The sequence below is a fragment of the Sparus aurata genome, chromosome 15, assembly GCF_900880675.1.
Source record: "Sparus aurata chromosome 15, fSpaAur1.1, whole genome shotgun sequence".
Lineage (NCBI taxonomy): Eukaryota > Metazoa > Chordata > Actinopteri > Spariformes > Sparidae > Sparus > Sparus aurata.
The window spans coordinates 29,508,984-29,561,949 of record NC_044201.1 but is presented as its reverse complement, the minus strand read 5'-3'; the positions used below and the strand labels follow the sequence as shown (position 1 = coordinate 29,561,949).

At 40.5% G+C, this 52,966-nt stretch overlaps 4 protein-coding genes, 1 long non-coding RNA gene and 1 pseudogene across 6 annotated transcripts; all 6 read right to left on the bottom strand.

Annotated features, from left to right (window-relative positions):
* Nucleotides 1-2,165: 2,165 nt before the first annotated feature.
* Nucleotides 2,166-15,624, bottom strand: LOC115596614 (high-affinity choline transporter 1-like). The gene is made up of 8 exons (XM_030441843.1): nt 15,249-15,624; nt 14,264-14,377; nt 10,981-11,136; nt 9,251-9,399; nt 6,636-6,779; nt 5,494-5,647; nt 4,694-4,911; nt 2,166-4,544 (listed from the first exon to the last, which is right to left on the bottom strand). Exons 1-8 carry the CDS (start codon nt 15,430-15,432, stop codon nt 3,975-3,977), a joined length of 1,689 nt encoding a protein of 562 aa, XP_030297703.1. The 5' UTR covers nt 15,433-15,624; the 3' UTR covers nt 2,166-3,974.
* A 7,423-nt stretch (nt 15,625-23,047) lies between these two features.
* LOC115596239 (uncharacterized) lies at nt 23,048-24,142 on the bottom strand. Its single transcript, XR_003986867.1, has 2 exons — nt 23,981-24,142; nt 23,048-23,722 (listed from the first exon to the last, which is right to left on the bottom strand). It is a non-coding gene; the product is annotated as an uncharacterized LOC115596239 (long non-coding RNA).
* A 7,096-nt stretch (nt 24,143-31,238) lies between these two features.
* On the bottom strand, nt 31,239-39,191 carry LOC115596243 (solute carrier family 22 member 7-like). 2 transcript variants are annotated; one of them, XM_030441127.1, is made up of 12 exons: nt 39,070-39,191; nt 36,933-37,058; nt 36,448-36,848; nt 36,178-36,281; nt 35,758-35,912; nt 35,140-35,308; nt 34,614-34,737; nt 34,176-34,285; nt 33,825-34,039; nt 33,066-33,174; nt 32,736-32,942; nt 31,239-31,717 (listed from the first exon to the last, which is right to left on the bottom strand). In XM_030441127.1, the coding sequence occupies exons 3-12, from the start codon at nt 36,826-36,828 to the stop codon at nt 31,648-31,650; spliced, it is 1,644 nt and encodes a 547-aa protein (XP_030296987.1). In that variant the 5' UTR covers nt 36,829-36,848; nt 36,933-37,058; nt 39,070-39,191; the 3' UTR covers nt 31,239-31,647. The 2 variants fall into 2 exon arrangements, with proteins under 2 accessions (XP_030296987.1, XP_030296988.1); XM_030441128.1 differs by lacking the exon at nt 36,933-37,058 and having other exon boundaries at nt 39,070-39,187.
* A 1,807-nt stretch (nt 39,192-40,998) lies between these two features.
* Nucleotides 40,999-43,400, bottom strand: LOC115596822 (proteinase-activated receptor 1-like). Its single transcript, XM_030442234.1, has 3 exons — nt 43,275-43,400; nt 41,835-42,022; nt 40,999-41,725 (listed from the first exon to the last, which is right to left on the bottom strand). The coding sequence occupies exons 1-3, from the start codon at nt 43,398-43,400 to the stop codon at nt 41,218-41,220; spliced, it is 822 nt and encodes a 273-aa protein (XP_030298094.1). The 3' UTR covers nt 40,999-41,217.
* A 2,118-nt stretch (nt 43,401-45,518) lies between these two features.
* Nucleotides 45,519-48,667, bottom strand: LOC115596821 (mas-related G-protein coupled receptor member A4-like). The gene is made up of 3 exons (XM_030442233.1): nt 48,590-48,667; nt 46,151-46,338; nt 45,519-46,047 (listed from the first exon to the last, which is right to left on the bottom strand). The coding sequence occupies exons 1-3, from the start codon at nt 48,665-48,667 to the stop codon at nt 45,519-45,521; spliced, it is 795 nt and encodes a 264-aa protein (XP_030298093.1).
* A 2,479-nt stretch (nt 48,668-51,146) lies between these two features.
* Nucleotides 51,147-52,416, bottom strand: LOC115596818 (G-protein coupled receptor 4-like; annotated as a pseudogene).
* Nucleotides 52,417-52,966: the final 550 nt, after the last annotated feature.

The window sequence follows — 52,966 nt, the reverse complement described above, 5'->3', positions numbered from 1 at the left end:
CCTATGTGAGAGGATGGATCAGAGCTCCAGGGCTGCAGGACAGCTGAATCATAGTTAGACTTCAAGTCCAGACAAGCTCCATGTAGGAGATCATGGCAGCTCACGTCAAGCTTTTCAGAATGATTCTTTGTCTCCTTATTTCTTTACAACATGGCTGCACTACTGAATTTTCAGTGTTTTGTAGAAGGATGAAAATGATTCATGTTCACTGTGTGGTCTGCTTTCTGCTGCGTTGGCTGGACATTTGTGGATTTAGCTCTCTGACCTCTGTGTAATGAGTTTGTTGTTATGATAAATATGCAGAAGTATAAACTGACAATATTGCAAGTCATCCGGATAAATGTGCCGGCTAAATGTCTGTGATGACGGCCTGGCTTGGTGCCCTGCTGTTTGACCAGATGGCCAGCAGGTGTCACTACATCCATCCTCTGAATTTTCCATTGCGTCATGTCCTAAACTGTCTGTACCAATGAGTTAAACGTGTTGCAGGAATTCTGAGGCAGTGAAATGTGGCAAATCACATGAAGCAAATGACATTAGAATATAAGTTCAGTTCTGGTCTTGAACCGTAACCACACGTCAAACGTGCCTTCCTAGATGTCCCTGTGGTAGATCACACATGACGATGGTGGTGTAGCTAATCCAGAACCAGCAACAGCCAGACTTAAAGGAACAATTCACCCGAAAATGAAAAGTCATTCAGTCATGCTGGTGGAAAGTCAGGTGATGTTTGGTAGTCAAAAAAACATTTCAGGAGGAACTAAACATCAGTTTGGCATCTTGAGGCGTCCAAAAACGTGGCTCGCACCGGATGTATGTGTGAAGCCATTTTCCATTTCCAATGACCTTCCATTTTTGGGAGTAGATAATAACAGAATTTAAATGTTTGGGTGAACTGTTACTCTCAGAGATTTTGTTTATCGTAGCCCCAGTGACACTTTTTACGCTGATTTAAAATGTTGACATTTTAATAGACCCCAGAACGCTTGTGAAGGACCAAACGATTTAGTAGCAGAGTCACGTAGGGGCGACACAGGGCCTGGACCAGGAAGATATAAATCAAAAGAACACAAGTTAATTCAACACAAACATTTTATTTCAAGGTTAAGCAGTGCCGTCATTCTAAACCTCAACACCACCTCAACCATCAACCATGAAAACAAAGGACACAGGAAGCAGCCTGAGCAGCGACTACTCAAACGTCAACACTTGCTTGTGCAGTCTTAATATAGAAGACCTTTATCTCAGTCTGTTGCTGTGTCCTGTGGGACGATTGTTCCACTGGAGCTGTTGGCACACGGACAAGTCAGGAGCGAGATGTCACCTTATATAATACCACACTGATATATTGTCACTTGACTTAGATTGACGCGGACATCAGAGGACGGTCCGGACATCTGTCACAGCGTCGGCATGCCACACGGTCCCACGTTGAATTATCAAGCGGAGGCTGGTTATTTTTGTGTGTCACCGTAAGCTCGCGGGACACATGTGAGTCCAGTTTAGTCATGTGGACTTAGACAAGTAAAGGGGTTCATTCCAGTACTTTTTTTGGGATACGTGTCCATTCAGAATAAAACCTAAATGTGTCCATCATCACATAATTAAATGTTTTAATTACTCAGAGAGAAGAGAGGGTCTCTTTAAAGGGAGATCCTGGTATTTGTTATCGTAAGACTTATCTTTATATTTTTATTCATGATCAATATTTTACTCATCCTCCTCCATCTCTATTGTAGGGATTTGGGAGAGGCCGACCTCCGAGGACGGCATTGATCAGAGTCGGAACATGAGCCCTTACAGGAGAGAAGTGGGAGGCTCTGGCTTCCTCCCCCGACTGGTGTAGGAAGATGTTTCTTGACATTTATCCTCATGTTATTCTTGGACCTTGGAATAGTATCGAAGGTAGATAAAAACCAGGACTTCCCTTTTCATATTGAAGTCATTTGGGTTGATGGTGCTTTGCATTCATACAGAGTGTTAAATCAAGAAGGCACTTTAGAGTCTTCTCTCAGCCATTTAGTTTAAAGTGTTTGAAACAATAAAACAGATGTATCTCATTATATGTGTGTGTGTTGTATTTCAAGTGGATAACACTGACCACATCCTGAAATAACACGTTATGGCAATCAACCAATAGTATGCATGTGTAAAGAAAAGAATAGTCATGGCAAATACAGGAGTTTTATTTCAAATTAACTGATTATATTAAAAAGTTCAGCCCCGGTCGTTCCTTCTAATCGGCTTTGCATACATCATCATATCAATCAGTTGGCCTCATTGGTTTTTCTCTGTTATCATTCAGTTTTGGTGCTGTATGTCAGCAGTGCTCGTGCCTTGGTTTCAAGATTTACATTACTTTAATGTTAACAGACATTGTTTTGGATTGCTGGAAGTAGGCAACAAAATAAGGACAAAAAAAAGAAAAAGAAAGAGATGTCAGGGTTCGAGTTATGTGGGAGCCAGTGGGAGACGAGCGGCTGTCAGCAGGAGACTGAGCTCCGATGAAAGCAGTTAAATCATGCAATCATTCTTTTACTCACAAATAATGCACTTTTCAGTATAATGACTATTATTTATGATACAAATAGGCTAAAAGAAACAGGTTTTTACAAAAGAACGGCAGTTTGCTACCCCAGTTTGGGACCATCATGCTCCTTCAGAAGAGGAGCAGGATGTGGCAGAGGCTGCTACATCGTGAAGTCTCTCTCTCTCTAACATCGAGTGCAAACGTTATGACCAACGCTGTTATTTATTTTTTCATCTCCGCTCCAAATGTTAGATAAAGACCCCCACAAAGCTCAGATTATAACTCGAACCCTGGTGATGTGGGATCAAATGAATAAAATTACCTTTAAAGCATTCTCTAATGAGCCTCAAAGGCACATTGCCAAGGAGCCCGATGGGTCAGTGGAGCCCCTCCGACTGAGACAGTATTCAGTGACTTTTGTTAATATTTGTCTTTGGAAATGTTCCGAATTGAATTTCCTCCGTAGGGTGGCTTGACTCCGAGAGGGTGAGGATCTCGGACATCCAGAGGGAGCTTGGATTAGAGACGCTGCTCCCCGGCGTCAGTTGAGGTGGTTCGGTCATGTGATGTGGATGCCTCCTGGGCGCCTTCCTTTCGGGCAGACCCTGAACATGCTGGAGAGAACGCATATCTCATATGGCTTGAAAACGCCAGGGAGAGCTGGGAAACACTCCTGGAGAGAGGGACCTTGCTGAGCCTGCAGCCACTGCGATCCAGATGGCAGAAAGTGCTTTTTGTTGCTCCTAATCACAGTCCAAGTCTTTTTTATCTGAGTTCTTGCAAACACCAAGTCTGATCTGATGTGTCATTGTACATTTGACTATTTTTTTTTTTCCTCCCAACACAATAAAACTGCACCGCGCATGCCAAGGGTGCAGTACAACCACATCAAATTTTCAAATGTTTGACAGCTGCATAGCTAAGACATTCACCACAGGTTTCCTTTAATGGTTTCCTATAAAATGTTGTACAACTGTAGCATCGTGTTTAACACGTGAGACTATGAGATGGGCTTCGTCAGCCCTCCTGCATCTCCATGACAAGAAACTAAAGTTAAATCAACAGCAGCACTTTAGAGTTACAGTTAACCTGCAAGATTCTTCTCAAAAACATGTAAAACAAAGTGTGAGCATTGCATTCCTGTTCACGGTGAGTGGGTGGGGTTACATATTTGTGCCCAGGTATCTATTGTCTATAATCTGTAAATACTTGAAGGTATCACTGCTGCAAAAAATTGCAGAAAAAAATGCCGAGCTCTTATAATAACAAAGAGCATAGGTGTGATGCTTTTTTTTTCCATTTATGCTGTATATAAAAGTATACAAAAATTGAAAATATACTGTACTATTAAAAGTATGTCATTACACGTTACATACATTTGTCCTTAAACCAGTCCGCACTGATGAAAAATGTATAAAAATGAAATTAAAATCATATTGCTTACTTAACATGTTGATTCTAACATTGGTTCACGCACATCATTGTTCTCGTTTTGTTCTTTTAAGGTCTCATCCTTCTCATCCTTCTCATCCTTGGTGTCGGCCTCGGCGCCACCTTGTGTTTGTATCGAGTATTGAGATTTCACATTAAAAACATCCCATTTCGCAGGAATCAGGCCTCTGTTGAAGAGTAGAGACGCCAGGTGGGAGAACAACAAGATGGACCCGAAGGCAGACAGCATGCAGATGGTCCTGATTGGGGAGCGCTGGACGTAAACGCCATCCACCAGAGTGCATCCTGGGAATTTGATTATAGGTGGTATCCCAAGCAGTGGCTCCCCGCACAACAATCGCAACAGCATGCCAGTCACGCAGCCCAGAACAGCCCCATAACCGTTGGAGATCTTAAAGAAGAGGACGCAGACGAGCTGTGGCAGCATGAGGGTGTAGGTGAGGTCGGATCGAAGCATCCACATCATCAGGACGCTGTTGTCCAGGAAGGTGAGAGACGTGCCGGCCAGGCCCACCACAACCACCGAGACCCGGATCACCCACTGGATCTCCTGCTCTGATGCCTGGAGGCAAGAAAACAAACCAATTGAATGAAAGCAATAAAGTCAACACTGTTGTTTCTTCACTGTTAATAATGTTTGAGGGTTTCAAACTAAAATTCTGGCCACATCTTACATGCTGCCCTTAAATGTCAGAGTCTCTGTCTCCTCACCTGTGGCCTCATGATGTTCCTGTAGATGTTGGTGGTGAAGATGGACGCCGCAGAGAGTAAAGCAGAGTCAGTGGATGACATCACGGCGGCGGCCACCGCCCCAATACCGATGATGGAGATGTAGGTTGGAGTGAGGTGCTGCAGGACGATGGGCAGGACGAGTCCCGTCTCCCCACGTTCCAGCGGAGAAGGAGAACCATAAGAAGTCATATTCCAGTCTGAGGACAGAAAAGTGGAGAGAGACAAATGGACAAAGACACTTTTTAAGTGGTTTTTCATTACATCTTTTAACCCCTGAAAGCTTTTTCTTTAAACTTCCTGAATATAATCCTGATGACAGAATTGAGATCAGACTCAGTCAGCAAAGAGTCATTCTAAAATCTCAGGTCCTGCACTGCACAAGGTTCAATGAGATTTAATATAGATAAGTTATTTTTTATATTATTTTTATTATTATATATATATTTTTCGCTGTCAAGAGCCACTCGTTCACGAGTCGATGCAGGATATTTGAGAGAAAGCAGTCAGTATCTTTCAAACTGTGTAACTCAAACCAACACAATCTAGATGGATGGATACTGTGGCACTACAGCTAAGAGGAGAAATATGTATGTTTTTATTTTGGGATACACTTTCCTTTTGAATCTGTAAAAAGAAACTAAAGTGGCAGTAAAAGGAGTTTAATCTCAAAACCATCTTTTATCTAATCTAAACCATAGAGTAAAAAATGTCAGCCAGTGTGAAAAGTAAAAAAGTGGAAAGATGAGGTTATGATTTTATTCTCTGTTCCTGAACCATACTTGTTGATGCAGCCACTGCCCCGAGCAGTATGGGAGGGATACCCAGAGTGGGAACGATGAACGCAGCGGCGAAGCAGGTGATCTTGGCTGTCGCAGAGGAGGCGGCTGACAGCGTCCTCTGGTGGAAGTTCTGAAGACCTAAGTTACCCAAACCCTTGGAGACACGAAGGAAAGACAGAAGCGGGTAGAGAGAGTCAAGACAAAGACACAGATCAGAATATGTTGTATCATAACAGCAGAAGAAGACATTTTTTTTGTAAATGTATCCCCAGTCTTGACGGTTTTCTCTTCAGGTGTCATTTATATTTACATTATCTAGGATTTGTTTGTGTAGAATCATTTGTTCATGTTTCACGACTAAAAAATGGTAAAAAAGTATTTTTCTCTGTGCAACAGATTGAATATCTTTTGGAACCAGATGAACAAAAGTCTATTTGAGGATTCTGGAAATACTCTCAAAACAGAAAAGGAAGACCTCCACCTCAAGTCCTTCAGTCTCCTCCAGCTAGGCTTTTCAACAGATTTAGCCAGTCCTCTTTACAGTATTGTGATTAAAAGGTATAAGACGTATGAAATGGCCAGAACTTGAAATAAGCTCCAGAACTACAGGGGGCAGCACAGCCCCGTCCTGCTGCTCTCTACAGTCTTAGGCTATCTTTGGCTGGAGCAATTAGCTGAGGTTAGCAAGTATCTCTGTTGACTGAAACTATTTGGGCCTCTAAGCTGACTCCGGGGTCAGTGGGGCTCGACCATCAACAGCTATGAGATAGTGTAGTTACGGAAAACATTAGCCAGCGCTAAACATTCCACTCAGCAAGTTCCTCAAGTGGAGGGATTCATATTGCAGCTGCTGTGCAAACATGAGACCTGAGGATAAATGTTTGTGGAACACATGCAGTGCAGTCCACTTCTTTGCACAAGAGAAATCGAGGTCCATTAATCAGATCAAATCTACAAAAAAAGAACTTAGAACCTCGTGTTGGATCCCCTCCGGTCCAAACCCGAATCTCGATATGCTGCCCATGATTTAATAAAACAGTGATGCAGAGGACATCCTCGTCGGCATCCTAGAACAAACTTGACCTCAAACAAGTTTCACCTGAAACGTGCATTGATTTTCACGAGAAGCCTTCCAGTCTTACCAGAAGTAGAAAGTTATCGATCCACCTCCAGGCTCTGTCCGCCTCCAGAGTGCCGACCCACGGGCTCTGTAAGGTGTTGTTGTAGGCCGTCTCAGTGATGTCCGTCACAGCGGGGTTTATCAGGGAGAAGGGGACGCACAGCCACTGAGGAAAAGCAGTGACAGTCAGTACGCTGCAGTCTGCCAACAACCAGCCTTTACAACTGACAGCAAAAGGAGCATGTGAGCTGGCAGGTACTTCATATAAGCCCAGCGGTAACAAGTGGTGCCCATTAAAGTTCATCTTAACACAACAGATTCATTCTATTTTTCTCTAAATTCATCCAAATAGTTGATTTCAATAATTATTTAGTGTGATTACTTTCAGTGACACAGGGATTGGAATCTATCCAAGCTTGCAGCATGCAAGAGGCGGGGTACCTGAACAGGTTGCCAGTCTTTTTTTCAGCGTTAACACAGAGAGACAGACGAACACACTCACATTCACACCTCAGTTTCCAGTTCACCTGACTGGCATGTGTTTGGACTGGACAGTGCTAACCACTGAGCCACCGTCGCACCCATCTAAGACTTTTTCCTGGACACGTAAAGATGACATCATCAGGGCACACAATGGCTGGACAAGACAGAGTCGTGCTCCAAAATAAGATCGGGTAAAATGAACAAAGCTAGTTTACAGCACAGAATGTAAACCTTTACATGAAATGTAATGAAGGCTGCTTATTTTAATCTTTAAGAGAATAGTAGAACATTTTAGGAAATGCGCTGTTTTTTTAAATGTCTTTACCACAATACTACTCACACATCTGTGCTTTAAAGTTAGACCATCGCTTAATCAGTTCCCAAAGTTCAGCCCAAGCGATGCTGTAGCAGCAGAACTTCTGAGCGTACTGGGTGTGTTTCATTGTGTACGACTTCAACTTTGCATTCGTGCTCAACAGAGAGGTTCTAGAAGTGAAATCTGATACGTTTTCTAAATCGAGGGTGTTGATTATTAAGCATAAATATCCAAGATAGACTGAGCACGAGCTGAAATTATGAAACGATGGTATATGCTCCTGTAGATGTACACTTTCATTTCCTCCTTCCATTGTTTTTCGGTCTAAATATATAATATAAGTCACAGTTCTATTTATAGGTTTCTTTTTCTAAATATTTGGTCGAACACCTGCGGCGCCGATCTATTCACTTATTTGTCGCCACGTAACTTTATCTCAATATCTAACTTTATCTCCACCAAGGCCTCACAGTCCACTTTAAATCACATTTCAAATAAAACACAATTTAACCTGCTAGAATTTTCACAAACTCACTCATAGATACCAGCTGCTGTCATACACAAAATCCTGAGAAATTAACCAAAATATGCCAACGTTAAAGAAAGTGAGAGAGAGATTCCCGGTTTCTTTCATCTGGATCCACACCAGAAGTTAACAGGGTCTATTCTGCGTAGAGACTCATCCTCCGTCCACATTCTGTGGAAATCCTGCTGACAAACCAACCGACCAACAAACGGACATGGGCGAAGACACAACCTCCTTGGTGGAGCTAATTAGCTTCCTTTCCTTGTTAGCTGTGGCATTTTTCCGTCTGTAAACAAATGCCTTTCTTCCGTGTGGAAACGAGGTTTTACTGCACGAGCGGCAATGATTTCCCTGTTTTTCTTTTCTTTTCCTAGAGATGGGAGAAACTTTCCACAGGGGTTAAACTTCTAAAAGTCAGGCCATGTCCTAGTGTTTGTGAGTTGAAAGTCACTGGAAAGGAATTTATGGGATGAGTAGTCATTCAAAGCTATAAACAATTATGTACACCCTTTTTCTGTTTTTCCCAAATTGTTTTTTAATCCGGATCAAATGTTTTATGGTCACGATTCATCTCATAATTGATTGGCTTGGGTCCAGGCCTACAGCTCTTTAAATAAGGATTTCATGAAACATCAGCTGATTGAATGAAGGGCAGAATTCACTTCTGGAACCAGAGCCGTTCAAAAATGTAGGCGAGTACTGTGGAGCCTTTAAAGATAGAGCCGAGCAGTAAAGAATGACAGCAGATGGAAACAGCGATTCAAAAATACAACCAGCACTTCAAAAGCTCACAAATTAACACTTCTTCTGGACACAAATAGAAACGTGACAACCTGCAGTTTGACGGGAGGTCGTGTGCTGTGACTATTTTTTGGCGAACAGCTGACTGCAGTGAATTTGTCACCATGAGGCACAGATGTACCGACCAGGTGGATAAACTGTTGTTCCCCATGAAATAGTTCCAGCCTCTGTGACCTCAAATTGTTTTAGCTCTTCTGTTTAAACACACACAACACAACATGCTAATTAGTCAGTTTCAGAGGTGTTGGAAGGCCGGTTTTTGACCTTTGGACGGAGCCAGGGTAGCTGTTTCCCTGCTCCCAGTCATGCTAAGCTTGTCTGAACACCTCCAGACTCGAGCTCTGTGTTTAACACACAGACATGAGAGCAGCAGCAGTATTTTCACCCAATTCTCAGAAAAGAGGCAAATGAGCGTATGTCCTAAAATGTCGAACTATTTCTGTAATGTTTCTTTTTATCTTTTTTTAATCATGCCCTCTAGGACAGCCGGGGGAAAAAAGCAGTGACTCACCAGGCTGATGAAAATGAGGATGAGCTGTATGATGTCCGTGTAAGCCACAGAGTAGAGACCTCCCAGCAGGGTGTAGGTGATGGCCACGGCAGCAGAGATCCAGATGCTGACGGTGTAGGACAGATCCAGGATCACACTCATAGTGACACCTAAATAAATGCATACACACGAGCGATTTACACTTGTGATGATGTGAAACCACCAACACCATGTGTTCACCATCACAGCCATGTCGTTACAACCAGAATACCAACGCTACATTTTTACAGCCATCTAAACTTATGTTTTAACTTCTATATATGAGGGGTGATTAATAAGTTTGCGGCCACCATTTCGACATTGATAATGATGTTTTTACTTTTGTGTGAATGTCGGAGGGCTGAGTTGAAGAATAAATGTGCCTGAAACTGACTGCTTCTACGTTAGGCCGTAACTACGATGAGCTAGTATCAGCCTGGTTTATTGGAAGCGGCACAAGCGGAACTTACAAGGATAAGTTCACCAAAAAATGAAAATGCAGTCACTGTCTAAACACCCTCATGCTGATGAAGAGTCGGGATGTTTCTTAATCCACAAAATATTTTTGGATGCGTTGCAGCGTTCTTCTAAAGCCTTATAACAACTTTTAATGTTAAAAGCTGAGAATCAAAGCAAGTTGTAATTTAGATTTTGGGAATAAAATCTGTCTATGAACTAATAGATGAGATATCTTTGGGATTTTTGAGTCTAATTATTAAAAATGCTGAAGTGAAAGAGAAAAAAAAGAAGAAAGAATGAAGGCATCTTTCAAGGTCAGGGAAGTAGATCAACAGTGTAACCTTATCGTGACAGGAGACTATATATGGTCGAGGGTTTTATCGCTATATGTCATGAGCAGACTTGCCAACCTTGAGACCTCAACAATAGGGAGGATGCAGGATGCAAATATTATCTTAAGGCCTTATCACCCCGCTCTGAAACTTTCCAGTTTTTAAACAACCTTTCTGGCCATTAAGTGTAAATTTCTGAGTTCACGAGTTTATGATCAAGTTCCTGTTTCGGTGCCGTGTGTGAACTCTGACACAGACACTCAGCCTGTGAGTGGCACCATGATGCGACAGAGGCTCAGCAAAGTTTTCAACCACATGACTGTTTTGACACGAACCATCAGTGAAGCAGAAAGTCGTCAGAGACTTCTGCACCGAAAGGTGTTAATTTTGGAGCCTGGCTTGCATGCACAAGAAACGGTGGAGAAAAGATCGACAGTGGGACTTTCTGAACTGATATCAGATCATTCAAATGATCAATTTGAATCTAATAGTTGATCAGTTAGCCAGCCTGAGGATGAAGCAGCTTTCACAAAGATGCTCAAATATTCAAAGAAGGAAGGTTGTTCAGTTTATCAGTTATGGACAGTGACTGGTCGAGGATACAGGAAGACCAACAATGATTGTATCTTATTTAATAATAAGTGAACTATTTTCACATCACTTCACTGATCAGTCAGTAATAAGGCAGTCTGTTAATCTACCGCCACATTACTGTCTCACGGCCATCACTCCTGTGGTTACCGGTGTGATTTAAGGTCTTGTTTCCTTGATGGAGTTATTTCAGAACCGGCCGTACAATTAGACAAAGGCTTGTGTTTCACTCAACACCTCGGCAAAGAGCTGCGATCAACAGCTGCTCCGCTGCCAGGGTCAACACACAAGTATCGAATGCATCACGCCCACATACAGAAACATTCTTACCTAATCCTATGAGTGTTCCTGTCACCCACATAATCTCTGATACGAGCGAAGCCAGCGAAAGAGCGGCCGTCGCTGCTTTTCCATACTTGTGCTGGAAAGGATCCATCATGGTCACGTATTTATTGTTTCGCATCGGCTCGGCGAAGAAGAGGCCACCTCAAAGAAAGAACATGGAGAGAGAAAGATTTAGATTCATTGGCTCAGACAGTTCAATGTAGAAACATGTGTTATGGTCAGTGTTTTTATATCAGAATTTGGTATTCATGTGTTTTGCAAACTAGATTTCTAACTTTCAGTCAACCGTTGAATTGAACTTTTTGTTTAAAAACCCCTACTGTTCTGCTTTAATTCCTTTTTTTGTGGCTTCAGAGGCAGACAAACATTTTGGAATTTCCACTGGAAACCATTAAACAGAAGTGGTAAACCACTCATCTGCTGATGCATCTCGTCTCGTGCTCCACATCGAGGGAACGCAGCCTAAACCATAAACACACTCAGTAATTACATGTGATCTGCTTTGTGAAACAGTGCTTCTACTTTTATCCCTTAATGTGAATGTTTTGTTTCATAAACCACCAAAAGACAACTCCCCCATGAAGCACTTTCTCTATAAAACCCCGGCGACTGATTATGCAATCACAGAGAGGGAGAGGAAAAAAAAAAAAACGTCACGGTGTAATGTCAGTCTACATTCATCTGGGTTTAAGAGGATAAGTCTTTTCTCACGTGATGTTCATGCGGAAGAGGAATGTTGTTTTTCTCTGCTAATCTCCAGACATAGGGGGAGTTGAGGTTCCACAATTTGAGTTTCCATTCATCAAAAGACATCAGAAAAAAATGATCGTTTTCAAATTCAAGGTAAAAAAAAAAAAAATCCATCCTGAAGTGCTTGTTAACATTCTCTCTCAGGAACACTTCAACTGTCTGTGATGCATCTCAGGAGTTAAATGATGATGAAATGCTGTAATTTCAGTTCTGGGAAAAACACTTTAGCGAGCAATTTCCTACGTTTCCCAGGAGGCCTTTCAACAGTTTCCAGACGGAGGGATTCCACTTCCACAGACTCAGTGAGGAGCCGCGCCGCATACATTAAGACATGACGGTGTGGTTCAGACTTACAGTTAAATACAGAGATAACAATGTTTAGTAATCAATTAATGAACACAAATCAAGCCCGAAGAGCGTATTTATAGATTAAAGACCAAAGAAGTGTCGGACTCGTGCTTTCTTTTACGTCTAAGATCAATCCAGCCACTCTGACAGTGCAGAACTGAGCCTGACAAGCTGAGTCTGAGGTGTCCTAAATCTGTCACAGCACGGCTGATAAAAAACCACAGCTGCCAGAATCAGTTTATTAATCTATTACTGGATCCAGAGAAAACTAATCACCAGATATTTTGATATCTGATTAAAATTTAAGATTACATTTTCTGCTTTTCTTTGTCATTTATGAGAGTGAATTAAGAATTTGGGGGGTTCTGGACTGTTGGTTGGACAAAAGAAGCTATTTAAAGACTCGATTATAATCTTTCTTTAATAAACTGAATGATGAAGCAATTACTTGTGGAGAAAATCGGTAGATTAATTGATATTGAAAATATTTTTCACTCGCAGCCATAACAAACCCTTTTAGATTTAGGTAGCAAAATGGTTGTCAGTTCCTACTGAATGACCTGATTTGAGCATTAAAATGACTCATATGAGTGTTTTTTGTAAGGAACTAAAAACAATAACACGTTCTGACTCCAAACTTGTCAAATACGGCAGTTTGGTCAGCTTGTTTCGTCGTCTGGAGGCGTGAAACCAATGGAAAATGTTCTGGAGACCTGCTCTCCTAAAAGCGGATGTTTTTAATGAGACATGGGAACGTCTCCAGATGTGTTTGTGGCTGGAGATGTGACCCAGTTGTCAGAATAAAGACTACGTACGTTCCTGCAGAGCTGCTAATAACCTGAAGCTGAACGTTTCTTTATGTTGCAACTTTACAGCGTGTTTGTTCAGGTTGAATTCTAGATTTATTTCTTGTCGTAACACTGAGTTTATGCTCTTCTAAGGTTTCGACATAACACTTGGTTAGGGTTAGTTAAAAAGTCCTGATTTAGCTGAAAACACCTCTCAGCGGGCAGGGATGGAGGAGATGTTCTGACTTCCTGTGAAAAAAATGTTGCCGCAAAAATGGCGGGAAATATGACCAGCTGTGTCTGCCTTGTTGACAGCGTCCACTTCCTTATTTGAGAAGGTGTCTATCAGCATTTAACGTGATTATAGCGATTATGACGTGTTTGTAGAAACATTAACTGCCGACATGTGTCGTTGCGACCGGTTGTGTGGCGACAGAAGCAAAACAAGATCTGTTTCTCACCCCAACCAGACCGAAAACACATAAAACAAAAAGATTTGAGCTCAGGAAACGTTCCGTTGCAACATAAAGACATGAACAACGTGTATTCTGGTGATGGAGATATTTTTCTCTGTAATCACAGACTTGTCATTCTCGCTGAGGGGTGCAGGCTGCTCGCAGTGAGTTCCCCATGGAGACGCAAAATACTTTGAAAATTAACACGTTCATGTAACGCGTTTGTTTGTTATTGTGTCTTTGCCGTGTAACGAGCAAGCACGCTCATTTAGACGTATGAAGTTTAATGCACGAAAATGTGAAATAATGCTTGGATCTTTCTCAGAGTGACGGTCGTTATTTCTGGCGAGTGATCTAACATTTAAACAAAAGTGTTCTGCTCCTCTCACACTGCAGTGTTCTCTATCCAAAGGACTCTTACAGAGAACAGCAGCGAGACAACAGTGTGAGGAATATTCAGCGGGTGCTGGCGTCTTTTTTTGGCCTCGAGATGAAAACTGCGAGGATTTGGATCGTCTCTGACTCGAGTTAAGCGGTCTTGACTTGAGCTGTGCCTCTGCCTTTGCTTCTGAGAGAGGACGTTGTCCACAGAAGCGCAGGGAAAACATAAAAATAGGTCGTTTTAATTACTTGAACCAATGGGAGATGCTGCCTAATAAGGACAGTCTACCCTCAGCTCGGACTTTTGCCCCGCTAGAGATCAGGATCTAAGAATAACAAAGATTTCTGTCCATTGTTTGTACAGCCAGTGTGCTGCGTAATGAGCATTGCAGCCTCAAGGGGCCACTGCTGTCGTCACTGCACACTTTCTCTTTCACGCATGTGATCCTGGCAGGTCGATGATGATGATGTGAGCCCCGTGAAAGTGAAACCTGTGACCCTGAAGCGCCGCGGCTCTACCGGCTTCACTGTGACAGGAAGTCTTACCGATGATGAAGCACATGGTTGCTGCGATGGGCATCACGGCCCAGATCAGTCCCATCGACGGGTTGTACACCGCCTCTGCCGTGCCCACGATGAATCCACCTCCAACCCATGTGGCTGTATCACACACACACAAATGCACAGATTGACACACACACACACACACACACAGAGAGAGGACAGTAGCAGCAAGGTTAGCGGCGGCTCGTGCCAAACTTGCACATGCGTGTAACCCGAGGACGCGGGCAGCCTTATTAAAAATTTAATTGAGGAGTTTACTGTAAATTTAATGAGTCATTACTTTAAAAAACATCCCCCTCCTGAGTGTCTCACCATGTGACCAGTGACAAGTGATCCGGGTGCAGAGCCATTAGTATGAAATATGAAATAAGTGGACATAAGGTGGAGATGAAAATATCCTCTCACTGACCCATTTCCTGCCATATTTTATATTGACTCAGCTTAATTTTCAACCACAATAATAGCTTCCTCTTTTGTCCTGGTTCCTCTTCCAAACCGCCGTTTTTTGTCCCCATTTGTAAAATAATTTCATGTCCTGCCTCTTGTTTCATAATCAGATATTATTAGGCAATTATAAATAGAAATGTCCGCCTGCTGTCTTCTAGCAGCCTGAAAATTGTAATTACGCACGTCGGGATTCATTCTACTCGTGCGTCGCGGTTTTAAAATGGTGAAACTGCGACGGAGGCAGGTGCACCGTTTCATTAATCATGTCAGACTTTTTTTTTTTTTATTATTATTATTTTTTCTTCCCCCAACAAATAGACGACATGACTGTCTGGCTCGAGAGGACAAATCGATCTTTTCAACGTTACATAATTAAATTCCTGGTACGGACGCACGACCCGCTGAAAACGGAGCAGATCTTGCGGCGGAGAGGTCTCACACGCAGAGGATCCATCCAGAAAACAATTAGAGAGAAAGATGACTCCATGTTGTCGCCGGTTCCTTTACCGCATTTACTCGCCTGTCATGGTGAAGATGCCGACAACCAGGTTGATGCCCCGGTTGCCCAGCAGCGCCATCTCCGTTTTATCCCCCTGGCCCTTCTTGGCTTCCTTCTTGGACTTGATGGAAGCCCAGATGCCGATCCCGAGGACCAGCAGGTAGAAGAGCATCATAACGGACACGCCGGGGATGTTGAGCGCCATGATGGAGCTGCACGATTCCGAGTGAAGGACAGAGCGTGTGCCGGCCGCCTGGATGATACAGCATATCCCTCCCTGCTGCTGCTGCTGCAGAAAGAGTCATGCAGGAAATGCTCCGAAGCGCAGTGGAGGCGCCTGGAACTGCACATAACCCGCAGCAGTCATCCGTCAAGGTGAAACACATGCATATGCCGTGAGTATTATCCAGGGCCTATTTATAAAAACGTGAGCCTGCGGGCTGTGTGTGTGTAGCTGGACAAGAATACATGAGAAATGGAAATGTGCATTTTGAAGCTTCTAATGTCTGTTTTATTTTTTATTTTTTTATTATTATTATTTTATTTTTTTTACACTCTGTTGGTATTTTTCCAGCCAAAGCCATGTGATGTGTTCACATTTCTGTCAGGGCCACAGTCAGGATATTAAAAAGACTGAGGTTAATGCATTTCCATTTCAGTGATGCCATGAATAGAAATAGAGCAGCAATACAGAACTATATATGCAAGCTTTATTAAATAATAAAAACAAAGATGAGAAGTAGAATCTCTTGATAATGAATAAAACATAAAGCGGCAGCCTAGATTTAACATCAGGATCAGTATGTGAACACAAACGGGGAATTTGACTCTCAATGTTCAGGGAATAGTTTTAAAAATCAAATAATAATACAAAATTAAGACTAATATGTACACAGAGCTTTATTTCCATTAAACAAACAGTGAGGTCCATTTCTGTCATCCTCGGCCACAGACAGTGATCATTCCTCGGGCTCGAGCATTAAACACAATGATATTATCTCAGGAACAAGATTTATTTCCATGTAAAATGTCAAAGCTGCAGGGAGCCGATGCAGAGGGGCAATAAATGCTTTGTACAGTACAGTTCTCATTTCTGGTGGCAGGGTCCACCATTCCCAAGCTGGATTCAGTTTGGCTGCCACAGGCATTGAGGGGATTCACAGGAAGTATGCAATGCAGCTTAACTGTTTTTCATTAAATCTCATTGATGTCAGCCTCTGATGTCACACGACATTTCTTACTGCAGCGGTTTCACATAAAATGTCTTGGACTTTGTGAAGTGGGTGGTGGTTGTGTGTGTGTGTGTGTGTGTGTTGAGGAGGTATGTGGACGGGTGGGTGCATCTGAGGTCACAGAGTGGGGTGTATTTATTTTATTTTTTTCTACCAAGGCTTCAATCAAATAGGTAAAAATAAAAAAAAAATGCTGCTATGTCTTTTCCTAAACTCGTTTCCTTGAAAGGGGAAAAGCTGTGGAACAAACGTGGAAAAGAAAAAGCAGCTTATTCACGGCTGTGTTCCGTGCGTGTAGAGTAATAAATCACCTATTACACTATTTCTTTAGTTACTTTATTTATTTATTTATTTATTTTTATTTATGTTGTTTGTTTCGGACATGTCAATTCATAAGCATCACATTTCATCATTGTTCAAATAATACAACACACATGGCCGAAAGGGAAAAGCGGGAGAAGCCAAAGCTTATCAAGTCCCGCCCCCATTACCCACAGTATAAAATCTTCATTCTGATCTTTTCTTGTCTTTTGCAAATTACTTTTTTCTTTTCTTCTCTTTTTTTCTTTTGTTATGACCTTTGACAAAACATATTACAGCAGTAGCATATAGAGCTGAATTCAAGCTCTAGACAGTACATACAGATTACATGTGTGTCTGCACATGTGTCCATATTAGTCCATCATGAGTGAACAACAGTCTCATCTTATGGCCTCATCTTATAGCCAGGCTTGCCACAAAGTCAGAATATCCAATTGAGAGAGAGCAAAAGTCCAGTGTATTTATTATTTGTTGAGATGGTGTTGGGATGGTGTAAGAGCCCTTTAATGCATTTTCATGTTATTCATCAGTCTCCTCTGCAGCTTTTATGGCTGCTAGCTTCGCCATGTCCTCCCGATTGGTGGCTACATCAACTCGCATCTGTATCACGAAGTCGCGGATTGTTGAGATGTCAGAGCGTATCCCGACCACAGCACTCCGAGTATTGGCGTTGTCCGCCCTCGCACTGGTCTGCTCAGTGGCGATCTTTCTCATTTTCCAATATTGCATAAAGATTCCAAATCCCAAAGCGATCGTTCCAATTGTCATGAACGTGAACATGTACACGTCCTCGACATCTTCCACATCCAGTGCGGCAAGGCAGATGACTCTCCACTTTCCCCAACCATCCATAACGTAGCCGGACATAAAGGTCCCGTCCGGGCATGTCGGTTCACCAGAACCCGCACGCCGTGTTGAGAACACTCTGTCGATGGCATTCATTGACCAGCTCAGCAACTCCATCGTGGATTGATCGATTGATTGATTGGTTAAGAACGTAGTTGGACAATATTAGACGAATCTCAATCGAATGACTCTTGTGTGCCGATTTACAGGGTTGAGTCCTTCACAGCTCAGAAGAACTTGTGATAACTCACAATAGTGGCACAGTGTTCGTACCTAAGTTATCTCACATTGTTGATGCACATTATAACAACATCCTGCCATGTACAACTGGCATTGGCCTTGGACCATACAATTTTCTCAGGTTCAACTTATTGTTTGGGTACAGAATGGTATTTGTTATGCTCACATGCCGTCTCAACAAAGTGTCTGCCCAGTGTCTGTTGATTCGTGACTCTGACCTTTATCAACCCTCTAGTATTGATCTGTACTGATCAACGATTGAATGTACATACTTTTTTTTGAAGCCACTTAGTGTTGCTGATTTTTTGACATCTTCTTCTAGCACATTCCATTGTTTAACACCTTTGACCGATAAAGAAAAGGATTTTAACGTAGTTCGTACTTTACTTTGCCTGAAAATCATGTTCCCTCTGAGATTGTGTCTCTCTTCTCTGTCTAGGAAGAGTATTTGCAAATTATGAGGGAGGCTTTTGTTAGCAGCTTTGTACATCATTTGTAGTGTGCGATAGTTTATTAAGTCATATAGTTTAAGTATTCTTGATTCAATAAATAACTGATTTGTGTGTGCCCTATAGTTGGCATAATGTAAGATTCTCAGAGCTCTTTTTTGGAGTATTAACAAAGGCTGTGTGGAGCCTTTATATGTGTGTCCCCACACCTCTGCACAGTATTGCAGGTGTGGAGAGACGAGTGCACAGTACAACAGGTGAAGTGCTTTTTGATTTAATATTTTTTGTGCTTTCCAGAGTATGGACACACTCCTGGCCAACTTCCTTTTTAGCTGTCTTATGTGTGGCTTCCAACTTAACATGTCGTCGATGATTACTCCCAGTACTTTGTTCTCATGTACCCTTTCAATATTCACTCCGTTTACTTGAATGTTAGTACTGTTGTTGCAGCCTTTTTTCCCATATAGCATGTATTTAGTTTTCTCAAGATTTAATGATAATTTATTTATATTAAACTTTAATATCTATAGAATGATTAAATAGCCTGGATGTTTTTTTTTTAAATCCAGGAGGAGATGAGCAGGCGGACAAAGGGTCACAGTCTGATATGAGATAGGAATAAATACTTTTAATTGTAGGCTTAGTCGTATGAAACACAATAGACCAATACCTTCTATCATGTAGCCTATAATGACATCACATGACAAGGATATAATACGGCTTTACAGTGTATTATATCCTAAAGGGCTTAAGAGACAAGCATCTAAGCTCCTGTAGAGACTGTGACCAGCTCCTCTCACGGCTGCCACTGTAATACTTCCGGGTCATTTCACTCGGTTAGGAACGACATCCTAAAGCAAAATAGATTATTCGACCGCAGCACAAGGTCAGCGGTGAAATATGACCCGGGCTCCCCGCCGCCTGTTATCAAGTGACCACTCTTCTAAGATGTCACACGAGGACAACCGAGCAGCTTCTGTCCATTAATGAGGTGCAGTCGAGAGCTTCGCGGAAAAAAAACAGAAAAAAGGTAGTGAGGACTTTTTTTGTTATTTATTTTTTGTCAAAAGCAATGAAACTAGATTTGATCTGTAACCGGGGGTGCTGTGGACTCATACACTGTATTCTATATAAAGAAAAAACTCCCACCCGGCTTACGTAAGAGGAAGAACTGTTAAACTCACAAACCACAAGTACATAAAAATGACTCTAAGGGATTTTAAGGTGAGACTGAGAACGACTAAGAAACAGTGCTGTGAGGTTAATGCATGAATGGAGTAAAAGGGAGAGAATAAGAGCGAGTCCTTTTGTTCGAGGATGTTGCCAACCCAGTTTTTAGGCATTCCTGCCCTTTATTAAACAACTCAAAGTAACATGACCTCCACAAGTTCTGAAATCCTGGCTGTGTTCCTGGTTATAAATCTTACAAACCTGCCCACATTCATCTTTGTCCGGAGAAAACCAACAAAGGATACGTCACAGGCTCTTTTATGTGTAAGTGAATTTTTTCTCATAAAAACCCTTTTGTACCCAGACTTATTGGCACCAAATGTGTAAAGAGAGACTCTTGTAATTCATTATCAGCACGCAGGTCAACCACCTCAGACGGAGGAGGATGATCCAATACCGACCCCATCTGAAATAAAATGTTCAATCACATCATGAGGGGTGATGTAAAGTTCATAATCAGATCATATTAGTGCCTAAAAACTGTGTAAAGACTTAACGTGATTCTTTCTCTGTGGTTAGAAATAAACATATTCTTTCTGGGCATATTCGCCCCACTGTGAGAATTAAATAGTCTTTGATTCAGAAGTCAGTTTGGGGAGTTGTCAGGATTGGAACAGGTCAAGTGTTCATATGAGGGGCAGTGCAAGGTATCAACATAAAGTTAGATTCATGAGGTTGTAATAATTATCATTTATTATATTTTTCTTCTGTTATATTTCCGGAACCACTTTCTACATGCAGACCGACGCAGGAACATCCTGATGAAATGCTTTGAGGCATGTAATCTATAAATCCTGATGTTTTTTTTTTTTATATCTGTACCTCTAAAACCTGCATATCTCTGACCTGATTTATATTTAGATCTCCCTCTAAACTATTCTCTAAATTCACTCCACAAATTCAAGCACACAAACCCTTCAGAGAGGTATGAACACGAACATCCTTTCTGTATTATTTTATTGGATTTCCTCTTACGTTTTAACCCCCCGAACTCTGTCCGAGAACATTCTTAGTACGTCGCCAGGAAGTGAATTATTTATAGCTTTGTGCAGTCTTAAAAAATTCAGATCCATGAACTTCAAAACTCGATCTCACAAACAGCATGTGAGTGTTTTCACAGTGCTGCGTTTACTGTCCCCAGGCTCTAATTCTGCAGTACGAGTGTGTGATGCACAGTAATTAAGATATGATAATACAAGTGAACAACAAAAAACTTTATCAGGCTTTTTGTTCCAGACTGGGCCTACTCGTCTGGTCGCTGATGAGGAAACACCTTGCGCGTCTTCTACAACTTTAACTGAACTCAAAGCTTCAGGGTTTCCTCATCAGAATATATGAGTTCATTACAAACATTTTTTTTAACAGAGAAGACTGTGTGATAGTCGGTGGGAAACCATATCAAACACAAATGAGATAATCAAACGTGATCGCATGAAATATTGTCTTTCATTTTCCAGACAGGATGACCTTGGTTTTTGTTCGGTGTGTTTCCCCGGACGTACCTGGAGGCTCTTGTTTGCGAGCAATACATCATTTGTGAATTAAAAGACAAAAACAGATTGTGTGGCAGCATTTCACTGCTTCTGATTTCAGCCACAACACAATGAACAAGGAAGGAGGAAGAAGGAGCTGGGAGAAGGTGAGTCAGAGGGCTTCAATTGAATATAATGTATTGTTTTTTTTACAAATACGTTGTCAAATTGTTAATGACACAATAATAACACATCATTTTCAGAAATGGTGTCATTGCTTTTTGTCGTGTCTCCATTTACTGCAGTCTTTAGGAGAATGCTGCAGAAATATTTGCGGACTACGAAACATCACCTTGACTGTCCTTCAGCGTGAGGGCGAGTAGATAATGACTGAATTATTATATTTGGGCGAACTGTTCCGTTAATACAAAAACAATATTGGCTAACATAAGACAATGAAGACAAGATAAATAAACATAACGGGACGCAGGATCTGCAGGATTCATTTAGCCTGCAGGGTTATTCAAACAGCGCCACCACCAACATCATGCTGTTTTTCCCATGATGCAAAGCAACACGTCCGGGCTCTTTTTCCACAGAAACAATAGCTCTGTTCACAGTATCTGTGAGCATCCTGCTGATCACAGGTCAACTGTAACAAGACCTGAACAGATCGTCTGTAAAGACACAGTGAAAGGAGCAGAGGGGGGTTCCACGTATCTGTGAGTTCCTGCGACTATAAAGAAGAAGGACAAAGCTTTGATTTGTCTTCACATGTCGAGACCTGAATGGTTGGCAGGGTGAGCAGCATCAGATGTCTTCACTTTCCTATCAGAGCAGATTTATTGTTTTGGTTGATTATATTCATTATTCACGAGGACACATGAGACAAACTTTGGGTTTTCATTAAACATTACAGGGCAGAAAGTCAAAACCTTCCACTGTTATTTTTCCCGATCGTGGTTACGGACAACAGAAAGGTCTGGGAGTTCTGCTTTGGGTACTTTTCTATTCATGCCTTAAAAATAAGCTTCATGTAGACAAAAAAATAAATAAAGTATATTGTTTATGACATTAGTTTGGATTCTCAAAACAGATTTTTACTTTGTGTTAAAATGAGGATTGAGAAGTGAAAGCTGGTCACAGTGTTACTGTCTGAGACAGTGTCTTTCTCAGTGTACTTGACAAATAATTGCCATTTATCTTGGGTTCTAACAATAAAGCAAGAAATCTGTCCGTCTCTGTGAATGTATGTTTTACATCTATCTGGAGATCCACTCTGATTTACTGCACACTGGGCTGGTTTGTTGCTGAGGACTCAATGAAGAGCAGCCTTAATGTGATACAATATTAATACATTCTGACTTCACAGTGAACAACGTCCCTCTCACGTGATCTCATGGGGAAGCAGACATAAACAAAATGGAGACGAGCGTGATTGCTGTAATAACTTGTTACAATGAGTAAAAGAAGGTAAGAAGGTGAGAGTGTTACACAAGTCTGGATTAGTGGGGATATGTGGTCAATCTCTCATCCAGCTCGGAAAGTACCGACGTAATCATCCAGACTTTAAATTTGTAAATGTCAAACATGTTGGATGTTGTCAAAGAAATCTCGCTGAGTCTGTGAGCAGTTCAAAAGGCTTCAGACTGGATTTGTTAGCCAGATAATCTGTGCCTGACATGTTTTCATCAGACACTGAGCTATTAATGATTAATAGCTGCAGGTATATTTGCAGATGCTGTATATTCTGCTATGTACACTATGTTTTCCTTCCTGTTCATGAGGACGCTCCATGCATGTCAGTGGCCATGAAATGTTCATGTGTCTGAGCGACACTGTCAACAAGACTGACAGCTGTTTATTTATTGTCGGTGGTTGTTAAGATCAGCCTGTGGGGCCGACTGTGGCTTCGTCTGTATAATTCAGTGGCTGTGCCACCGCAGGAAACAGCTCAGTGATCCAGTTGTCAAACACTGAAGCTGACACCTCCAGTACTCAACCGGCGGGTCGCCACACTCAGTTCAGTATCACATTCTTCAGATTACAAAGTACTTCAGATTACAAACCAGCCTCCTCGTGGCGCAGACAGTTTGAAATGTTTCCAAAGTCTTTTTTTTTTGTTTGTTTCTGTTGTCATTGTCAGTTTTTTTTTCCATGTAAACTAAACAAAATAAAACAAAACATGTTTCTTTAAAGGTTTGATGAATCTCAAGAGAAAATATACAAAAGGTACAAGTCGCCCTCCGGTTGAACAGATGTATTCTTATTCCCACAGTTCAATGTTTGATCTTCACTGTGTAAAATTAAGTATAAGCAGAGTTTAACACTACACAGACGGTTATTTCACATTTGTTTACACTAAAGCTAAATGCAGAGACTGGAGACAGATCAGTCCAAAAGGTGATTTACTCAAACAAACAAGTTGAGAAGGGTCTCAATCTGGTGGAAACGAGGAAGGATTTCCAGGTGAACAGATGAAGCTGTGAGCTCAGCAGCGCCGACTCAAACGTGACGGAACAATCCCTGGCACCGGAGTGGAGACGAGAACAGGTGTGTCATAGCTGGAGGTGATGAGCTGATGGTTGTCAGGTGTGTCGATCTGCTGCAGCATTAACCAGTAGTCACGCTCACGGACACGGACACACCCAGGACAGGGGCAGCGGGAGGAAACAATTGGAAACGACAAGCTGCCACGGCACATCCTGTAAACACACACATGTTCTGTTTACAGTCAGGCATCACACCAAAACGAGGGTCGACTAAATGCATCATAATCAGGTGAAGAGCTGATTTGAAGGGTTCAGTTTTATGTAAAAGCTGGCACAATGTGAGGGGGGACGGGACACAAGCACAAATCAATACAGTAAAACTAGGCCGGACTATTCCTTTTCTCTGACAACAAAAGAACAAACTTACTTACCTAAAAAAAGAACTTCGTCAAAAGGAGTACAAAGACTTACCAACCGCACTCCAGCACCTTTTTCTAGTATTCTTAACGAGTTTACTTTACTAACACAACACGGATCCGGCACAATGAACTGTCGTGTTCATCATGCCTGAGGCGTGCTCAGTTTATTGAGTGACCCGAGTGATGATTGGCCAGCTCCACATCTAAAAGAAACACACAGGCAGCACGACATATATGCCCAGGTGGCAACTAATCATGTTGGCACCTGGAGAGAACACATGGGGGATGGAAAAACACTTTGCACCTGCCGGGAAAGAAACACTCCCGAACACTATTGTTCATTTGCACTATCAGTCCATTTCAAAAGATCAGATGATTCCCTCATTGATGAAAAAAAGAGGAACAACATCACCTCCAACCGTTTCATAGGATTGTAAACATGCTGTCCTTGCTTTAGTAACACATTATATTAATAAAACATGCACAATGGAGAATTTCAGGACTTGAAAATGAACACGAGTTAACGCATAAATTCAGAAGGTTCGTTTTGCACATCAGTCAAACTGGATCACTCGTAAGAAACAGATAAAAACAAATGGTCCTGACTTTTAGTCTGTAGTAGGGAACCTACCCGCCTACACTTCCCATAATGCAACTCAGTAGTGTTGTGTGTCAGGCCTTCTCCTCGTATCTCTCTGGCTCAGTAAGTTGTAACACCTACTTTCTGTTAAAAACTCTCTTTTACAATTTCTAGTGTGATAACCACGATGACATTACCATGACATCCTCAGCACCCCTTTTGTGTTGAGCCACACCAGCACACAGGACAGTTAAAATGAAGGCAATTGCAATGTATTGGCATCATTAGTTCATGCAAATATCACTCCCTGCATTATCAGCAACACACAGAATGAGCCATGTAAACCAGTGGAGAATATTCAACACATCCAGGCTTCATTCAAAGCAATCGTCTGAGCTCAGTGGAGATAAGGAAGGCTCAGCGCTGCAGCAATAAATTGTTTTCCAAGCAGACGTGATGCAAATATGCACAAACCTGCACTTAAATATTCAAACAGACAAATTATCTCAGTCTGTTCGAGGGAGCTGAAGCAGTTGGACAGTGTTCTGCTCTCATCATGAAGCATTTCATGTTTTTTTTCTGTAATTAAGACTTTGAAAACAAATGTGGAATATAACAGAGGGTTTTTTCATGGATTAAAGTTGAGTCAGCATTTATCACAGGTAAGTTTATGGTTCACGATGACGTATTTGCTTTGGAAATTTAAAACAATTACCAAACCTAGTTATAGGTTAAGCTAGTTATACTGAATCTTTACATGATATGTAAATGTAGAAACGAAGATGGAGTATTTGGCTTTATAGTCTACTTGAAACCCCTATATGACCCATACTGAACCCAGAAATGTTGTTTCCTTTGAACTTGTATTATTAAAATGTCATCTATAGGTTTAGCAGATGAGATTGCTAAAAGTTGCATGTTGGGAAATTTTTTAACTAATATATATCACCATGAAACTTCCCCAGTTGATTACTTACATTAAGACAATAATTTTTTGTATTATGAGTTTTCTGAAATTATATGTTTAAATATGCAAATGAGGCATTGTCGAATTAAATATGCGCTAATTTGCATACATTTCCAGAACATAAATCTAAACATTGGATTAATCCAGGTTCAAAGTTCTTGTTTCATTTTGTTGACATGTTATAGCCAAAGGTTTTTACAGAGGGAATTTTGGACTTCTCTTTTTATCACTCCATAAATCAAAACAATTTTCACCCTGTTTTTAGGAATAAAATGTCATATAAATCAGGCTATGAATGCTATATGAATAAACCCCTCTGCCAAAACCTTCAGAATATAGATAGGAATAAAAGCGGAGCGTTTGGTGTATATAAGTGATACTGAAGTGGAGATTTTTGGCTCAGAGTATGAGAAAAAACTCATTTTGAGAAAACAGCCTCAAACATGTATTGTCTAAGAAATCTATAGAAGGAAAAGGACAAAGTGAAGTAAAATGAACACTTAAATGTGAATTTTCGATATTTTCTTTCCACTAGTCTGAAAGAAGACATGTTATGGAAGCAAAATAACTCAAAATCTCAAAATTGACAGTGCATAAAAAACAATGTTTTTGCCTGCCATGTTTCCCCTTAATCGCGAGAAACTGAAAATGATACACATTAGTTAAAAAAAATGTCCCAATTCTTCACCTGTAGTGTCTCCCCTTTATTAACTAATTATGCTTATTACTCAAATTGCCCAACATGCAACTCTTAGCAACCAAGTTGAATTTCATCCGCTAGGCCTATAGATTACATTTCAATCATAAAAGTTTATAGGAAACGATTTCTGGGTCCAAGAAATTTCCAGTAGACTATTAACCTTAATGACGAAAGGAACATTAAACCTGCAATGATCAGTAATTTTGATATTAATACAAATTTAATGTAGAGCTGTAACCTGTTGAGAAGTCTCACCAGCATGCTCTAACCTCTTCTGGCTCATAGGTTTTGTTATCATGGCACATTTTATCGTTGCACTTATCACCATGTTTCCAGCAGCTTGATCTGATAAATCCACTGGATGCCGTCGGCGTGGCACCAAACAGCTGACAGACAAGGTGAGAGACTAACTGGTGAAGGAAGTGAAACATTTAGCTCTTTTTCTTAAGAAGTGGTGGAGACCAAACCAAAACAAAAAATGATAAGACATCCTGGAAACGAAGGATTAAGGTCTGTGTGTCTTATTAGCTTGTTTTGATGTCCCACTGTCCCTTAGTGACACAACTCTTCAGCTTTAAAGCACCAGTGTGTGGGATTCAGTGGCATTTAGAGATGGCGGACACTGTGGAGGAAGACCCTCTGTACATATTAAAGGTGAAAATGCGTGACACTCAAACAAGAATCTTACATTATCACTTTGTATAAAATATAAAAACTCACACAAACCCTTCAGAAATATTGACCCCTCTGCTGCCTGTCTGCACACAGAATGTTCCACAACTAAAAGTAGTCTAAATCCAATAAATCATGGATTGAATGTCATTAAATAAAAGAACATTAGTCCTACTGCAGAACAATGAGGACAGTCCAGAGGGGACGGATTAAGATCTGAGTTGTAATGCATGAAATTAACAAATATTGTGTAAAAAGCAATATCTGAAATGGATTATGTTGTCTGGCCTCACATATGTGCCTTCAAAACAAAAATAAACTAAAAAAAATGGTGATTAAGTCACAAACAACTGTTCAGTTCTCAGTTCCTTTGCCTCTGGACGGAGGTTTAAACTGTAATCTCGAGGTGTGGAACAAAGCGGTGTAAAAATAGCTTTGTTCCAGGAGCTATCAGTCGGAGTGGAAGAGACATCTGCACAGATGCTTTAGAAGAAACTTATTTTAGTTTCTTTTTTATAATGGAATAATGTTTTATCATAATTTGTCAGTGTAGTTATACAGTGTGAGTGAAGGTGGAAGTCTTGTATTTCTACTGCAAACTAAGTCTGCCTGCAGGTATAAATAATGTAACCTGAACTTGTACCCTGTTATGTTCTTAGAAAACACCTTTGTTTTGACTCAAACAAGACTGAGTTGGTGTTCGTCACGACACACTGAATCCAGAACATCGACTGAGCGACACACTCTGGAGGATCCTGATGCTAATCTGAACAGCTGAACACATAAATAGCCTCTGCGTGGCCTCTTATGGCTGACAGCAACACAGTGACAACAACTGTCCCCGTCCTCACCAACGACACTGGCAACCACACCACGCCCACCGCTGTCCAGGTAGCCACAGTGGTCAGCTGGTTGACGTTCAGCATCGGGTTGCCCGCCATCGCGCTGGCTATGTACACCCTCAAGAATCTGTCCAAAGGTCTGTACCCACTCTGCTCTTTTCAATAAGTTCATATATACAACACATCATATATACCACACACATCCAGGCCAGGTGGTGGAATTATGGACAGGAAGACAATATTTTCCAGATGGAATCTCAAGTGTTTCCAAAGTCAGTGTTACAAAGACATCCAGGCCATGCTGTTGATTTAAATACCCAATATTCTTATGAAAGTACACAAGAGGAAGTCAGTTATTCCAAATTAGACTGTGACAGCTGGAGGTAAATTCCTCCGTTTTTTTTTTTTTTTACCTTAAAACAAAAGAAGGAGAGAACAGAGCCCTCCAGTGAATGAATGATTAGTGAGATTCAAGGTCAAACATTAATTGACCAGATGTTCTTCATCTATCAAAACTTTAAACGCCACATTAATCAGACTGTGTGCAGAATTGAACTACTATGTGATCGTCAACTAAAAAGATGATAATAACAACAAAGCCAGAGGATGCTCGTCTCTCCCTCAGCGGACCTGACGGTACTCAGCTCTCACTCAGGTGAAATCATGGGAGTAGTCTGATTACTTTCTTGCTGACTTTTGGCCAAACAATTTGCTAAATGCAAGCGTTTTGTCAGCAGGTTGCAGCACAGCCTCAAAAGGGCAGTGCGGCAGTATTTTTTAATCTACTTATGCAATATGCTAACGGTACTTAAAGGTTAAGCTGGCGACAGTTGTATTGTCTGCCTGCCTCCTCACTTTTGCCACGTTCAGCCTCGCCTGTCATACCTGCTGCGTCGTCACACTCTTTCTCGGGAAGGAGGATGTAGCATTTTAGACGTTGCCTGCACAAGCAAAATGAACAGCTGGTTTTGGTTTTGGTTTGTGCTCGTAACAACCAGGTAAGGGTTCAGATAACTTGGCATGTTCAGCATGTAGGTTGAGACAGGCGACTAATAGACCCTTTTGCACTGCAGACATGTTGACTTGTCAAAGCAGAAAAAGCACAGATGTCCACTAATGATGGCTCCATTCTATTACAGTAAATATCCCAGGAAGCCATATTAGTGAGAGAGCAAGCACCATACCACAGCCCTGGAATGAGCTCACCTAAATGGAATGCAGCCATCATTAATGTAATCAATTCTGCCTGTGCATTTCCTGCTTTGACAAGTCAAAATGGCTGCTGTGAAAAGGATCTATAGCATGCTATTACTCCCAGCCAGCATCTGGTGAGTCAGACTACACTGACACATTAGTGGCACACGTGTGTTCTGCACATCTGACTCAGCGGAAGTGCTTTGACCAAACTGTTATACAATAACAGCGATGGGGGGGGGGAAGTCAGATGAGATGTTGAAATGTGTTTTGACTTAAACAATAGATTTATTTATCAAGTAAATACATTTAAGTTATATTGTAAGTAATATAGGTCAGGGAGCAGGCTAAACTGTGTTGTATTTATTTAAATTTAATCAGTTATAGATTTGCATCTTTACCCTGCATACATCTGAGAAGCAGCTGAAGTGGGATCCGGAGCTGTCATTTTGGAGCTGGCATTTTATAAGCAACCTAAAACGAAAACCATTATTCCAGTTGGTCTGGACTTGATACAGCTAGATATTGGTTTTGTAGCACTGTTGCATTTTGTTGTTTTATTGGCATCATTTTATTATTTTAGATAATCGTCGTAAATACACTTAAGGAGTCATAAATAACTTCACCATGACAGATAAAAACAAAGCTGAATATGTGGTGGCTGTGTTGGTACCAGTGGTTTTATCATTTGTACCAGCGATGGTATCAAGTCAAATGATCAGCTTCAGTAGTATTGATATATTCATAATTTCTCTTCCTGTGTTCTCTGTCCAGGTGGGAACAAAGTTCCCATGCACGTCATGTTCCTCCTCGTCTCTGACATCATCAGTTTCTTTGGTCGTCCCCGTGTGGACCAGAACATGGACTGTGACACTGCCTCCTCCGCCAACACCACTGACTTCATCTTCTATTTTGGTGTCATCTCCAACATCACCCTAATGCTGTTCATAGCTCAGGAGCGCCATCTCCTGGTGGCCTACCCGCAGTGTCTTGGCTGCTGCAGCAGTATCAGGCACTCTCCTGCGGTGGCCTTGCTGGCCTGGGCTGCCCCGTTTGGCGTCCTGGCCCTGGCTGTGCTGCAGTACAACTTCTGGTTCGCCGTGTCTCTGCTCGCTCCTTTCCCCTTCCTCCTCTTCTTTGCTGTGGACTCATGGAGAGCCCTGATCTGCTCCCGATCTAACCCCTCGACCCCTGAGAGGAGGAGAGCTGTGTGGGGGATTGGTGCGATATGGGCCAACTACACCCTGCTCTACGTCCCCTTCATCCTCAGCATCCTCCTGCAGGCTCTGTCCTTCTGTGAAACAGTGACATACCTGGGGCTGGTGTCTCACCTGCTGCTCTACCTCAGCCCTCTGGTGGACCCTTTCCTCTACATATTCATGACCAAAGGGCTCAAAGAGGTGCTGCAGGCACTACCCTTCTGTCAAAGCCAGAGTCGAAAAGAGAACATGAGACCTACTGTGGAAACTGTGGCTGAGACAGTGGAGACAAGACTTTGAGGAGGACAAACAAAAAAAAAAAAAAAAACACATGGTCACAGCACATATGCCGAAGGTTGGTTAGTGTGGTGGAGACAGCTTTGGCAGCAAACAGCACGGCATGAGGACAATGCAAGTGTCAGGTTCCACTGTCATAAATATGATTGGTTGAGTGTGAGTGACTCAGTGCTCGGCCTGAACGAATGCTGTAGTCATGTCATTTCTGAACAACAACAATGCCGACGGCAGAACTGTCCCTCCGGAGTCTCATGATCTGGTTTGTGGTCCTCTCAAAACCACAAAACATGACCTTGCAGCAAATGTTCCCATAAAATTGTGACCCATGTTGCAATCTTTTGTCTTTTTAGTCCTCCAACAAATGAAAGTTGAACATTTAAAAACTGCATCGATCACCGTGATGTACACTATGATCCAATGACAAGTTTTTTCTTGGCACCTCAGGGAAACACCCTGCATGTCCATTTTTATATCTGCTAGTCTGTAAAGTAAGAATGTGCATCTCTAACTTTTCTTTGCATTGAATCAGTGCTAGACGTTCACCTCACAGTGATGTTGTGCTGCCAGTACATTTCATTAACTAGATGGTTAGTTTAGTTTTGCTACACTGGAGAAGTTAGAAGTTATTCTTAACATCGGGGCAAGTGCCGCCTTTAAAGAATAGACCTGGTTTTTATTCTGCCTTGACTCGTAAAGTCCCCAAACTCCAAAAAGATTAGTGAATGTCTACAGATTTAAAAGGATTGATTGAATGACGATCATTTAAATGGTTCCAATTTCAATTCTCAGAGAAAAACTGCTGTGAATGGTGTGAAAATTCTAATACGAGCACTTTATTTGAATATACAGTAATCAAATATGTTAATGAACTCAAAGTTTATTCCACGCTATACGTCAGCAAACATTTAATACAATTAATGGCAGAATCAAGACATATTTTTTGTTTTTTAAAAAGAAAGTGTAACTCAGTAGATATAAAAAGTAGATGTTAGTAGTAAAAGCAGGTTAGTTGAATAAAAAACTATAAAAGCCACCTGTAGATAAACCAGTGACAGGTGTAATTTATGCATATTGTACCTATAAATAAACTATCTTCAACTGTATCGTGATGTTTACGAACACTAGAAGACTTTGACCTGGATTTTTCTTACATAGCAGGAAAGACAAAGATGTTCTATACACCGTAACAGCACACACACCTCCACTGCTTATATTTGTAAAAGGCAGTGTGGTCACAGCAGCATCTGTTCCTTGTTTTACTCGTCTCTTCACTGGTGTCCGTTTTGATCTTTGACTCTTGACATCATCTCCACGGAGTCAGGGGACTCATCATTCATTCTGAAATGAAAGAAAACAATATATTTGCACTAAAGTCAAATCTTATAGTTGTTGTGCTTCCAGCATGAGTTCTGTCTTGTGATAGTTATGTGTTTGCAGACTGTGAATGGATGTATTCATGTATTGTATGTGTGCTGTGAAAATGTACATGATTGAACTTAGGTGAGGAGTTCATCCTGAAGGGGTTGGTGAAAGCCTCTTCTGTGTGTAAGTGCTTTGATTGTAGGTTGATGTATGATACACAACAATGGTTGAAGTGTTAAGAAGTGTGTGTGTATCAGGAGATGATTGGAAGAGTGTTTTGAAAGAGATCATGTATTCTTGTGGCTGTTACACATTTAATGTATTGTTCCTAATTATTTTAAAGGCTGAGGAAAGACTGCTTCTCCTCAGTTAACATCTGTGCTCCGTTGCAAGCAATAAAGAACGTCTAGAAGAAATATTCTGTCGGAGTGTTTGACCAATTCTCATCTGCACTGGATAATTGGACTGATTTACAGTTGCCACAACAACACCTTAGAAAAATGCAGTCCAACACAACTCTTCAAACTGTGGCCTTTAGTTTTATATTATTACTTGTTTTGGACCATGTTTCATTTCAAAGGTCTTCATGTTAGCAGTTATTTAGTCAGACTAATTGAAAAAGTCACTTTCATTTGATCTAGTTTTTGAAATTGCAATATGACAGAAGCTGCATGTTTTGCAGCATTCAAACATTTCTTGTTCAGCAAATCTTGTTTTGCAGATGTAAGAAAACGTGTTTGGTAAAGACCCCAACATGAAGACAGAATCCCTCCCACTGATCGTGATTTATATTGCAATTTCTGTCAATAAAACTGCAACATGTTCTTTTCATCGTACCATGCATACCTAGAAACGTTGTTCTGTCAGGACGATCTGTTTTCTGTTTGAAAATCAGCATTCATTTGTGCCTGTGTCTCTCAACACTACCACCAGATGGCTCCACAGTGACTTCAAATTTCACACATTGTGGCTTTCATGTGTTGAATTGACCAACCGTGGCTTTTCAATGTCATCAATCGTCTCTGGCAGCCTGACGTTGAGTGTCTCTGGAAGCAGCAGAGCCACCAGGCCGGAGATGATGGCCACAGAGCAGATGATGATCTGAGGAAGAAGAGTCCACACGTCCTCCAGCAGCAGGATGAGCGGAGCCACAGATACTCCCAGACGACTCATGAAGCTCGTGTAGCCCACGCCATTTTGTCTGGTGAGACAAATGAAACATAATAACTTCACAGTCACAGTCTTTACGCTACTCTCTGTGCCGTGGAGCAGCAAGTACTGTTTTAATGTGGCAGCTTTATGCATCGGTATGACAGTTACTGACCTGACGACTGTGGGGTAGAGCTCCGTCGTGTAGAGGAAGATAGTTGTGAAAGCGGCTTCTGATAGGCCCTTTCCAAGAATGGCAACCGCAGCACGCATATGCCACAGATCTACGGTGTACAGTATGTAATGTACGTAAGATAAGAGTGTAAAACAATCAATGAATTTAAAACTAAAATATGTTACATTTATTTCATCACCAAGCCATTCGACTACCATTGGATTGGCTTAGCATATACACATGCTCTTCTACATAATATATATAACAATGAGTTCATGTAAAATTAGAAAACCATCCGTCATGCTTATCCGGTCGGGTCGTGGGGACAACAGGCTCAGTAGGGTATTCCTGTCCTCAGCAACGTTTGCCAAGTCCCAGCCCAGATGAGATATCTCTCCCCCCAGCTGGACGTGCCCAGAAAACCTCTAAACGGAAGCACCCAAGAGGCATCGTGATCAGATGCCCAAACCACCTCTGAGCTCCTCACCCTATCTCTAAAGCTAAAACCCAGCCACCCCATCGAGGAAACTCATTTCGGTCACTTGTATCCGCAATCTCCTCCTTTCTGTCACTACCCACTGCTTGTAACCAAAGATGAGGGGTGGAATGTAGAAGGACTAGGAAATTACTTAACCTCATTTGTACCAAACTTGTTTCCTTGTACAGTACTGGGAATATTCCATATCCTGGGATAAGGGATTTTTATTTAATGTGTGTCTCAGTAATTTTGGAAAAAGCAAAAGAGACGTGCACAACAACCTTTAGGCATAAAGATGTTTATGGCAATGCAGAGTCCTGTCAGTAACAGCGTCCCAGCCTGGCACTTCCTCCGTCCGATGATGTTGAGGAAGCAGTAGATCATCAGCTTGGCAGGGACTTCGATGGCAGCATAGATGAAGTGTGTTAGGTAAATGCTCAGACCAAATCCACTGATGTTCAGGCTGATTCCATAATACGTTGAGGCGACTCCATACCTAAAGAGGACAACACACAACACATCTGTGCTTACTCCTGTCTCTGTAGCTGAAGTTTGTCCCCTTCCATGCACTCAAGTATATTTTTCTATTTACATTCATGTCTTTGTAGGTATTTTTTGCGAGTGATACCCACCACACAATCCCAGTCAGCAGAGTCAGCTGTCTCATCTTCGGGGTCTTGATGAGATCAAGGTAAGTGTAGTTTTTGTCCTCCTCTCCCAGGATTTCAGTGCTGTTGAGTGTCTGTACAGAAGCAGGGAGGTAATGTGAGGATGGGCTCTCATTTCCCAAATATATCTTTAGGCAATTCTTACATTCCCATATGAACATTTAAAGAGTTACTGGTCACTGTGATCATTCTTTTATTACAGCAATGTTTAGTAAGTTCAAGGATTTGAAAATGTAGGACTCTGTCGCCCTCCAGTGGTAGAACAGAAAAGCCCTGACAGATGGACGCTGCACCAGTTCTCATGACGGACGTTGAAATGATTTCAAAGTTCATATAATCACATAAACACATACACATATATGTTTTAAAGAAAAAACTATTTAACATCAAGCTCAAACTTGCCTCTAATTTCAATTTGGTCGACAGTTTTTCCTTCGTGTTGAACTTTGCACATCTGTCAAGGTAATACTGAGCTTGTTCCACTTTACCGTTGGCTAAAAGCCACCGAGCAGATTCAGGAATCCACCTGAAATGATATTCAAAATAATTCACAATAAGCATACATGAAAACATAATCGAAATCACGTAATAAACCTCCCAGCTGAAAAATTCTCTGATAAAGTTAATCCTAAACTTATTTTGATTTTCTGCGGTCATTTTGAAAGACAGGGTATCTTCTTCTCATCTTTGAACATGTTTGTACAGATTTACATTGAATAGTAATTTATTAATAAGTTCAGCAGTCATGTGACCACAGCTCCTGCCATCCGAGCCACAATAAGGAACAACTTTGATACTGGCTTGATACTGATTAACTATGCCCGCTCGCCCTTTGTTTATACTTGCCACAGAGCATGATTGGATGTTCATGTCTTCATTGCACCATGCAGTGTATCTGCATGAAAGCATCTGCATGTGTTTCACTTACCACCAGGTCAAAACTGCAAGTCCCAGAGGGGCTGTAACTGCCATGATCAGTGGCCGCCAGTCAGTTATCAGGAAGGCAAATCCAGCCAGCAGCATGTTACCGACCGACCAGGCCAGACTGCCGATCACACCAATAAACGACCTGTGATCTGTGTCGACCCACTCAATGCCTGCAAGGTGGGGAAAATGAATAAATGATAAATAATAAAAACATTAATTGACACAGTGTGTTAAAAAAACAAGAAGTGTCCCTTTTATGTGATATGAAAGGTTGTCTTGTTGTTTTTTTCTGACATGTTTGGTACAGAAATGTTGTTTTTTAGGAAAGGAATTTCTTTTTGTTTGTTCTGAAATGTTTTTTTCAGGGAGATATTTGTGTTTTGTGTGATGTTGTTGCGTTTCATTCCTCCGGAGTATCATCCTTTTGGCAACTTCTTTACATTTTTGGGGGAATTTAGTAACAGTTGCTTACTTAACCGAACATTACACATTTCCCAAATCTTAAACTTCCAATTACAGACTTTGTGGCCATTTGGGGGAGGATAAACAATCTGGGAACACAACACATGAGATGTCATTGTCACCTTTTTAAGTTGATATTGTGAACTTGTTAGCTTACTGAGCACGATTGAGTTGATGGACATTCCTGTCAGTCCAACCCCAGTGAGAAATCTCAACACTGCAAACAGAATGTAGGAGTTTGCAAATGCGCTGGAGAAGCCAAACACTATAGTCATGATGTACGAGGCCAAAAGAGTGCTTTTCCTCCCAAACCTGGAAGTAAGAAGTGGAAGTGCATTAGGAGAGTAACATGAACATGAACATGGAAATATCAGACATCATTTTCCTTTAAAGTGAAGACTCCTACAAATGTTTATTACTCAAGTTATATGACGAAAACGAAAATTTACCACTAGTTGACAACTCTCAGTTTTCTAGTATTTTAAAAATCCAAACATTAAAGATGTCACGATGTGAGCTGCAGGATTTTTCACTTTAAATCATGAAAATGTTGGAATGACACTTTTTCTACACATACTTATCACAGAGGTATCCAAAAGCGATGGCCCCGGTCATCACTCCGAAAAAGAAGATTGTGCCTGTGGTTTTTGCCAGACTTTTTCTGTCACAGACCAGGTCCCACTGACAAAGCAGATAACAGAGAAAAAACAATTACATTACCTTATTAAGTACCTGTCTTTTCATATATAGGGTTGCACTCAGGTATACATACAAAACGTCATAAACATATGCAACAATACTGTGTCAAAGTCAGGGGGAATTAATACACTATGAAGGAAGTTTGTACCTCTGTTGCCAGGGTGGAAGTGAAGGTGGAGTTGTCAAACACCCATCCGCTCTGACACCCAACTGTTGGCAGGTCAGCGCTGTTGGAGCCGTTGGCTAAGAGCTGAAACTGAGGCTCTGCAAACATCTCGCAGGATTTGGGGTTTCCATCTCCTCGCACGGGCACGCTGACCGTCAGCCTCTGCTCCCAAGTTAAATTCCTGAAGAGTCCTCCGTCATCCAGTTTGTTGATATCACAGTGGTGAGGAGGCAAACCAGCGATGAAGTTGTTCAGCAGGAAGTGACACGGCAGAACTATACGAGGGATGAACAGCAGGATGATGATGCTGATTTGGAAAGGTCCAAAACCGTTGATTTCCTCCAGGATATTCTCAAACTTCATGGTCACTGTGTTCAGGGATCCTAAAAGAACGGATTTGCTTTAGAGACGGATAGAAGTAAAACATTTTTTTTTAAATTAACAGTGTGGTCCACTAAACTACTCACCCACGGTACACAGAAAGCTTGAAACGCTAATGCTGCACTGTGTCGGGTTTTCTTTCTGTGAGGAACTGAATTTCGGCTCTGCAAACCTTTCTGTGCAATCCACATGATCATTTACCTCTGAATCACCTTTGGACATCGTAAAGTTGTAAAATGTTAGTTAGTAAGGTGTTGAAGAGATTACACATTAGACACACGAGTACATGGCCAACAGGTTTACATATATACATCGGGCTTTGGCAAAAGTAAGCAAGAGATTATGTTTTCTTTGTTACCTCTTAGACATGTGTAAAACAAACTCCAAAATCTAGGGTTACATATCATATCGTCACATCTGAAGTAGTTTAGAACAACAGTTATGAAGGAACTGTCAAGACCATCATTTTGAGCAGTCCTTGATGGGAGCGTGGGAACCAGGAAGAAAGAGAACGGAACAACATGATATCCTGCTAATTAGGCCCTTTAAGTTTATGTTGCTAGCTGAGTTACACCTGCACACTGAAATAACACAACCACACCTATACACACCAAGGTGGTGTTGTGGAAACAGACTGGACCAGGAGAATACAGTAGGTTCTTACACTAAGTTTTTCCTTTTTACAAAACAACTTAATAATGTTTTTTTTTTTTTTTTTCTACATCATGGCTAAATAAACTTTGATGTGAAACCTCAAGTTGAATGGAGAGCGGACCGGCCGAGGTGACAGAGTTCAGTCTCTGAGCTACTGGTGAGTCAAACCTGGGGGACTTTCAACATGACATTATTTCCTTTAGTGTGAATTTGATCACATTCTGCTGTGGTAATCAAAAACACAGCCTCCTCCTCGGCTCATCTCATTTTTTTTCTTACTGTTATCTGGAACACGATCCACTTAGTTGAGCCTTTTTCTTATTTATTATCAATATAATTTCCGGGACCAGTGTGACTCCTAACAACACTGAGCTATTATTAATTATAATGTTCACCTTTATGATAAAGATAAGTCAGTCACCCGTTCAAATAAACCTTCAACAACCCTGGAATCATGACATCTTGCAGAGAGTCGATGGCTTTAGCCTACGTTTCTGTTGGCTTTGAATATATTTATTAAGTATCATTTGGATTCTACCTCCAGAGGTGGATCAGAACCTCAACAAAATTGTCCCCCCTCTCCGCATCTGAGACTTTCACACAGTTGAACTCTTTTCAGCTAAAAAACAGAGGGGCTATAAGTGGAAGTAAAACAAAAAAATATGGTTTTCTATCTTCCCTAAATGTGAAATGAAAAGTTGTGTTAGTAAATTAGCACATAATGCATGCAAATTGATTGCTACATCATTGTGGAGATTATTTCAAAGAAAGAGGAAGTGTCAGCAGGGCCGCTGTGTTTCCCATCTCCACAAAGAGTGACAGTTTTAGACATTTTTCTATCAAACCGGAACATCTTCCATCACCAGCGACCTTCCAGCCGCCGTCCTGCCAACCAGAATCAACCAAACGGTGCCTCTAAAGACGGAGGGCTGTCCTCAGTGTCTCCAGTGGAAACAACAATCTGTGGTGGTCACTGCACCACCAAGGTATTGTGGGTAGTATTAGCAAGAATTCTACCCGAGAAAAGTGAAAAGAGGATCTATTCTCTTAACCACTGTCTGTGTTTCATGTAGTGAAAGCTTTCAGACTGATGCAAGAGTTACAAGACTTCAGACAGTTTAAATTCATAATAAAGAACTGACTGAAAAATAATAATAAAAAAATAATAAAATATGTCATTTAAAAGCCTGATGGAAAATAAAAAAAAACTCTGACATTCTGAAAGAAAGTACAAACTTCACAGGAAACTCTATCAGGACAGACATTGTGGCAAATGCATCTTGGTAACAAAAATTAAAGCTGTGAGCATAAAACATTTTACCATTCCAGACATTAACAGTGATAAAGTAATCAGAATCGTTTTTTTATTCACATTTGAATGACTCTGTTGCAAACCAAAAATAATAACAATTATAATAAAAAATAAGATGATTACAGGTATTTGGCAAGATAAGATAATGATGATCTTCCTGTAACAGGATGAGAGGTTATGAAATGTACACTGCGTTGCGACATGGAAGGTTTTGTGGTCACCAAAAAGAACATGAATGAATATAGAAATGATCTCACCTTGTTATGTTTGTTCACTTGCAGACTCCGGCATCGAGATCTCTATCCGTGTTGTAGCAATCAAAAAGCCTGATGCTGTGTGGTGAGATGATGGTAATGAGAAAGTTGAAAATATTATCTTTTGTCTGTCGTTCCTCAGACTCACAATGCAAGCAGTTTAAATATTAAGCCTTCCTATACTGTGACGCAAGTAAGTCACAAGCAATCATACTTTTCATCTTCCTTGCGGATGCCACACCTGTTCCACTTAATGAGACAACAAGCTCTGCTTTGTGTGTCTTTACTTATCATAGATTAAACATTGTTGTTGACATATTCCTCGTGGATGACATTTCACTCCTCCTCTGACCTTTTGCAGCAGGACAGCACATGACTCCTGCCATCAAGATTAAGAGAAAGCAGAGACATGTTGTCTTTCCAGACAGCAATTACACACATCAGTTGGCGTATCCAAACCCCTGATCTGAAGCAGATTATTCTCATCCCTTGTCTCATCGGGACATTAATTCTTGTCCTCCTGCATTTCCCATCCATCTGTACGCAGTTCATAAACACAACAAATACTGGAAATAAAATAGACCCATACTGGAATCAATACACAAAAAACACAACAACAAATGGTCTCTGTTTATCAGTTAACCATTTATTACATCTTTGTCCTGCTGAATTTGATGAGTTGTGCTTGTAAAAAAAAACAAAAAACTGTCATTATCTCCTCACCCCCATGCTGATCACAAGCCAGGCAAAGTTTTGTGGTCCAGAAAACATTTCAGCAACCTCACAGCAAAACAGTGTTGCAGCAATCCCCCCAAATAACTGAAGTAACTGAGGACAAAAAACTGTCAAAAAAAGACAAAATGGTTCCATACAACTCATCCAGCATACTCCAGGTCTTTAGGAGCCCCACATAGCAAATTCATTTGAAATTACCTTATTTACCCCTGCAATGTGCAGGTGAGCTTGCCCACAATAGATTCGTTCTCTGAGAGTGCCAGAGATTTTTTCACTCTTCATTCCTGCCACTTTTTTTAAACTTTGGAGAAGAGAAGGCCGCTATATTTTTTCATGAACTAGTGGATCATTTCAAAAAGGTAAAATGATTTTTTTTTTAAAAGTTGGTAAAAAATGGTTTTAAATCACTGGAAAAAAAAGGTAACGACTAAAAATGACTCAGTGCCACATAAAATGTAACAGTAACATTTTCATCCTGAATGTTTGAAAAACTAAAGCCACACCCATATTTTAGCATCATGCACACCAGTAGGTGGACCAGCTCCCATAATGCAGCTGTGGTTATTTATCCAAACCGCCCACGGTGATCAACATCCCAAAACAATTAATCATTCAATAAAGTACATTGAAAAAAAGCTACATAGAGAAAAACAGTAATGCAAAAGCGATACTACTAAAAATATAACATAACAACTTTTAATCAGACTCATTGTCCCATATATAAGAATGTACATCACCTACATTAAACACATTGTGATACATTCAAGGAAAGAGAGAAGGAAACTTATTTAAACACTAGATGATATACAGATATTACTTGTGATACCACCATTTTAATGGGTTTGATAATCAACAATCTACACTGTGTTCATCATTAATAGTAATAGTTAGTCGTTACTGGTTATTTCACCGTTAGCAAACAATAAAAATACTTCTTAAACCGTTAATAAGGAAATGATAAAGATTCATACATGTCTGCTGCAACTTTTAATGTGTTTATAGATGAACTCCACAGTAATTATGAACCATCAACAACCAATGAGGTATTTTGAAGATTAACATAACATGAACATGCAAACAACAGTCAAAATTAAAGTAAAGGAATAAGACAGTGTGGCGACTACAAAGACCTCAGTTAAACAATATCTGTTTTGCTTCTGTTATTATAAAGGAAAATAATGACATATGTTAATTTGTTGGAGCAGCACAGTGAACCAGAACAAGTTCACCAAAACATTTCCCAGCAGCCAGTTCTCCAACAGCAGAGTTACAGCAACGCTTCCTTTTATCTACAGTTAGGTGGCCTATTGGAAATCACATCAGTGGTTGACAGTATCTGTCTCATCTCTATCCTTTCTTCTATTTTCTCTCCTTTCTCTGCCCACATGGAGATGATTGTTTAAATGTTGTCATCATTCACACTGTTGAACTGGTGATATCATTGCTGTCCATTCTGCTGCTGTCATTGCTGTCCATTCTGCAGCAACACACAGAGGCCAGAAACTTGTCTATGGTCCCTTTCCTCATGAAAACATAGAGGAGTAAGTCTGCAAGGGGACTCAATCTAAGAAATGTGAAAGACAGTGTGGTGAGGGTTTGGTAGTAAGTGGCGTACCAAATGACGCTAGGCATGAACAGCAGCGTGTAAATGAGCAGCACCAGGACCAAAATTGCAACAATTCTTCGTTTTTCATCAGAGGGGACACGACTGGCAGACAGAGCTTTGATGGTCCCACCCAGGAAGAAGATGAACAGTGGGAGAGGAAGGAAGAAGAAAATAGCAGAGATGATCTCTGTATATTTCACATAATTGTATGTGAGGAGATAGACAAGAGTAAGAACCCAGACCATGACGCAGACCACCACAGAGATCTTGATGGTTCGTCGGAAGCGGTACCACAGTGGGCAGGCAATGACCAAATACCTGAAATACAAAATGGACACATAGTGTTTGAGGAGCTTCACATTTATATATAAATATAACAGTAAGACACAGAGGTAGCTACACACATACTAGACAAACAGGTAGTTACCTTTCCAGGGCGATGCACACCATGAAGCCAACACTGGCAATCATAGCAAAGTAGTACATACAGAAGGCAATGTAATACATATTCCTATCCTGAAGAGGTACCACATCAACAATCATGCAGCAGAGCTGAATGACATCGGAAATGAGAAGGTTGATGATGTAGATTGGTGCAACGTGATCATTTTTCACCTGCAGGGAAACATTTGTAACAATGAACAAGCTGTAAAAATTTGTACTGCCAGAAATACCAGATATGACAAACTGACAGATCATTGCAACTATGAAGACTACAGACCAGATTTTCCTAACCCAATTCCCAGAATAAATACTGGCACCTATAATTTCTGCAAACTGGGTGTGATAGAAATTTTGCACTTCAAAGAGAGATGTAAACTGAAGTGCAACGTAGGAATGTTCAATGTAACTGCTTAACATGACCTGTAACTTGTGATCGTGTTTTAGGCCATTTTATTACCTATGTCTGGTATTGAGTGACCACTGAAGCTTAACTCTTCCTTATCACTTCCTTCTCTGTGGAGTATTCCTTTAAGTGCAGGTCATAAATTAGGAACTAACTGAGTGAAAACATACCCACAAAGAGGGATATATACCATGCTTTTTTCTTCAGATATTGAATCTTCACTCTGTAACAGACCTGCGTGTTGCTCTGTGAGTGCTCCTCTTGTACAAGATTAAAACCTTGTTTGAATATTGAGCTGACTCCGATCTCCTTCCTCCAGTTCTAAATTAACGCAGAATTATTTTAACACTGGGTGTATGATGAAGCATAAACATGAAGCGTTACTGTATGTTTCAACTTAAATTTCTTTTGTTTCAGTTTTCACTCTGATTAGGTCTAAGAACAAAAACCACTTGGTTGGGTTAAAAATAACTAGTAGTGTCACACTTAAAAATGTTGAAACACAGTCTCAAACTGAGGTCAATGGCTTACTAGCCTTCTTGTCTGTAACTACACCACCACCCCCAAGCCTGCAAATAAACATGTAATGTTCACATGTGGGGCATTTTTTAGAAATGTCAGTATGGTAACTAGCTTATGACACATTCAAATGGCAACAGATCAGAAACCTGGTGATTGAAGAAGACTGGAGTCAAATTGTTAGTAGTGCTGCAGCATCTGCTGCTTTCAGTAACCAATTAGTGATGTCATACATATTGTTCTGACAACCTTGTCAACTACTTTATGTTTATACAATGTCCGTGTTTGTCTATATTGCCAATAACGTCAACAGTTTAACAGTATGCTGGAATGGAGTCACACATGTTACTCCATGTGCTTAGTGTCCGGTCAACTTTGTGTGAACTTCAATTACAGAGTAAATTATTCCTGTGAAAATGTAGGAAAAGTTCTAGTTCAAGTTCTGTTACAGTGACACAACGGGTAAAATGACACAATAAAGCTCAGTCATAGTGAACATACCAGAGAGTAGACCGCATAGATAGCTGCAAGGGTCAAAGGAAGGCCGATAGTGATGATTATGCATGTCATCACATACACGACTGGGCTTTGGTACGGACGTAAGATGTTAATATTGAAAACTTCCATTCTTTAGAGTGAAACCTGTTGTTTGGGAGATGAGATCATAGGTAGATTAAAAAAAGCTCCCTTTCTGGCATTGTTCAGTGTAAAATTAAAGTGCACATTAAGACCAATAGCTAATGACTTAAGAAAACCCACAGTCACATCAAATCCCAGAGAGCTTTGCCTTTTCAGTTTTATACATTCATAAAATAATCATGTATGTACATTTTCGTGACTTTTTCAGTTCTTATTAGCTCTAGAAAAATAGTCAAATGATGCAGCAACATTAATCTATGAAAGCTCTCAAAGCTCCTACCTGATGTTTTGTCCTCTGCATCAGTCTACAGTCTGTTAAGTGAAACCATGGTGAAACACTTCTTCCTTTTCTAATGAAGTGAGACAAAACTGATGATTCATCAAAGTGCATTGAGTAATAGAAGCCTGTGTTGAGGGCCTTATTTTGCACATTTTTGTTTTCTACAGCCAACTGAAGAGAGCATGTACCTGATCAATCTGATATCTCTAGCTGGAGTGAAGCCGGAAATTAAGCCACAGCTACATGCTGCAGATCAGGTTAACATTTGTGAATCTAGCACAGAATATAAAGGAATTAAAATTGCGGTAATAACCTGATGCATTAAGTCATCATGTTTAAGATATTATTTCTTTGCAGTTTTGACACGTCAACATCAGCTGAGCTTGATGCAGGTTTAGATATCCTCGGTCAGATGGACAACAGATCCTATCTTGCTGTCATATAATTTCCATGTTAGTTTCAGATTTAACCATGGTTTTCTGCCGTTTTGCCCATCGTATCCATACAGTGACACACAGTGACAATCAGTGCTGCATGTTAATCGTCATTCTTCTTCTGAAGAGATAAGGTATCGCCGCATTTAACCATTTAGTTGCATCATGTTTTCCATCTGATATTTGCACTAGAAATGCACATAACATTTTCAGCCTTAAAAAAGGAAAAGGAAAACAGTTACAGAATGATACCCAGAATACAATATAAAACTGTTGTGAAAGGAAACAGCGATTTACAAAGTGTATACATAGAGAGCCCAGAGAACAGACAGATAGGCAGGTAGGGCCCTCTGGTGGATCTGGAAGATATCACAGTGGTTAGTACCAGCAGGAATAGAAAAGATCTGCCAGTTTGCAATGTGACCTGGTTTCACAGCAAAACATTAACATGTCCATTGACAAGGTTGAAAAGGCCTTTTTCTAATCCATCGTTTTGCTGTTCTGACTGTATTTAAACAACAAGACATGCTGGCAGGATAATCCAACACATACAGATATATTATTTATGTTTGATGTATGAAATTAGACTCTGAAATAGAAAACAATTGATTCACCATCGATCGGACAGGAGCCTTTCCTCAGGACATGGCAGTGGTGTAAATATAGATGTGATAATTAAGACTGCTACCTTGCAAATAGGCCTGTGTTTAAGGAAGAACTCACAATATTACATTAAATACCCTTCAAAAAGGGTTTTAAAATGTTACGGCCGCCGCTGGCTGCCGTTTAACTTGTAACCATTGTGTTGTGTTCCATGAGAGATTCTGCCAGTTATGCAAATCTGGTTGTGTGATTCCCTGTCGCGGATTGGTCCTTCTGGAGCTGAGGCCTTCTACTTCCTACTTCCTGTTTCCGGTTCACTGGCGTCTGGGATTGGTGTGGCTGTGATTTGACCAAATTTTCTTGTACAAGTACACTCTCCTTATTTATTTAATTAAACTCTGACCTTACCCTGAGCCGGTCCAGTGTCGTAGTCCACCTCATTTCTTGTCCAAATTGTGTTACTGCTCTCTAAAACGAGCCGGATCGTAAAAAAAAATAAGAAGTTCTTATATTTGTAAATGTTGTAGTCAAGCACGAATGTGCTCAAAGTATTGAATTATGTAAAGCAAGCAGGGTTAAACTCTCTGTTTAGATGGCACTTTAAAAAAAGAAATGTCAACCGGAGAAATGAATATATGTCAGGACAAACTGGTACGGACACAAGTCATATCATTTATCATGTCAGCTAATCGCCAAAGTATTTAAAAACACAGTCTTTTTTGTTTTCAGAAATATACTTTTTAGTGATGAAAAGTTAATAATCAGCATGAATGTAAATGTTGTCATCATTCACATTGTTGAACTGCTGATCTCATTGCTGTCTATTCTGCTGCTGTCATTGCTGTCCATTCTGCAGCAACACACAGAGGCCAGAAGCTTGTCTATGGTCCCTTTTCTCATGAAAACATACAGACATACGTCTGCAAGGGGACTCAACTGGAGAAACACAAAAGACAGATTGAAGAGAGTATGGTCATATATGTAACCATCTGCCAGGTTACAAATTGTTCTGGGCATGAACAGAAGCACGTAAATGAGCAGCACCAGGACCAAAATTCCAACAATTCTTCGTTTTTCATCAGAGGGGACACGACTGGCAGACAGAGCTCTGATGGTCCCACCCAGGAAGAAGATGAGCAGTGGAAGAGGAAGGAGGAAGAAGATCCCTATGACGATTTTCTGACTCATAAAATCACCCCAGAAATGTAAAATGAGGACACAGACAAGAGTAAGGACCCAGACCATAACACAGACCACCACAGAGATCTTGATGGTTTGTCTGAAGCGGTACCACATTGGGCAGCTGATGAGCAAATATCTGTAAAACAAGATGAACATATATTACTGCATAATTCTGAAACTCCTCAAACACCATAATAGTCAGACGTACATAAGTAGCTACACACATACTGGACAGTTACCTTTCCAGGGCAAGACACACCATGAAGCCAATACTGGCCATCAGACTGCAAAAATAAAAAACATTTACGACTCTCATTATCTTCATATCGTCCCGTCGTGCCACCCAAACGATCATGCAGCAGAGCTGAATAAGGTCCGAAATGAGAAGGTTGATGATGTAGGTCCGAGCAGCATGATTATTTTGCAACTGCAGGATAAAATTAAACAAGAAGTTTTGAACAACAGGGAGGTTACTGACCGATATTCACCTTGTCAACTGCTATTGGCCTGTCGGAAAAAAAAAGATGACATTCAGCAATGGCACATGTCGATGTTTTTTTTTCTGTGGTGTCACATTCATGAGTATAAAACTTGGCTTGTGACATCGCTGTCATTCATTTGTAAAGATATGTAAGCACAGAAAAAATATTATAATTTCTAATAGTTGTGAACAGGCTAAAAGGGCTCTTGAAATTAATTTCAAAAGGAAGCAGGTTTAATTAAAAGTTGTTTGCAGTAACATGTATGAACAAACATACAATATGTATTTTCTGCCACTAGGGGCTCTCTATCAAAACAAAACAAACCACATTTGCTGAGTGTATTGTGGGTAAGACCTGTTGCTCAGCTGCTCAGAGCCAGCTAGAGAGTCAGGGACAATGTAAGACCTGCTGGAGGAATAAGAACCGAGCGTCACCTCGGACTGCTCTGTTCTGGAGCCGTTTACCAGCCGAAGGAGAACGCAGAGTTTACTTTTTAACTTTTCAGATCAAAAAGTCGATGTATCTTCACTCTGGTTTATTAACATGACTCCAGTAGTGATCAGCAAAGGTGTCTGGGCTTTCTGTAATGTTGACTGCTGGAGGGAAATGTACTTTACTTCCTGAACGCAACGTTACAGAGATGAGAGGGGAAAAAGAAGAGAAAGAACCAGTTTCCCTGGTGAGTGCTACATTTAGTGAGAGGTTGACATGAAATTGAACACACAAAAACACACACTCTCCACGTGCCATTGTTTGCTCCATTAGCTTATGGAGAATGTACAGTAAAAAAAAATCTGTTTGAAGCAGAAAAACACTTCATAAGTAAGACCAATAAACACAAATGATGCTGTATACAAACTTGTTTATCTGGTGGTGAGCAAAAATCTATCTGATGTGACTCAGGCGCAGATGTTCACAGTCGAGGAAATGTTTTATTCATGTTAGGTTTTTGACATTCTCCTGGAAGTCGCACTGGTGACCAAAATACATGCACCGTTTGAGTAAACTTGAGTTCTCTGGGTTTAAAAATGGTTGGAAACATTTGACAATGTGGGTACACAAATCCACAAAATATGTAAGAATGGTCTGTTGTTTTTATTCATTTTAATGCTACATATCTTTTAAAGAGTTATTTTTTATACAGAGGGTTCATTTGTTTTCCTGGCAAAACTGAGGAAATAAATAATAATCCTCCTTCTAAATCATCATCTTGATCTGCCCAACAGTTAAAGTTCATTTATTAACATTTAGTTTTTTTATTTTCTGAGCTGCAGAAATGTAATATATGATACACTGATTAATCACAGCAGTGAGGATGTGAGGAACAGCTGCTTTAGTAAAACCTTTTGACAAATATCTTAAAATCGAGTAAAAGATGTGATTATTGTAATGGAAACAAGTAGTCAAAGAGTTTTGGTAGTACCATTTCTTTCATAGTAGATCTAGCTTTGAGAGTCTTCAACCATGCTGGCATTTCTGTGGTTCCTTCAGCTGAATGCTAATATGATCATAATGAAAAAATCTCAATGTTCAGCAGGTCATGTTCACCGCCTTCGCCATCTTATTTTTGGCATGTTAGCATTCTAAAATCTATTAATTTCCACCAACCAAAAAGTAGAGCCGATGCTGATGGAAATGTCCGTCGGTACTTGGTCAAAAATTGTCAGCTTCAAATGTTCTACCTGATGATGGTGCCAAAAGAAACATCATTGATCACAAAAGTTGTTATTATTACTATTCAACTTCTGGGCTCCATGAATGTATGTAAAGTTTATTGCAGTTATTGAGACGTTTGGCTAAAACACAAAACTTCAACCCATAGTTATGCTGAAGGGAAATTCAGGGAATGAACATTGTGACACTAACACAGTGAATGGCTACAAATTTTACATGTGCCATGGTTGTTTGCATTTAAAAAAAATCCAAACACAGACCACAAATATTGTTGTACAAATTGTTTGAACAAACTCGACAATGTAAATGGTACCAGGAACCGTTAACCACTAACAGTTTAACAGAAGGCTGGAATGGAGTCACACACACTAATCTTCATGTGTTTGACTCATGCACATTTTAATGAAAGTACATTAGTCATGTACATTAATAAGATCAGACCGAGATCCTTTACAGACAGACAGCACAACAGTCACACGAGGCAGACAGTTAATAAACAAATCTCAGTTAAAACGTACGTACCAGAGAATAAACACCATAGATGGCTAGGAGGGTCAGAGGAAGGCTGATGGAAATGTTTAAAGATGTCACCACATACATGGGAGTGAAATCAAAGTCAGAGGCATTGTTGCTGGAATTGTAGCTGTTGACCTGTGAAGCGTTGGTGATGTTGAAATCTGCCATTCTTCAGACTGAAACCTGTTTGAGAGATCAGGTTGTAGAGAGGGAGAAAGATGTTTATACCTACCTGACATTGTTCAGTGATATCACTAAAGTAAAACACAAAGTCTGTTAACCTAAAGTCTACCCACAATCATTTCAAATAAAAGCTGCTTTGTTTGTAGTTCTTGTCATCTCTTTCTAAAAGAAAATATGATTAGAAAAAAAAAAAAAAGCTACAAAATGTACCTTTCAGAGCTGAAGGACTCCACCTCATTGGGTTTCCTACACCAGCGTCTGATGTTTTGTCCTCTGCATCCAAATGCTCTGCACTCAGTAAGTGACAACATGCAGCAGTCTCCTGTTTATCTACTCCACCTCTAGAGGAGGGAGGAATATGCATGCTGGCATTTTTTTTATGCTAATGGATACATTATTCTATTGTGGTTAAAGGAGGAAATTATGATCAATTTAAGTGGTTAATGATTTCCTACTCAACCATCGACATGACTGCCCCACAGAAAATAACACAAAATAACATTTTTTTTTCACTCAAAGTAATCGTCAACCAATAGAAAAAAAAAAAAATTGGAACTCATCCAGTTTTCAGAGCGAGGCTGCATGATATGTGATGTCATGCTGTACACTCAGTATTCTCTTATTTGTTTTTATTTTTCAGGTCACTTTTATTTAACATGTGTTAACCTGACATGCACTCAGGCAGAAAAAAGGGTTTGATGAGATAAACAATAATAGTGGTAGTAGTTGTATATAACAGCCTAAACTGTAAGCCTTTCTTTAACACTGGTGACTGTCTTTACTGACACAACAGCTCTTTCTCCCACTCTCTCGTAGAAAACACGACTTAATGAGATTAGTTACAATTTTAAACCTCACAGCGCTCTCACTTTAAAAAGAAGTAATATTAACAGACTGTTCCCCCGTCTACTTCCCCGTAAGTAGATGGGAATCAACCTTTCAGTGTTTCTTCACTCTGGTTGCTCGTGTCCCTGTATTTTCGGCTAACTTGCATAAATGTTGCCTAAAATAATTGACCTTGGCCTTTAACAAAAATAATCTCTTCTTCCTCTGAACAACATGCTATGTAACCGTCATGCTGTAGACAACATGCAGGCCTTCACCTGTAACAGACAGCTACAACAATTTCAAGATCAGCTAAAGATGATTTTCATTGTTGCTTGCATGTGTACTCTAAACAGTTTCTGCTTATCTCTTTTCCTCCAGTTTGTCTTTGTCGTATAATAAGTTGTGTTGAAAGTATGAAAGCATTACATCCCTGTTCAGGGAACAGGAAAGTTTGAACCCTGAGTTATAAACATCTGTCCTGATGAGGGAAAAGAAGCAACAGTTTTCCCCTGATAGGATGGTTGAGAAGGCTGGTACATTAACAGTGACATCAGCAAGTAACTGAACACGTGAACACATGAGACACAAAGTAGTTCTAATGAGGATAATGTCTTTTTCTTTTGTGGATTTTCTTCAGTCAGTAGCTTCACTTGAAGTAAATAATTCATCCCAGCTATTCAACCACATTCATATTGATCGACATCACAACGTACATCATACATCATGTTGTTTTATTGTTTAGCCTTTAGTGGGAATTTAGTAGGAGGAAAGATTTTACAGCAATAATTCTAACAGTGCTCATTGGAGCACATAGGCCCACCAGAATTATAATGCCAAAAACAGGATCATTTTAAGAGTACATGAAGCCGTCCTGCTCCAGACTTTTGTCAACCAGCAGAGATTTAGTTGAAACTTCATTCATCATGTTGTAATTTAGAGAACAATTCAAAAGTAAACGCACATTTTTGTATAGAGACAGATTTTTAATTGGATTTCCAGAACATGCACAGTTTCATATATTATGTGGGAAGTGATACAAGATGTCATATTTCTTGAAAACACACAACAGCTGCTCCATCCTAAAAACTAGCACCAAAAATACAACTTCAAGGTAAACAAATATTGTGTAGTCATGTTTCTTATTTATACAACAATATAATAAAAAAGGAACAGACATTAGTTATCACAATGACCAATAAAGGAAAGGTTCTAAAGACTTGTTCAGATGTTCTCCCTGTGTTAACAAACAGTCAGAATAAAAAGATTCAGGAACAAGACGGTGTGGTGAGTTTAATGAGCTCAGCTAATAGAATAATCATATCTGATTTACTTTGGTGATTATAGGAGAGTAATGATAGACATCAACTTACAACTCAAAAAGTTATTTACATTTGTTGGAGCCATCACAGTGAACCAGAACAAGATCACCAACACATTTCCCAGCAGCCAGTTCTCCCACAGCAGAGTTACAGCAACACTTTTATCTAGACGTAGGTGTTTTATTGGAAATCACATCAGTAGACAACATAATGTACCTCACTCCATTCGCTTCCTACATGAAGCTGACTGAGTGAATGTTGTCATCATTCACACTGTTGAACTGGTGATATCATTGCTGTCCATTCTGCTGCTGTCATTGCTGTCCATTCTGCAGCAACACACAGAGGCCAGAAGCTTGTCTATGGTCCCTTTCCTCATGAAAACATACAGAAAAGAGTCTGCAAGGGGACTCAACATCAGAAACCCACGTGTCAGGAATCCGAGGTTCTGAATGTGGATATGTGCCATGAACCAAATGATGGCTGGCAGAAACAGCAGTGTGTAAATAAGCAACACCAGGACCAAAATTCCAACAATTCTTCGTTTTTCATCAGAGGGGACACGACTGGCAGACAGAGCTCTGATGGTCCCACCCAGGAAGAAGATGAACAGTGGGAGAGGAAGAAAGTCCCCATGATGATTCTTGTGACAGAACCATCCGGCAGCACCCAAACTGTGAGGACACACAGGACAGGAGAAAGGACCCAGACCATAACACAGAGAACCACAGAGAACTTGATGGTGTGTCTGAAGCGGTACCACAGTGGACAGGCGATGACCAGATACCTGTAATACAAGATGAACATGCTGTGTTCAAGAGGCTTCACATTTATATAGAAATATAATTGAAAGACACAGAAGAAGCTACACACATACTGGTGAGACAGATTGCTACCTTTCCAGGGCGATGCACACCATGAAGCAAATACTGACCATCACACAACTGAAGTAGATAAAAGCTACATAATTGGTCAAAAAATAAGTTTGTGTCACCTGAAGGATCAGGCAGCAGAACTGAATGAGGTCTGAAATGAGAAGGTTGATGACGTAGATCGGAACAACATGATCCTTTCTCACCTGCAGGGAAACATCATGATTACAAAATACCCAAACTGAAGACTTAGTTCTTACTAAATGGTGCCACACATGAAAACTGCATGAGTTTACGATCCAATAAACATCATGTTAATTTTAATAATGAAGTAAATTGTTCCTGTACATTAAGATCAGAGCAAGATCCATCACAATCAAACTGTACAACAGACACATGACACAGACAGTTATCAAATAAATCTCAGTCAAAAGTTACGTACTAGAGAATAAACAGCACAGATGGCCAAGAGGGTCAAAGGAAGGCCGATAGCAGTTATTGTGCATGTCACCACAAACATGGGATCGACTTCTCCATGAGGGTTATAGTCATCCGAAAAGGTGATGTTGCTGTAATCGTAGTCATAATCAAAGCTGTAGTCCTGCGAGGTGTTGATGTGGAAATCTTCCATTCTTCTGAACATGTGATAGAAAAAGTGCAAGTGATTTAATATTCACCTGATGTTGTTCAGTGACATCATGACAGTAAAACACAATATTAATATACCAACAATCAAATCAAAAACTGCTGAGTCAATTAAGTTTCATATATTAAGATAAATATTAATCTAAAATCATTTAATGACTGTTTGCAGTTCTTCCCATCTCTATGAGACAAAAAGTAAAGTTATACATTTTACCTTTTCTTGCTGAAAGCCTCCACCTGAATGAGTTCCCTGCACAAATGTCTGTTTTGTCCTCAGCGTACAGTCTGCAGTCAGTCTGTCAAGAGACAACATGCAGCAGGATCCTGTTATTCTACTCCACCTCTTTTAAGGATGGAGACAATTTGTCAAACATGATATGATATGCACCATGCATTTCAACAGTTTATGTTCAAGTGATTGTGGATGCATTATGCTGTTGTGGTTTCCGTATGAAATGGTCAAATTGAATCATTAACATATGCATTGTTTCCTACTGAAGTATCCTGACATGTCTGTCTGCCTTCACCACAGCTGA

Excerpts from the sequence above, each read along its gene's own strand:
- LOC115596614 (XM_030441843.1), bottom strand. The coding sequence starts at position 15,432 with ATGGCGCTCAACATCCCCGGCGTGTCCGTTATGATGCTCTTCTACCTG. Across the intron at positions 14,378-15,248 it reads CGGCATCTTCACCATGACAG|CCACATGGGTTGGAGGTGGA; the intron begins GCGAGTAAATGC and ends TGTGTGATACAG. Across the intron at positions 9,400-10,980 it reads AGGAACACTCATAGGATTAG|GTGTCACTATGAGTGTGATC; the intron begins GTAAGAATGTTT and ends GCATTTATTTAG.
- LOC115596243 (XM_030441127.1), bottom strand. The coding sequence starts at position 36,828 with ATGAAGTTTGAGAATATCCTGGAGGAAATCAACGGTTTTGGACCTTTC. Across the intron at positions 34,286-34,613 it reads CGACCAAATTGAAATTAGAG|ACACTCAACAGCACTGAAAT; the intron begins GCAAGTTTGAGC and ends GCTTCTGTACAG. Across the intron at positions 33,175-33,824 it reads AAACATCTTTATGCCTAAAG|ATCTGTGGCATATGCGTGCT; the intron begins GTTGTTGTGCAC and ends TGTACACCGTAG.
- LOC115596822 (XM_030442234.1), bottom strand. The coding sequence starts at position 43,400 with ATGGAAGTTTTCAATATTAACATCTTACGTCCGTACCAAAGCCCAGTC. Across the intron at positions 42,023-43,274 it reads TCTATGCGGTCTACTCTCTG|GTGAAAAATGATCACGTTGC; the intron begins GTATGTTCACTA and ends GTTTCCCTGCAG. Across the intron at positions 41,726-41,834 it reads GTGTGCATCGCCCTGGAAAG|GTATTTGGTCATTGCCTGCC; the intron begins GTAACTACCTGT and ends TTTGTATTTCAG.
- LOC115596821 (XM_030442233.1), bottom strand. The coding sequence starts at position 48,667 with ATGTATGTGGTGACATCTTTAAACATTTCCATCAGCCTTCCTCTGACC. Across the intron at positions 46,339-48,589 it reads TCTATGGTGTTTATTCTCTG|TTGCAAAATAATCATGCTGC; the intron begins GTACGTACGTTT and ends TTTATCCTGCAG. Across the intron at positions 46,048-46,150 it reads GTGTGTCTTGCCCTGGAAAG|ATATTTGCTCATCAGCTGCC; the intron begins GTAACTGTCCAG and ends CTTGTTTTACAG.